The 72,089-nt window shown below is 33.2% G+C and overlaps 1 long non-coding RNA gene across 1 annotated transcript; it reads right to left on the bottom strand.

Annotated features, from left to right (window-relative positions):
- Positions 1-14,473: 14,473 nt before the first annotated feature.
- LOC309656900 lies at positions 14,474-61,980 on the bottom strand. Its single transcript, XR_014261595.1, has 2 exons — positions 53,823-61,980; positions 14,474-51,602 (listed from the first exon to the last, which is right to left on the bottom strand). It is a non-coding gene; the product is annotated as an uncharacterized lncRNA (long non-coding RNA).
- Between the last annotated feature and the right edge of the window lie 10,109 nt (positions 61,981-72,089).

Below are 72,089 nucleotides of genomic sequence, written 5' to 3'. Positions count from 1 at the left end.
ATTCATGACAACTTGAGTATATTATTTTATATTTAAATCAAAGTAGCCCTTCCATCATATGAACAGAGGCTTTGCTTTCTCTGAGAAGCATTGCTGTTCTTTAAGAGGATTGTGTATATGCTTTTTGTGTTTAATTGGGCATACGTGTATGAATGCTGCATTTATGTATGTCTATGTTTAATTTTAAAATTCCTGCTGAATGACAAGAAAGTTTAAGAACTTTGATCTTCATCTCACACTAGACACTAAAATATTAAAGTGAGGTGCCAGACTATGGGCTGTCAAAGCCCTGTATTAGCTACTCTCTGAAGGTTTCTGGGATATTATATATGCCTCCTTTCTATCACTCTGGCTCCTTCAGTTCTGGGGTTAGTAGAACTGTCCTGTTGTGAGTAGCCCAACAGCGCTGTGCTTTCTTTTGTAGGTTCCCTATCCCAGCCCACACCATTGTATGGAGATGATTTATTAAGTTCTCCTCAAATTTCCCAATTAAAACGTAGACCCTGAATGAAAAACCTTGGCACTTCCATCTGAGGTAAGAACAATTAATAAGATTTTTACTTCTTTTATTTATAAAACACAGACACGACTTAAAACCAAAGTAAAAATAATAGAGCTTTTGGTAGTTGTAGATCCCTCATAAGTATTGAAAGGTTAAATTTTCACTGAGGACAGCACTGTTTTTAAAATGTCATGTATATATATATTATATATATAAACAATTATATGTAATTCTCTGCTTTCTTTTTTTTTAATTGAGGTAAAATTGACATATGACATTATGTAAGTTTCAGGCGTACAACATTTTAATTCAACATCTGTTTACACTACAAAGTGATCATCAACAAAAGTCTATTTACCATCCACTACCATACAGTAGATCCCCTTCACCCTTTTCTGCATTATTAATATTTGACAATCTATCCAATGTAATTTTTTATATAGGTGAATAAACCATTTTACTGATTAGATTTTAAAAAATATGTTGTTTATTTTTTTCAAAATGCTCCCATTTCTCACTTTGTAAAAGAAACGTATTTATAAGAATATTCATCAGTATTTTGGATATTATTATGACAATGCAATGTGAATAACTCCTATTTCTGGAAATAATGTACGTGTAAGATTATAGATGAAATATGAAAATCTATTGGGTACTACGGCTTACCTGACTCCAGCTATTCTTCCTCCTTCTTTTTCTCATCATTCTCCTTTTCTCTTTATCCTGACTCTCAAATGTTTTGAGAGAGAGAGGACTTAAGCTTTCTGTCACAATTACTCAACTATGCTGTTTATAGAACAGAAAAAGCAGTATTTAAATACTTGTGAGTGGCTATGTTTCAATAAGAAATAATTCATCAACCCTGAAATTAGAAATTCAAATAATTTCCATGTACCATTAAAAAAGGAAGTGCCCCCTCCCTACAGAAATACCTGTTCTTATCTTGCCTGCCATACAAATATTGGCAGTGGTCAAGATTCAACCTTCTCCTAATACAGTAAATCCCCTACATACAAAATTTCAAGTTGCCAACTTTCAAAGATGTGAACGTGCATTTGCACATCTAATTACATAAGTTAGTTCAAGTGTCTGGCGTACATTGTCACATGCGTGCATCCTCTACAAGTGGTTGTGCTTTTGTGTACTTTACTATAAAGTACTGTATAGAGTACAGTAGTACAGTATCTTTATTTCAAGCCCAGGATGTCTGGAAACAAGCGTAAGAGCAGCAGTGATATAGCTGGTACTGCTAAGAAGTGCCAAGCGATAACGATGGAAACAAAAGTGAAAATAATTGGGAGAGTGGAGCAAGGCAAAAAGATGGAATTGGAGGCCCAGAGAAAGGATGAAAAGAGACAAAAGGAAGAAGAAGTAACTGAAGAACTGAAGAGATTTACGACACAGGAAATGGCAGGGGGATTTTCTTTATTTGAGGAGGCACTGTTAGTTCTTGAGGCACAGGACTCAAACATAGGATGGTACGCGAAGGTTGCAGCAGCCGTTCAGAATGCAATCCAGTGTTACCGTGTCATCTATGACAAGAAAAACAGAGCTACTACCCAGACATCACTGGATCGTTTTTTCAAGAGGGTAGGTAGAATTGAATCCAGCAAGGAACCGGAACCTGTGCATCAACGTCAGGCGTGAGTGAAACTGCAGCTTGCCCTCCGTCTCCTATTGCTGATGATCCTTCAGCTCTACCATCTCCCACCTCCTCGCCCTCCTCCAGTCAGTAACTCTTCTTGCCTGTTCACTCGATGCCAGCCCCTGTATGCCAGCTGTTGTACTGTACTACTGTACTTTTCAAGGTACTGTACTGTAAGATTTAAAATGTTTTCTTTATTTTTTATTTGTTTTTTATGTATTATTTGTGTGAAAAATTTTATAAACCTATTACAGTACAGTACTATATAGCAGATAGTGTTAGTTGGGTACCTAGGCTAACTTTGTTGGACTTGCAAACAAATTGGACTTACGAATGCATTCTCAGAAAGGAACTCTTTCTTACGTAGGGGACTTACTATAGTTTGTGTGACCTCCTACCTAAAAAAAAAAAAAGAATCACCATGTATACAGACACTTTCCCACATTCTCCAACAATTGTTTCTTGTGAAGTACCTTGGACTCTAGACAGTGCTTTCCTATAAAACTTTTGGTGATGATAGAAATATTTTATATCTGTCCTTTCCAATATGGTAGTCACTTAGCTACATAAGGCTATTGAGCACACGAAATGTAGTTAGTATGACTTAGGAAACTGAACTTTTAATATATCTAGTGTCAATTAACTTAAATTTAAACTTAAAAAAAGGGACTTGTGGTTAGTGATTACTTTTTCAAACAAACAGCACAGTTCTAAAGTCTTTCTGATTTGCAGTGTTTCTATCATGGGTACCTAAAAAATTCCACCCTTTCTAACAGTAGATGTTATTGAAGTTGCTGTGCTAGGTGAATTTTTTATAAGTAGAATAATAACATTTCATAACCCATTAAAAATCAACATAGAAAATTTTATCATGAGTATTAAATAAATACATATATCAATATTCTGTATATTTTAATATATATTATATAATTTTTGACCAGAAAATACCCTTTTACAAATAAAAAATATATACATGAAAATAATTTAAAATATAGGGAATATGAACAAATAGCCTTTAAAGTATTTTTTTAATTGAGATATACTTGACATATAATATTATATTAATTTCAGGTATACAATATTATGATGCAAAATATGTATATATTACAAGATAATCACCAGAATAGGTCTAGTTAACATTCATCCCCACACAGAGTTACAATTTCTTTTTTTTACTGTGATGAGAACATTTTAAGACCTACTCTCTCAGCAACTTTCAAATATACAATGCACTATTGTTAACTCTACAGTCACCATGTTGTATACATCACTTCCCCAGGACTTATTTCTTTTATAACTGGAAGTTTGTACATTTTGACCACATCAAACATTTTGCCTGCCCCTGTCCCACCTTTGAAAATTAGAAGTATGTAAAATATCGATTACCAGCGACTTATTAAGTAAATAAAGCATATTCATTCATGAAAATATACAATATTTATCATAGTATTTTAGTGTCTGTGAAATAATATAGAATTTCTCTATAATTTAATAACAAATAAGTAAATAAATAAATATTTATTTATTGCAATAAATACAAAATAAAACCACCACATGAAACTAATATTATGCTTAGAAAATGCCAGAAAGCAATTACTCAATTCATTCATCTATTCACCAATTTATTCATTCCTTGATTCATCTAACAAATATCTATTTAGTGTCTACTATATATAAGAAAACTGAGTTAGAAATTGACAATGTGTGGAAAAAAGACAGTCCTAGCTTTAAATTCTTAAATAAATGAAAGATATCATATCAAAATATACACACATACACATACATATAAATATATAATTTAGCAATATTATGGAAACTTTATAATAAAAGTTATTCACAGGAGGTAATAAAGATAGATATAAAAGAGCCAGACTATGATGGATTTCACTATTTTTTGTTATTATTTATTATTAGACATTTTCTCCTTCCTGGACTGCAGTGTGCAAAACAGGTATCCAGCTGAAATTGGCCCTTTGACTATAGTTTGACAGCCCTGTGTTAAATCAATAAACTTCTATCTTGCTTAAGCCACCGTGGTTATTTTTTCATGTATTTATTAGGAAAACCTTAGCATATATTCTGTGTAATAAAACATACAGTAAAGATATGAATAGAAAAAAAAAAATAGGAAATGAGGTCAAAGACAGTCAAAGGTTTTAGGGAGAACAAAAGTATATATGAGATAATATTTTAATAAGTCCAAATAACAAATGCAGCAGGAGCATGTGTGTTAGAAATCTAGGATTATTAAAAATGCACACACAGACCATGTTCCTTACCGGAACCTCCTGTTGAGAAACAACTCATGCAAGCAGATATTATTGTGCCTGGCCGGAGCAAGTGGTTTCAGTCCAAGTTTCCCTAACAACCTAAGAGACCTTCAAGATGGCAGAGGAGTAAGATGTGGAGATCACCTTCCTTCCCACAAATACATCAGAAATACATCTACATGTGGAACAACTCCTACAGAACACCTACTGAACGCTGGCAGAAGACCTCAGACTTCCCAAAAGGCAAGAAACTCCCCACGTACCTGGGTAGGGCAAAAGAAAAAAGAAAAAAAAGAGACAAAAGAACAGGGACGGGACCTGAACCTCTGGGAGGGAGCTGTGAAGGAGGAAAAGTTTCCACACACTGCGAAGCCCCTAAATTGGTAGAGATGGCGGGTGGGCAGGGGGGAAGCTCCGGAGCCATGAAGGAGAGCACAGCAACAAGGGTGCAGAGGGAAAGCGGAGAGATTCCCGCACAGAGGATCGGTGCCGACCAGCCCTCACCAGCCAGAGAGGCTTGTCTGCTCACCCACCGGGACGGGTTGGGGCTGGGAGCTGAGGCTCGGGCTTTGGAGTTCAGATCCCAGGGAGAGGACTGGGCTTGGCTGCTTGAGCTCAGCCTGAAGAGCGCTCCTGTGGCACAGCTAGCTGGGAGGGAGTCCGGGGAAAAGTCTGGACCTGCCTAAAAGGCAAGAGAGCATTGTTTTGGGGTGCGCGAGCAGAGGGGATTCAGAGCGTCACCTAAACGAGCTCCAGAGATGGGCACAAGCTGCAGCTATCAGTGTGGACACCAGAGACAGGCATGAGATACTAAGGCTGCTGCTGCAGCCACCAAGAAGCCTGTGTGCAAGCACAGGTCATTATCCACACCTCCCCTCCTAGGAGCCTGTGCAGCCCGCCACTGCCAGGGTCCTGTGATCAAGGGACAACTTCCCTGGGGGGAACTCAGGGCGCGCCTCAGGCTGCTGCAACATCATGTGGGCCTCTACCGCCGCAGGCTCACCCGGGATTCCCTACCCCTCCCTCTGCCCAGCCTGAGTGAGACAAAGCCCCCTAATCAGCTGCTCCTTTAACCCCGTCCTGTCTGGGCGGGAACAGATGCACTCAGGCGACCTACAGGCAGAGGGGGGCCAATCCAAAGCTGAACCCCAGGAGCTGTGTGAACAAAGAAGAGAAAGGGAAATCTCTCCCAGCAGCCTCAGGAGCAGCAGATTAAACCTCCACAATCAACTTGATGTACGCTGCATCTGTGGAACACCTGAAGAGACAACGAATCATCCCAAAACTGAGGCGGTGGACTTTGGGAGCAACTGTAGACTTGGGGTTTACTGTATGCAATTGACTGGTTTCTGGTTTTATGTTTATCTTAGTTTAGTATTTAGAGTTTATTATCATTGGTAGATTTGTTTATTGATTTGGTTGCTCTCTTCCTTTGTTCTTTATTATATATAGATATATATTATTTTATCTTTTTTTTTTGTGAGTGTGTATGTGCATGCTTCTTTGTGTGATATTTTCTGTATAGCTTTGCTTTTACCATTTGTCCTAGGGTCCTGTCTGTCCATTTTATTTTCTTTTTTTAATATAGTTTTTGGTGCTTGTTATCATTGGTGAACTTGTTTTTTGGTTTGGTTGCTCTCTTCTTTCTTTCTTTCTTTCTTTTTGTTTTTTTGTTTTTTATTACTTTTTAAGTTTTTTTATTTTTAATAATTATTTTTTATTTTAATAACTTTATTTTATTTTATTTTTTCCTTTCTTTTTTTACTCCCTTTTCATCTGAGCCATGTGGCTGACAGGATCTTGGTGTTCCAGCCAGGTGTCAGGCCTGTGCCTCTGAGGTAGGAGAGCCGAGTTCAGGACATTGGTCCATGAGAGACCTCCCGGCTCCACGTAATATCAAAAAGCGAAAGCACTCCCAGATATCTCCATCTCAATGCTAAGACCCAGCTCCACTCAATGACCATCAAGCTACAGTGCTGGACACCCTATGCCAAACAACTAGCAAGACAGGAACACAACACCACCATTAGCAGAGAGGCTGCATAAAATCATAATGAGGTCACAGACATCCCAGAATGTACCACTGGACGCAGTCCTGCCCACCAGAAGGAAAAGATCCAGCCTCATCAACCAGAACACAGGCACAAGTCTGTTCCACCAGGAAGCCTACACAACACACTGAACCAACCTTAGCCATTGGGGGCAGACACCAAAAACAATGGGAACTACGAACCTGCAGCCTGCGAAAAGGAGACCCCAAACACAGTAAGTTAAGCAAAATGAGAAGACAGAGAAATACACAGCAGATGAAGGAGTGAGGTAAAAACTCACCAGACCAAACAAATGAAGAGGTAATAGGCAGTCTACCTGAAAAATAATTCAGAGTAATGATAGTAAAGATGATCCAAAATCTTGGAAATAGAATGGAGAAAATACAAGAAACGTTTAACAAGGATCTAGAAGAACTAAAGAGCAAACAAACAATGATGAACAACACAATAAATGAAATTAAAAATTCTCTAGAAGGGATCAATAGCAGAATAACTGAGGCAGAAGAATGGATAAGTGAGCTGGAAGATAAAATAGTGGAACTAACTACTGCAGAGCAGAATAAAGAAAAAAGAATGAAAAGAATTGAGGAGAGTCTCAGAGAACTCTGGGACAACATTAAATGCACAAACATTCGAATTATAGGGGTCCCAGAAGAAGAAGAGAAAAAGAAAGGGACTGAGAAAATATTTGAAGAGATTATAGTTGAAAACTTCCCTAATATGGGAAAGGAAATACTCAGTCAAGTCCAGGAAGTGCAGAGAGTCCCATACAGGATAAATCCAAGGAGAAACACACTGAGACACATAGTAATCAAACTATCAAAAATTAAATACAGAGAAAAAATATTAAAAGCAGCAAGGGAAAAACAACAAATAACATACAAGGGAATCCCCATAAGGTTAACAGCTGATCTTTCAGCAGAAACTCTGCAAGCCAGAAGCGAGTGGCAGGACATATTTAAAGTGATGGAAGGGAAAAACCTACAACCAAGATTACTCTATCCAGCAAGCATCTCATTCCGATTTGATGGAGAAATTAAAACCTTTACAGACAAGCAAAAGCTAAGAGAATTCAGCACAACCAAACCAGGTTTACAACAAATGCTAAAGCAACCTTTCTAGGGAGGAAACACAAGAGAAGGAAAAGACCTACAAAAACAAACCCAAAACAATTAAGAAAATGGTAATAGTAACATACATATAGATAATTACCTTAAATATAAATGGATTAAATGCTCCAACCAAAAGACATAGACTGGCTGAATGGATACAAAAACAAGACCCATGTATATGCTGTCTCCAAGAGACCCACTCAGACCTAGGGACACATACAGACTGAAAGTGAAGGGATGGAAAAAGATACTCCGTCCAAATGGAAATCAAAAGAGAGATAGAGTAGCAATTCTCATATCAGACAAAATAGACTTTAAAATAAAGACTATTACAGATGACAAAGAAGAATACTACATAATGATCAAGGGGTCCATCCAAGAAGAAGATATAAAAATTGTAAATATTTATGCACCCAACATAGGAGCACCTCAATACATAAGGCAAATGCTAACAGCCAAAAAAGAGAAAATTGACAATAACACAATCATAGCAAGGGACTTTAACACCCCACTTTCACCAATGGACAGATCATCCAAAATGAAAATGAATAAGGAAACACAAGCCTTAAATGATACATTAAACAAGATGGATTTAATTGATATTTATAGGACATTCCATCCAAAAACAACAGAATACACTTTCTTCTCAAGTGCTCATGGAACATTCTCCAGGATAGATCACATCTTGGGTCACAAATCAAGCCTCAGTAAATTTAAGAAAATTGAAATCATATCAAGCATCTTTTCTGACCACAACACTATGAGATTAGAAATGAATTACACGGTAAAAAACGTAAAAAACACAAACACATGGAGGCTAAACATTATGTTACTAAATAACCAAGAGATCACTGAAGAAATTAAAGAGGAAATCAAAAAATACCTAGAGACAAATGACAATGAAAACACGACAATCCAAAACCTATGGGATGCAGCAAAAGCAGTTCTAATAGGGAAGTTTATAGCTATACAAGCCTACCTCAAGAAACAAGAAAAATCTCAAATAAATAATCTAACCTTACACCTAAAGGAACTAGAGAAAGAAGAACAAACAAAACCCAAAGTTAGCAGAAGGAAAGAAATCCTAAAGATCAGAGCAGAAATAAATGAAATAGAAACAAACAAAACAATAGCAAAGATCAATAAAACTAAAAGCTGGTTCCTTGAGAAGATAAACAAAAGTGCTAAACCATTAGCCAGACTCATCAAGAAAAAGATGGAGGGGACTCAAATCAATAAAATTAGAAATGAAAAAGAAGAAGTTACAACAGACACCGCAGATATACAAAGCATCCTAAGAGACTACTACAAGCAACTCTATGCCAATAAAATGGACAACCTGGAAGAAATGGACAAATTCTTAGAAAGGTATAACCTTCCAAGACTGAACCAGGAAGAAATAGAAAATATGAACAGACCAATCACAAGTAATGAAATTGAAACTGTGATTAAAAATCTTTCAACAAACAAAAGTCCAGGACCAGATGGCTTCACAGGTGAATTCTATCAAACATTTAGAGAAGAGCTAACACCTATCTTTCTCAAACTCTTCCAAAATATAGCAGAGGGAGGAACACTCCCAAACTCATTCTATGAGGCCACCATCACCCTGATACCAAAACCAGACAAAGATGTCACAAAGAAAGAAAACTACAGACCAATATCACTGATGAATATAGATGCAAAAATCCTCAACAAAATACTAGCAAACAGAATCCAACAACACATTAAAAGGATCATACACCATGATCAAGTGGGATTTATCCCAGGGATGCAAGGATTCTTCAATATACGCAAATCAATCAATGTGATTACCATATTAACAAATTGAAGAAGAAAAACCATATGATCATCTCAATAGATGTAGAAAAAGCTTCTGACAAAATTCAACACCCATTTATGATAAAAACTATCCAGAAAGTGGGCATAGAGGGAAACTACCTCAACATAATAAAGGCCATATACGACAAACCCACAGTAAACAGCATTCTCAATGGTGAAAAACTGAAAGCATTTCCTCTAAGATCAGGAACGAGACAAGGATGTGCACTCTCACCACTATTATTCAACATAGTTTTGGAAGTCCTAGCCACGGCAATCATAAAAGAAAAAGAAATAAAAGGAATACAAATTGGAAAAGAAGAAGTAAAACTGTCACTGTTTGCAGATGACATGATACTATACATAGAGAATCCTAAAAATGCCACCAGAAAACTACTAGAGCTAATCAATGAATTTGGTAAAGTTGCAGGATACAAAATTAATGCACAGAAATCTCTTGCATTCCTTTACACTAACGATGAAATATCTGAAAGAGAAATTAAGGAAACACTCCCATTTACCATTGCAACAAAAAATAATAAAATACCTAGAAATAAACCTACCTAGGGAGAAAAAGACCTGTATGCAGAAAACTATAAGACACTGATGAAAGAAATTAAAGATGATACCAACAGATGGAGAGATATACCATGTTCTTGGATTGGAAGAATCAACATTTTGAAAATGACTATAGTACCCAAAGCAATCTGCATATTCAATGCAATCCGTATCAAAGTACCAATGGCATTTTTCATAGAACTAAAACAAAAAATTCCACAATTTCTATGGAAACACAGAAGACCCCGAATAGCCAAAGCAATCTTGAGAAAGAGAAACAGAGCAGGAGGAATCAGGCTCCTGGTCTTCAGACTATCCTACAAAGCTACAGTAATCAAGAGAGTATGGTACTGGCACAAAAACAAAAATACAGATCAATGGAACAGGATAGAAAGCCCAGAGATAAACCCACACACATATGGTCACCTTTTTTTGATAAAGGAGTCAAGAATATACAATGAGGAAAGACAGCCTCTTCAATAAGTGGTGCTAGGAAAAGTGGACAGCTACATGTAAAAGAATGAAATTAGAATGCTCCCTAACACCATACACAAAAATAAACTCAAAATGGATTAAAGACTTAAATGTAAGGCCAGACACTATCAAACTCTTACAGGAAAACATAGGCAGAACACTCTGTGACATAAATCACAGCAAGGTCCTTTTTTGACCCACCTCCTAGAGAAATGGAAGTAAAAACAAAAATAAACAAATGGGACCTAATGAAACTTAAAAGCTTTTGCACAGCAAAGGAAACCATAAACAAGATGAAAAGATAACCCTCAGAATGGGAGAAAATATTTGCAAATGAAGCAATTGACAAAGGATTAATCTCTAAAGTTTACAAGCAGCTCATTTAGCTCAATATCAAAAAAAAAAAAAAAAACCATTCCAAAAATGGGCAGAAGACCTAAATAGACATTTCTCCAAAGAAGATATACAGATTGCCAACAAACACACGATAGCATGCTCAACATCACTTATCATTAGAGAAATGCCAAGCAAAACTGCAATGAGGTATCACCTCACACCAGTCAGAATGGCCATCATCAAAAATATCTACAAACAATAAATGCTGGAGAGCATGTGGAGAAAAGGGAACCCTCCTGCACTGTTGGTGGGAATGTAACTCAATACAGCCGCTATGGAGAACAGTATGGAGGTTCCTTAGAAACTAAATATAGAACTACCATATGACCCAGCAATCCCACTACTGGGCATATACCCTGAGAAAACCATAATTCAAAAAGTGTCATGTACCACAATGTTCTTTGCAGCTCTATTTACAATAGCCAGGACATGGAAGCAACCTAAGTGTCCATTGACAGATGAATAGATAAAGAAGATGTGGCACATATATACAATGGAATATTACTCAGCCATAAAAAGAAATGAAATTGAGTTATTTGTAGTGAGGTGGATGGACCTAGAGTCTGTCATACAGAGTGAAGTAAGTCAGAAAGAGAGAAACAAATACTGTATGCTAACACATATATATGGAATCTAAAAAAAAAAAAAAAATTGGTTATGAAGAACCTAGGGGCAGGATAGGAATAAAGACGCAGATGTAGGAATGGACTTGAGGACACAGGGAGGGGGAAGGGTAAGCTGGGACGAAGTGAGAGAGTGGCATGGACATATATACACTACCAAATGTAAAATAGATAGCTAGTGGGAAGCAGCTGCATAGCACAGGGAGATCAGCTCGGTGCTTTGTGACCACCCAGAAGGATGAGATAGGGAGGGTGGAAGGGAGAGGCAAGAAGTAGGAAATATGGGGATATATGTGTATGTATAGCTGATTCACTTTGTTATAAAGCAGAAACTAACACACCATTGTAAAGCAATTATACTCCAATAACGAAGTTAAAAAAAATGCACACAAAGTTAGGTAGTTGTTACTGATTACACTATTTGAATTAAAGATTTTCATCAGCAAGCCGGTTAGTGTTTTAATAAGATTTATGCTAAGACGACAGCTATAAATATTTGAACTTCCATGAAGGAGTTAGAATTTGAGAAAGTCAGGGAACAGAATAAAATTAATGTTTCAAAACTAATACATAGAGACATTAAATTCTGTAGAGTGATGAAGAATCAAAGATGGAGAGTAAGATACTGAACAACATACCAGTTCTTGGTGATGTGGGAAAAAATTTATATGACATCAGAAAAATATTATTTGGAAAAGTTTATGCATTCTTCAAAATGTATTATCTCCCATTTTAATCAAATGGTTCATGGATTGTTTCACAATACAAATTCTCTGCTGGGGATGGTCTCAGAGGATGCAGAGTCCTCAGAGGACTTTTATGAGAACTCATGATAATTCTAAAGTTTTTTTCTTGAGCAAAGGAGGGGACTGCACTATTAAGAAAGATAGAAATATAAATGGTAGAAACAGAATTGGGGTCACAGTATATCATTTGTTCTTCATTAGCCATACTAATTTTGAGATACTTTGGGGTATTCAAATAAACTGGTCAGTCATACAGGTAAACATATGATTTTAAGAAACAAACCAGTATGCATTCAACAACAGGCAGAATGTGAGGAATTTTACCAAAAAAGAAAAAGAAATGAATGGTTGGCTATGTCAGATGAAACTTGATCTATATCAACCAAATATAAGGTATGGGTTTTCTGGAATTTATTTGGATCTTGATTCAAAGAACTCAATTTTTTTAAAAGCAATTCCAATTATTTTGTAAAGTTGAAAATCAAATGGGTATTTGATAACATTAAGGGATTATTTTCTATTTTGTTGATAATTGTGTTTATATTTTTAAAAAGTATGTTAGGAATACATGTGCAAGTAACTGTCTGCAAAAGAATATGATGCTTGTAATTTTTCTTTAAAATACTGTGAACAGAGAGAGGAAGTGGAGTTACAGAATATCAATAATTGTTGAGGATGCATTATGGGTGCTGTAGGTTCATTATATTATTCCCTCTACTTTTCTGTATACCTAAAATGCTTCTAGGAAAGTTAAATTAATTGTGTGAACAAATTTTTTGAACAAATACTTTTAATAGTGAGAATCTTTCAATGGTTTTCTGTTTCCCCAAAGTCTATTTCTATTTTCTCATAAAATGATATACCTCATTGATATATGAAATTTCTTATAATTATTTAAATTATACTTCTCTGAATGTAAGTAATTTTCTGTTGTTGTTCTTCCTGTAGGAATGTAACTACTAAAAAATGTCTTCTGGGTTGCTTGATCTTTATGATTACACGCATACCTTATTTTATTGCTCTTCGCTTTAGTGCATTTTGCAGATACTAAATTTTTTACAAATTGAAGGTTCGTGCCAACCCTGCATCAAACAAGTCTATTGGTGCCATTTTTATTATATTTGTTATGGTGACCTGTGATCAGTAATCTCTGATGTTACTCCTATGACTCATTGAAGGCTCAGATGATTGTTAGCATTTTTTAGCAATAAAGTATTTCTTAATTAAGGTATGTACATTGTTTAGACACAATACTATTGCACACTTAGTAGACTGCAGTAGTGTAAACATTACTTTTATATGCACTGGGAAATCAAAAAATTTGTATGACTTTCTTTACTGCAATATTTGCTTTATTGCAGTGGTCTGGAACAAAACCTACAATGTCTCAGAGGTATGTCTTTACATGATTGATTAAAACAATATAAAAATACTTAAAAATTGGATAAATAGCCATTGAACATTAAAGGGCTTTTAAAATTAATCTCTTAATGATCTAAGATTGATTGTACTTTTCATAATTAATGTACATTTACTTGAATAAATTTCATGTGTTGCTATAAGACAGTATTTACCAACAATTCTGTCACCATTTTGTTTTCTGTTTCTATAGGTCTAAAATCTTAATAATTTTCTTCATATAAATAAGTACATGGGGAATATCATTCAGATATTTGAATTACTTGTGAGTTTTAAGCAAAAAATCATAGTGTTCTTTTATCTACAACTGTTTTTATTTTCTTATTAGCAGAAAAATTGTATTCCTTTTAAGGACAATTAAACCACATCCTTAATATAAAACTATTTATAATGATCTATTAGCTGGTAATTGCTTTGATTCCCTCTTTAAGTACCTAGAAAACAAATCTGACTTAAAAGTGGAATTGCTATGAGGCTTTAGATCTATTTAACATTATAGCACCACTATCAATTTCAGTGTCTTTTTGCTAGTTATCCTAGAGGGTGTTTTGGAGGGTTTTGTCTGTTTTGTTTGAATTCCAGGACACTGCAGGAATATGACAGTTTTGAAAGGAAAAGTGGGAATGGGAAATCTGCATCTTCTCAAAAGAGCAATCTCATGCAGATTGATCTTAAGAGAAGAATACATACTTGAAGTTACTAAAACTGCCACACCCATGTTTCCCTTGAAAAGTTATTATATAACCCAGGAGTCATTTCTATACTTTCAAATTAACTTCTCTAAAGGACCTAAGCATTCTACTCACTGCAACAGTACTAGAAGCCCTAGACCCCAGGTTGTCTATCATCACTTAGATTCTATTCTGCACACTTAATACTCTATCCTAATTCTCTACCTTTTCCCATTCTCTAAGAACTTCTGTTGTGTACTGTCTTTGACAAGCTGTCATTAGCAATGTCCCTCCATATATCCTTATCTGTTCTCTGAACAGTCTCCTTACTACGGCCCCTAATAGTTCCCTGATGACATGGCCTCCATGGCAGGATTCTCAATTGGGAGCTGTTTAGATTTTCTCACACTTCACCTGTGTTATGGCCTATGTTAAAGTGTGCTCTCCTTTCCTCCTATTTTAGCTTTCAAACAATTTCTCATTCTTCTGTTAAACAGTCTAACACTTTATATCTTATAACAGTTATTTATATTTATATCAACCTGTACATCATTGCTTCACTTCATGGTTTTGTATTAGCATGTGGAGTGAAAGTACTGGCTAGGTTTTGCACAATCAGGAGCTATGCCATACACTTTGCTTACAGGCAGCAGGAGGTATTGGCACATACAAATCCAACCTCCAACATGCTTTTTTTACCAAAATTGGAAGCCAGTCTCTGGGCTTGCCTCTCTGGCTTGGAATGGAAATAGGTACTGGTCATGCAACTTTCACAAAACTAGCTCCACTGATGACTTCCTAGAGCTGATCAAGCTGACTTTGGCTTCCATATTGCTAGCAGTGGTCCTTTTTCTGGCTTGCATATGGGATCCATCTCTTATTTCAAAACATGATTTATCCAAATATGTCTCAAGACACTTTTGGACTGGGTTGTCTCAAAATTTTGTTATCTCCTCTTAAAGTTAGTTCTTTCAAATATTTATAATCTGATGTGAGTTACAAACTCCTGGTTATGAAAATTCTCCCACTTGTTCTGCTGTCCAGAATCCCTCCACCACTCAATAGCTCACATAAAATACCAGTCTTTCATTACTAAACTTATCTATATCTATATTTGTCTATAATCTATAATAATGATGATAGATAGATAGATAGATAGATAGATAGATAGATAGATAGATAGATGTAACAACAAAATTTCTAGCTCCTGGAAATGTAGATAAATATTCCACCTAAAAAGATTGAAGTCCATTGGGATGATCCTAAAATTAAGATATTATTGCAAGTATGGTATGTTCTACTTACTACACAGGGGAGTTATGGAAACATATAACAAGGGAATTTTAACTAGTTAAGGAATCAAGGAGTATTAAATGTGGTTTATAAACTTAGATCCAAAACATGAGTGAGAGAAACATGAAAGGGATTGGTTCGAGGTAAAGAACAATATATAAAAACTTTCTCAGTTGACTCAGAAGTTGACAGCTTGTTAGTTCAGCAACCTATAAAGAATTCTGTATCCTGGGAAAGCTAGTGAGAGAAATTTGTTTGGGAGATTTTATATTAAGCAGCTACCACATATACAGTATTAAATTATTTCATAATGTTCTTAAAAAATCAATTGAAGTAGATAACAGAGTCAGGTTTAAATGATTTCATTAATAATCATTCCTTCCTGTGTTTTTAATATATAATTAATTTCATGTAGGTTGTTATTTTTCCAAACTTTTCTTGTGAATCACAGGGGAAAATAAGCTATTATATAGAAGTCATAGTTCATAATAGGAGAATTAGATAAAATAAGTTGGAAGCTGTTCATATTCTCCTAATGGGAGATTTATTTTAATCATTAGCAATTAGGCATTCTTAAAGATGACATTTTGTCTCAAAATTAAGAACACAGGAGTCCAGAGGAGTGAATGTAAATAAAACAGATGGTAACATCAACACACTGATAAATGACTGTAAGTATAAACTCTATTGATTACATTGTTAAAGTCATTTGCTTTAATCATGATTTTTAAGAATCTTAGTTTCTGCTTGAAGATGAACACGTAAGCATAATGTTGTAAAGATAAATTACAAAGTTTGAAAATTACTACAGCTCTAACTCTAGAATAGAAAAGCAGAAAATGCATTTAGTGAAGACAAAATTATTAAACAAAAGAAACTTGTCTTTCAAAACACAGGCAAAATTCAAATGCACAAGTGCAAATAAATAGTCCTGAGTTATCAAAAACAAGATGAATAGGGAGGAAAAACTTCCATCAAAACACATTTTGAAGTGATATTCCTTTTTTGTAAGAAATTCTACAAAATTGGCAATTAGCAACCCTTGTTTATTGTGCAACTGCAATTCTATTTCAGTCTTGTTTGGAAGAAAGCCCAAAACTGGAATTGCATAGTTAAGATCCTTTAAAAGAAGAGTAAGATATTTTGATAACCCTGAAAAAGCGTATGTTATGCTTCAGATGACTGGATTAAGTGGCTTTTTATTTAAAGGGTTTATGGAAACAAAAATAAATGTTCCACAAAGTAACAGCCAAAGGGCAGATGGAGGACATCAGCCTCTAGAGAAAGGACAGACAGAATTGTGGAACACAATTTATGTGCTGCAATTGGCATGGAACATTACCTTAATTTTTTACATATAAACTCAATGTTTACAAAAGACTGTAAGAGCATATTTAAACGAATAACAAGTGAATTAATGTCTTTTACTGGCCTAAAAGTATTTTATCTAAAGTACAGGCTTAGGCTAAATAACAGGTTTATGCCTGTTTTTATCTTCCAGTGTTGTTCTACATTTTCCTACCCTGAAAATCTACTAGAGTTAGAAAATAAGTTAATGTCACAATGTATGTGTTTTTAATTTTTGGCTTGAGGAAAATGTTTTGTAGCTTTTATACATTCAAATAACTAGTCACATTTATTCCCCAAACCCATCTTATTCATACTGCATTTAAATTTCTTATTTTTATTCAACAACAACAAAATAACTTGGAACCATAGAACATTTACATGACATTTTCTGATATTTTTTATTTGTGTCTGGATTCAACTCACCAATTATGTCATACCTCAATTAAAAAAACATAGGTATTTTGCTGATGACAATATTATAAAACATACTAAGCTGCACTTTGCTTAAGCCCAAGAGCAAGGAGAAATAATTTTTAAAGCAACTGAATATGTAATATTCATCTAATATTATTTTGGTATATATCCAGCCTTATTTCACATGTGGGAATATCCACTTACCAAGATGAGATCATAGAAGTGAATGCCCCTTTATTTTACAATATCTATGCCATTCTTCTTTCCCTCCTCCACCTATTTTTGTTTCTAATGGTATAATATCTTTATTTTTTTTAGTACAGAATTTTAGTTTCAGATTAATAGTAATTCATTCTCTTAAACTTTTGAAAACTTCCAAAGACTATAAAAAGAAAAAAAACCCAAAAAACCTAAAAGGAACCCTTTTAGCTATCACTAGAAGAAAATAAATAATTTTGGTAGATTTTTTCAATTTAGAAAGTATTTTGAACAAATCTTAAACGTACAACTCCATGATACTTTTCCAAAGTGAACTCGCCTCTAACACCACATCTTAATCAAGACGTACAGCATTACCAACATCAAATCCCCACTTGAGCCCCATTCTGATCATTATCACATCTGAGAATAACCAATATTCTCACTTCTAAACTTAAATTTTTCTACTGTTGAACTTTATTTAAATGGAATCATGCTCCATGTTCATTTCTGTACCTGGTGCCTGGCTTCTTTCACCATTACTTTTTTTTTTTTTAAAGATTCATCTAGCTATTGTTTGTAGTTTTAATTTGTGATTTGATTCCAAGATGCAATTAATAAATATTGATTTTATATTTTCCCCTTATGAATTATGTTGCTATAAACATGCTTGTGCATGTCTTTTTAGTAAACATGTGCACATTTGTTTTGGATAAATATGTAGATGAATCATAAGGTACGTCTATGTTCAGTTTTTTAAGATACTGTCAAGTACTTTTCCAAAGTAGTTGTCCCAACTACTCAGCCATGTATCAGGTTTCCAGTTGTTTTATGCCTTTACCAATACTAAGTATTGTGTCTCATTGGTTTTTTTTTTTTTTTTAAGTGTCTCTTTGAATTAAACCATTTTGGTAGATCTGAGTAGTATCTATTTATGTTTTCAGTCTATGTTTCCTTTTATATTTGAGGACTAATTGGATAACTATGGTTATCTATCCAGCACTATTTATTAAAAATGTCTTCCTTTACTCACTAACCTGTAAAGTCATTTTGTCAAATCAAGTGACCTTAAATGTTTAGGTCCGCAATGAATTTAACATATCATTCCTTTGATCTATAGTCTTCTCTTACAGCAATATTATAGTGTCTTACTTATTGAGCTTTATAGAAATTCTTGGAATTTTCAGTTTAGGTCCTGCAGTAAAAACTGTTTCTACTACATTTTGGCCCCTTTCACTTCTATGAATTTTTAATAAGTTACTCAATTGCCATTAAACAAAAAACTTGCTAGTTAGTTTTTAGTGAATGCTAGACATTTTGTATGAAAAAAAATGAGGAAACTGTGGATGATGTTACTCCCTAGTAAAGGATTTACTTCATCTTCTGGTAATCATCATGGACATAGAAGGTTTCAAATTAATCAGGATCTGTACCTAATCAAGGCATATTTGTAGACTAAGTACATCTCAGTCAACTTCAGTTTTACCCTAGTCTGTAAATGTAGCACTCATATCAAATTGAATCCTTAGTGTAATGTTTATAGCTTATGCTTTTACATTGTCTCAGTGCTATCAGGATGCCAAAAAGTCTTCAATAAGTTACAACTCATAATTGGAAAATCAGAGCCAACTGTGGAGCTCACATTTGTGTAGCTCCTTTCTCTCTGGAATTTTGGTTTCTAATATCCTGATTGCTTTTATAATCCTATTATGCAAGTTTTGTGGCACCACATCCATGAGATTATCCAAAGCACTGCTTTCACTTCTTCTATTAACTCTACTATGCCAAGCTTCTTAGACTTTTGCCCCAAGCCAGCATTGGCAAATACTGATGTAATAAAAAGCAGGTGTTAAGAAATTGAGCTTGACTAGCATAAATGAAGCATCCTCTTCACATCTGGTCCTTCAAGTCCTGGCTGCCTCAGCAGATCTCATATATCTTAAAACAAGATTTTTGTTTGCTGTTGTTCATGTTTAATTTGCTTTTCTAGTTATCACTGGGATTATTTTTTGGCTATAGCTATCTAATAATAGGGGAAATGGAAAATGTCTCATTTTTAAAAGTGGAATGTGTAGTTTGCAAAATTTGTAAGAGAGTATAATAAATGGCATGTGATCTTTTTTGCAGATTCCACCAATAACATTTCAGTCCACATTTGCTGAAGTTTTTAGATATTTCCTTTACTCTTGAATTTTTTAAAACTCCAATATATGTCTTTGATTCCCTCTCCAACCCAAGAATATGAATCCTCTAAATATGTTTTCTGTTTAGGTCAAGAATCTGAGTTTTATGTTACCAATGTTTTCACTGCTTTGTTTGTAATTTTTACTTCTGGGGTTTTGGTTATTCTTAGATTTATATCTAGATTTATATCTGCTGTGAATTATTCATACCTGTCATCGTCTCCTACCATCTTTATCGTTTTTCTTTTCCTTGCATTTATAAAGTATATTTCTCATTTGTTAACTATATCTCTCTTTTTCTAACATGGAAATTTTATTATTTTCATGAGTTTATTTTTCTTATGGTTCACCATTTTTTAATTTTTCAGAATGCATTTAATTTTCAAAGCAGATTCTTTCTAACATGTTCTAATTTCTGCAAGAAATATGTGTCCTATAACTTCCTCTGTGTGTTTATGTCACTGATTTTTATTACACTAAATTTTCCAATATTCTAATTTTTAAGGTTTATTTTTTGTTTATTATGCTTGTACAAAAAATGTATCCATATGTGTATTCTCTTTGATCCTCTTCGCCATTCTTCTGAGTACTGGCAAGGTCTCTCAACATTTTAAACTGAGATAGAAGCATATAATCCATAAATGATTTTCTAGCTGGCATAAAACCATTTGAGTGTATACGTGTGAGTGCTTGATGATCTGACCATGGTGAGATTCATTAATAGGTGGATAATTTGAAAGCAATCACAATCATTTAATTTTTTAAACTACTTTATTGTAGTAGGATTGACATGTAAAAAGCTGTACATGTTTAATATGTGCAATTCAGTGAATTTGAGGATAAGTATACATCTATGAAACCATCACCATCATCAAGGTCACAGACATATCTCTTATCTCCCAAATTTCCTTCTGCCCTTTACTACTACTACTACTATTATTATTATTAGTGGCTAAAACACTTAATAAAATATATACTGTCTTAGCAAATTTTAAGTATGCAACAAGTATTGCTAGCTATAGGCACTATACTATATAGTAAATCTCCAGACTTATTTATCTTGTATAACTATAACTTTATACTATTTGACCATCACCTCCCCGATTCACCCTCTCCCCAGCCCCTGGCAACCATTCTTCTATACTTTGCTTCTATGAGTTTTACTATTTTAGGTTCTACATACAAGTGAGATCATACAGTATTTGTCATTTCGCATCTGGCTTATTTCACTTAGCATAATACCCTCCAGGTCCATCCATGTTGTTGCAAATGGCAGAATTTCCTTCTTATTTAGGCTGAATAATAGTCCATTTTGTGTGTGCATATTTTCCTTATATATTCCTTAAATATTCATCTGTCAGTGTGCATTTAGATTGTTTCCATATCTTGGCTATCATGAACAAAGCAGCAATGAACATGGAAGTTCCTCGGAGTAAGTTCCTGCCTCATCTCCTTCTATTCCTTCTTGTTTTTAACCCTGTAATTCTTTACTACAGGAATAAATTCCCCTTTCATACTCTGTAACCCTGTACCAAAGATCCTAGAATATAGATGAAGCTTGAAGAACTTAAGACATGTTTGTAACCCTAACGGACCTGGGTTACCCCAAACAATGGAAGTGTCTTATTTATAAATTCAACCTATAAGATTCCTTTGGACTCAATTGTTGATTGGAAAAAAGGATAATTACTGATGATTTTATTGATTTAGTATTGAGGGTATAAAATAGTAGTAATTCAAAGAAATAATGCAATGTCCCATCTCTGGGGATAAAGTAGAAGTATTATCTGGAAACTATTAGCTTACATTGAGAGAGAGGGAGAGGTGGGAGATGGAGAGGGAAAGAGCGAGAGAGAAGGAAAGAGAGAGGAAAGAAGGAAAAGATAGGTAGTAAGAAAGTGCAGAATAAAAAATGAAGAGAGAAAAGAAAGAAGAAAAACCAAGGACAAATTCCAAATCAAAATATACTAGTATAATCAGAAATTTAAGATTTAATTTGAGCCTTCATAAAGAATAAACAGAAAGATTTACATATATCTTTATACAAATTTTATAAAGCATTTTTAAATTTGAGCTCTGTTGTCAGTGAGTACTATTTGGGAAAATATGTCATTTTCTATTTTTAAGTGTTGTATCAATCAAATAACACAAGTAAAATATATAAAAAGATTAAATTGTTTTAGTGAGCTTTAAAAAACACTATTAACACTTTTAATTTTTATTTTCCAGAATTTTAATGTAGCTCATTCTTTGTCATTTACCTTATTGTAGATTATCATGCTGAAATATTTTATGATTAAATATAATTCTTCTTGGTATAATCAAACACAATTTCAATGTTAAATTTATATCCAAAATTGTGTTCCAAGTCTCCATGGATAGGTTTATCTAACTTTTCAGGCATAATCACTTAAAATGTGCGTATTGGGATTAATTTGTCTACATGGAATGAGAAATAAGATTAAATCATTAATAGTTGCAATATTTATTTACCAAAGTATTTTTGTGATTTGCTGGAATCATTAATAACCAGATAGATTTAGTACATAAATCATATACAAAATTTAATAGGTCAGTGAAAATATTTTGATGTGTATATTAGCAAATAGAAATGAATTTGCCTTAAATTAACCTAAAAATGCTATTTATTACAAATTACTGACATGAATTAGCAATAAAAAGTTTAGAAATAATATTTTTATATCTCTTTTCTAAGCATAGAGCTTAATCTTCAAATATTTGCCTATTGACACCAGTGTCTAATTATGGACCTAACTTAAATTCTTTATCACATTTATTATTTTGTGTTAAGCTAGCTTTTCATGCATAACAGTTATTTCACCCCAAACTTTTGCCCCAAATTTAATGTCTTAAAACAACAGCCACTTATTTAGTTCATGATTCTGTGGCTCATCAGTTTGGCTTGGACTTAGCTGAGAAGTTTTTCTGGTGATTTGGACGAGGCTTAATTGTGCATTGGTACTCAGATGTCAATTAGCAACACAACGATCTAGAAACTCATTGCAAAACCCAAGGTCACGCAGATTTTCTCCTATGTTTTCTCTAGATATTATAGTTTTACATTCTACATTAATGTCTATGATCCATTATGAATTATTTTTTGTCTAAGTTGTGAGATAAAGGTCTAAATTAAACTTTTTGCATTTGATATCCAATTGTTCCACCATCTCTTAGTTGAAGAGACTAAAGTTTCTTCATTGAATTGCCTTTGCAGTTTTGTGATGAATCAGGTGACTCTATGTGGGTTATCTGGGGGGGTCTCTATTTTGTTTCATTAATCTATGTATATATATTTTCATTACTTTATACTATCTTTATTATTATAGATTTGTAGTAAATATTAAAATCTTGTTCTATGAGCCTTCCAACTGTTTTTTTTTTTTCAGAATTGTTTGTAAACCCTTTTTCTTCTGAATTAATTTTGAATTCACCTTGTTAATATCTACAAAAAGTTTACTGGGATTTCGAATTACATTGACTCTTTAGATCAGATTGGAGGTAATTAGCATCATAACAATATTGAGTCTTCCAATCCAGGAATGTAGTTTATCTCTTAATTTATTTAGCTCATTGTCAATTCTTTTCATCAGAGTTTTGTAGTTTTTTAGCAAATGGCTACTGCCAACACTTTGTTTGATTTATATCAGATATTTTGTTTCCTACTGGGGCTATTGTAATTTTTAAAATTTCAAATACCGGTATCAAATTTCAATATTAGCTCATTGCTGATAAATTGTAATTGACATTTATAAATACATATTTTATGCCACAACATTTCTAAACTCACTTATGAAATCTAGGAATTTCGGTATATTCTTTGGGATTTTCTACATAAAAATCATGTCATCTACAAATAAAGAAGGTTTTATATATTTCCAAACTTTTTCCTGCCTATTGCACTGGCCAGGACTTCCCGTATAATTTTGAAGAGGAATCGTGAGAGAGGATACCCTTGCGTTCTTCACAAACTTGTATTAGTCTGCTAGGGCTACCATAACAAAATACCACAGTCTGGGAGGCTTAAACAACACAAATTTATTTTCTCACAGTTTTAGATGCTGGACGTCTAAGATCAAGGCAGCAACAGTTTGATTTCTCCTGAGACCTCTCTACTTGACATGCAGACAGCTGCCTTCTCTTAGCCATGTAGACATCGCCTTTTCTCTGCATATGCACAATGCTAGTGTCTCTCCCTCTTCTTTCAAGGACATTAGTCATACTGAATTAGGGCCCCCACTCTTATTATTCCATTTAACTTTACCCCTTTAAAGGTCCTATGTCCAAATACAGTTACATTGGGGGTTAGAGTTTTAACATATGAATTTTGGGTGAAAACATTTCAGTCCATAACAGTAGGGGAGCACCATTAAAAAGATATTAGCTCTAGATTTTTAGTAGATAGCCTGTGTTAGGTTAAAGCAAGGAAAACACATTCTTATTTTGATTTCCTTTCTTCAATGTTTTTATCTGTTTTTTGTGAGTAGTATGCACCCTCTAAGATAGCCCTTAATGATCCCCACTTACTGGTATTTATTGCCTCTTCCCTTGCGTAACTTGCTGGTAAAAATAGAATAGAGCAATATTGAGGGATGCCACATCTGTGATTAGGTTAGAGAAGATTATGATATCCATCATGCCAATAGACTCTCTTTATTCCTGGTGTGAAAAAGCAAACTGTCATTTCTGAGAGTCCATTTGCCAAGAAACTGAGAGTGGTCTCTGATGATTCTAATGAAAATTTCATTATGACTTTTACAAGTTTGACAATACAGTGTAATAGGAAAATAAGTAAGAATAGTTAATAAAGTCCTGTAAAGTAAGAAACATGAGAATCATGGCAACCAGATATCAAAAAATATTAGAATATAAATATTATGATAAATATCAATTTAATACATGATAAATTTAGCATTTTGAATTACTGATGGTGAGTTGTAATATACAGTCCTTCATATATGACAAAATATCTAAACAGTTTAAATAAGTTTAATTAGTTTTTACCTTACATACAAAAGTAACCTTCTTATAGATCAAAAACTTAAAAAAAAACAGCATTAAAGAGACGAATATTGTCTCAGGGAAATTTTTCTTGGTATGACACCAACTAATAATTGTAAGATAACAAACTCCCACTGGAGAAGAGTTTCTATTTTTAAAAAAAGTGCTACATGTCCAATTTACAAGATTATTTTCTGTATATATTAAAAAGGAAACAATATTTATAGCCAACAAATCAATAATAATAAGAAGAATAGTATATGTGCAAAGAATATAAGAAGCCAATTTACTGCAGGAAAGAAAAAAATGGCAAATAAACATGGGTAAAAAAGTGAAATGTGATGAAAACTAGGGACATTAAAATGAAAGCATTCATTTTATGCTAATGCTTAACTATCATTTTAGAAAATATTCTTTAAATATATTGTTAAATACCAATAATAAGAGAAAAATACACTCTAACGACTTGATGAAGTTCATAATTGCTAACATATGCCTGAAGGAGAATTTGGCAGTAGATATTTGTGAAATTATTTGTGATATTCACATAAATTTTAACAAAGCAATTTCACTATTAAAATGTAAATACCATGTATAAGTACTTCTCTATGTTCACAGAAATATATAGATGGTATTCTGAATGAATAATTAATATGGCATAATTTATAAGTTATAACAGTCTAACTGATTTAATTAGTTATATATCTGCACATATTGGAATACCATGCAGCTTAGAGTATTAGTGGGAAAATCACATGCCCACACATGCACATGTGTATATGCACTTAATAGGAAACATATAATAAACATAATTGAGTGCTTATTTTGAGAGCAGTGCTTTTCCTGGGGAATTTCACTTTATATTATACATTTTTATAATTTTTGAATTTTTAAATTTTCTAAATTTTATTTTGTGGTAATTGTGTTTTACATTTCATATTAGTGAGAATATGGACAGCACTCATGATGCGACACTTAGTGACGATAGACTTATGATCATTTTATTGCTACCAGAGGTTAATAAATAATGATGTAAATTTTGTATATGTATAAAAACAATACATTTGGTCATACACATTCCCTTAATCCCATAAATCACTGAAGCAGTTACTTCCTATATATGTGCCTACTTCTGAATATAGGAATTTATCATTATTCCTTTCATATTATAAATATCCCTTTCTTTCCTCCTTCTATTCAATTACTTTGGGCTCAGTTGAATTCCCCGCATCTCTACACAAATATACCTCCTTTTATCCCCACAGCTTTTATCTCAGATTAGCAGATGTTCCTTGGGAAGCCATTACTCATACATTGGCTCAATCGCCTATACTGCCAGGGCCCCTATTATACAATCAATGCCTACCTAATATTTGCTTGAAACAATATTTATTTTCTAGTGACTTAATCAGTGTTTTCTTAGAAGTCCTACTGATGACTATCTGACCAATGCATTTGAAATGCAGTATATTTGGTCAATGCCCAAGAATTATTGGTGAAAAGTGATCAAATTTCAGGATTAGAAATTTAGATAAAGAATTAAAGTTATATCTGTATTTTAACAATTACTAATTAATAAGTAAACCAGGAAAATAAAGTCAGATTTTGTCAGAACAATTCACTAGAATGTGAACAGATATACAAAAGTATTAGAATAAAAATTATTTGTGGAAGAGGGCAAAAAGAAACTTACATGGTGATTTCCATCTTTGAACTTTTCCCTTGAGACCCCTCATCAACTAGGATAAAGAGATACTATTAATCAAGTTTTTCGAGCCTATGCCTTCAGGTTTGTGTAGGTTTAATTTCTAGGTCTTACATTTATTTATGAAATTCCTTCCTTTCCTTTCCCAAGCCTCTTCTCTCTTACATCTATCTTCCATGTCATCTTGTGCTATTATAAATGAAGAAAAGGATACTCAAACAGTTATGTGCATTATTCAAGGTCATAGAGTTTAATATGTGCCAAAAATAAAATGTAAATTCAAGCGTGACTAACTATAAAAGCAGCAATCTACCTTATGTTTCAGGAAGCCTGATTATGGTTAATACTCACCTACTTATTAGATAAATAATAAGGCTATCTTTTTTTATGACGTATGCTGACTTCATGAAAAATTTTCATATTTACTGTTTGGTTGAAATACTCAGAATATAGCAGTGGCTACGTAGAACCAAAAATGCATATATTTAATATGTTTTTAATTATAATTTTTTAGGGAATATAATGTCACATTTCATTTAACATATTAAAACCACTGATGTTAAATTCCTTGTACAGGAATCTAAAAAAGTTACAGTACCTGGAATATCAATGATACTTTCTAGTAACACTGTGCAAATCATTACATTTATCCATTACGTAATTTTAAAGTGGTTTTCCTTTTATTCCTATAAAACCCATTTACAAATCCATTTTATAAAAAACTGTTTTATAACTATTACGTCATTTTACCCATATAACAAATTTAAAGGATAGTAAATGAGCCATTATTTTCTAACAAGGAAATTAAGGTTCAGAGCTCTTAAGTTTCCATTTTTAATATCTGTTTTGGCACTAAAATACCAATCATTGGATGCCCTTTCAGCTTTCTTACCATCTATATTCTTCTTCTGAATCCCTGCTGCAGCTGATAGCAATCAGAACTTAAAAGTCTACCCAAGAAAAAGGAAAAAGACATGTAAAACCTTTACCTCTCAAAAATTACGATTCAATACACTATTTCATAGTTTCACTGGTTCACAATTCCCTTTTAACCTTTAAAATGATCCAGGGGCAATACTGTAGGTAGATGTATTTTGAACTCATTGTACAAACTATGGCCTTTTTTTTTCTTTCTAATTTCAGTTTTCTGATGATATACATGGTTGCTTTATTTTTATGCCATTAAAAATAAATAAATAAATAAAAGATACCATAGCTGTATGAAGGGCTGAGAAGTTGAAAGCAGAGGAAGACTGCATTATATCTTCAGTTATATGAATGCATTTCCTCAGAGTGTTTCTTGTTTTTAGTCAAGCAGGAAAGATCTCTTTTCCACTCTACTAGTATTTTTTACCATTAGATTCTGTGAGGCATGAGTCATTACCCTAATATCCATTTCTCTAAAAATCAAATGCATAAGCAAACCTCAAAGGAAGATGTATTCTTATAAAACTAAAAATAATAATAATAATACAAAAATAAAACATTTCTCGGATTTTTTAAAATACCGGAAGGAAACTGATATACCTGTCTAGTTAACTCAATTCTATTCCACATCCTTAGTTAGCATTTTCAAACTGTTGCTAAGTTTATGTTTTGCACCTGGATGTAAATCACACTGTTTTTCACCTGAATAGCTTCTTTTGGATGGCTTCCCAGATTGGAGCCATTTATACACAAAATTGCCTTTTTGGCAGGAGAAGTTCTAAATGAAGCAAATAGTCTTGATTGGTCAGTACATAACCCACAAAAGTACAGTTAGGAAAGGAAGAGTTGGTACTGTAATTGTCAAAAAGCAGTGCTTGACACTTGCAAAATAAAGTATTTTTATTGGATTCCTCTATACTAAGGAGGAGACAAGATTGTAGTTTTCATTTGGTAAATGCAATAAGTCCAACCCTTGTAATTTTCCATTCACTTTGAGATTTTTGTTGCCAGAGTGCTGTGAGAGTGATGCTACAAATTGATTTGTATTCCTGCAGCTGAACCTCACAGGGCTTTAGGAGCAAAACAAGTGCTTACTGCCTCTACTTTGAATTTATATATTTTTGAATAAGGTGAAGCTTCTGTTTATCCAGGATAAGTGAAAAAGACTGTGCAAATGATTAGGCTACCAGTGAAGAGTATTCACATATATTACACATTGTAGTCTTCAAATTGCATGCATTCAAATCTTTGCTCAAAAGGTAGTCATGTGCTCAAGAGCAGCTTATGTGATCTCAACAGAATTCACGTTCTTCATCCTTTATAACAAGCAAATATACAGAACATGCCTAATAGGGTGTGTATGAGGGGCAAATGAGGCAATAAATAGAAAGGATTAATAAATTGTCAAAAATATTTGTTTCTGTTGGTGATCATAGTAGTATTTTCACGTTCAGATTAGAATTTTTTTATATTCACATAAATCTTTTGAAGTTAATACTATAAACATTGTATAGGTTTTATATTATTTTATAGATAAAGAAACTAGAATTCAGGAACATGTAGTAACCCCTTACTTGCCAAGTAGCGGAAGCAGACCCAAAATTACAAGTACCCTTTTCTCTTATATGTGATTTAGTATAAGGATAAACATTCGAAATTTCAGTCCTTGCTTATTCTTTTTTCAAAAGGCATTCTTTTAGGATCTTGCCATACCTCAGTTTTATCACTGTATCGGTTATCATGCTTTAGTCTTATAGTAGGACTAAACTTTTTATGCACCTGGTATTTAGTACTGCATGTTGTATAAGTTTTATGCTATATATTAGAATACATAATGAATAAAATATATGATGTTATTTATTCATTTTTTCCATAAAGTGAAAAATTCATTTCAATAACTAACAAATTTGATGTATTTATTTGAACTTATTAGAGTAATAGATAAAGATGAGAAATACTGGACAAATTTAAACTTACTGGAACATTGGTAGTAGTTGATACTGTAAAGAAAGGAGCCTCTCATACAATAAAACATAAATAATAAGAATAAATAATAACAATGGTAATAAAATTGTCTTTTCTCTACAAGCATATTTGTTACTTTTTATCATTAGAAGCATGTTAATAAGCAGCCTGAAAAGGGAAACATATTATCAGTGAAAAACTTATTTGAATCTATTTGAAAAGAAAATTTCTAGATACTGCTTTTCCCACTGAAAATTTTGTTTGCTGAAAATGAGCTCCTTTTCAATATTTTCCTGAATTAAATATGTTTCATTAATGACCAAACTTAATTTAATCTACTTATTCACTTATTCAACACATATTCAAATATATGCTCTATGTATGAAACAATGAACACAACACTGGCCAAAAGGAGCTTACAGTTTACTTGAGGAGACAACTATTGTGGTGGTTAATTTTATGTGTTAATTTGACTAAGATAAGGGATGCCCAAGTAGCTGGTAAAAAATTATTTCTGGGTGTGTTAGTGTGAGTGTTTCCAGGAGAAATTAGCATTTGAATCAGTAGACTGAGTTAATGCCAGTGGGCATCATCCAGTCCTTTGAGAGACAAACAGAATTCAGAAGAAGAGCAAATTTTCCAGCATTTCTTGTTTGTAGATTTTTTGATGATGGCCATTCTGACTGGTGTGAGGTGATACCTCACTGTAGTTTTGATTTGCATTTCTCTAATGATTAGTGATGTTGAGCATCCTTTCATGTGTTTGTTGGCAATCTGTATATCTGCTTTGGAGAAATGTCTGTTTAGGTCTTCTGCCCAGTTTTGAATTGGGTTGTTTGTTTTTTTGATATTGAGCTGCATGAGCTGCTTGTAAATTTTAGAGATTAATCCTTTGTCAGTTGCTTCATTTGCAAATATTTTCTCCCATTCTGAGGTTTGTCTTTTCGTCTTGTTTATGGTTTCCTTTGTTGTGCAAAAGCCTTTAAGTTTCATTAGGTCCCATTTGTTTATTTTTGTTTTTATGTCCATTTCTCTAGGAGGTGGGTCAAAAAGGATCTTGCTGTGATTTATGTCATAGAGTGTTCTGCCTATGTTTTCCTATAAGAGTTTTATAGTGTCTGGCCTTACATTTAGGTCTTTAATCCATTCTAAGTTTATTTTTGTGTATGGTGTTAGGGAGTGTTCTAATTTCATTCTTTTACATGTAGCAGTCCAGTTTTCCCAGCACCACTTATTGAAGAGGCTGTCTTCTCTCCACTGTATATTCTTGCCTCCTTTATCAAAGAAAGGTGACCATATGTGCGTGGGTTTATCTCTGGGCTTTCTATCCTGTTCTATTGATCTATATTTCTGTTTTTGTGCCAGTACCATATTGTCTTGATTACTGTAGCTTTGTAGTATAGTCTGAAGTCAGGGAGCCTGATTCCTCCAGCTCCCTTATTCTTTCTCAAGATTGCTTTGGCTATTCAGGGTCTTTTGTGTTTCCATACAAATTGTGAAATTTTTTGTTCTAGTTCTGTGAAAAATGCCAGTGGTAATTTGATAGGGATTGCATTGAATCTGTAGATTGCTTTGGGTAGTACAGTTATTTTCACAATGTTGATTCTTCCAATCCAAGAAAATAGTGTATCTCTCCATCTGTTTGGATAACCTTTAATTTCTTTCATCAGTGTCTTATAGTTTTCTTCATACAGGTCTTTTGTCTCCTTAGGTAGGTTTATTCCTACATATTTTATTCTTTTTGTTGCAATGGTAAATGGGAGTGTTTCCTTAATTTCTCTTTCAGATTTTTCATCATTAGTGTATAGGACCGCAAGAGATTTCTGTGCATTAATTTTGTATCCTGCTACTTTACCAAATCGTTGATTAGCTCTAGTAGTTTTCTGGTAACATCTTTAGGATTCTCTATGTATAGTATCATGTCATCTGTGAAGGAGAGGGTGTGGAGAAAAGGGAACCCTCTTGCACTGTTGGTGGGAATGTAAATTGATACAGCCACTATGGAGAACAGTATGGAGGTTCCTTAAAAAACTAAAAATAGAACTACCATATGACTCAGCAATCTCACTACTGGGCATATACCCTGAGAAAACCATAATTCAAAAAGTGTCATGTACCACAATATTCTTTGCAGCTCTATTTACAATAGCCAGGACATGGAAGCAACCTAAGTGTCCATCGACAGATGAATGGATAAAGAAGATGTGGCACATATATAAAATGGAATATTACTCAACCATAAAAAGAAATGAAATTGAGTTATTTGTAGTGAGGTGTATGAACCTAGAGTCTGTCATACCGAGTGAAGTAAGTCAGAAAGAGAAAAACAAATACCGTATGCTAATATATATATGGAATCTAAAAAAAAAAAAAAAAATGGCTGTGAAGAACCTAGGGGCAGGACAAGAATAAAGATGCAGACGTGCAGAATGGACTTGAGGACACGGGTAGGGGGAAGGGTAAGCTGGGATGAAGTGAGAGAGTGGCATGGACTTATATATATTACCAAACATAAAACAGATAGCTAGTGGGAAGCAGCTGCATAGCACAGGGAGATCAGCTAGGTGCTTTGTGACCACCTAGAGGGGTGGGATAGGGAGGGTGGGAGGGAGAGGCAAGACGTAGGAAATATGGGGATATATATGTATAGCTGATTCACTTTGTTATAAAGCAGAAACTAACACACCATTGTAAAGCAATGATACTCCAATAAAGATGTTTAAAAAAAAGAGCAAATTATCTGATTAAGTTTAGCATTTAATGAAAAATACGAATCTATACATTCAAGAGGCTCAACAGACTCTAAGTACAATAAATTCAAAGACATCCTTTACTAGTCACATCATACTCAAACGGTTGACAGACATTCTTGAAAACACCAAGAGAAAAATGACTCTTCAGGTTCAAAAGTACAGAATAAGATTAATAGTAGATCTCAGAAACAATGAACTATTAAAATTCTTATACTTTTTGTGATCTAGTCTAGTGCTCTACACTTATGTCAACATATATATATGTTGAGGATATGTTATTAGGTCATGGTACAGACTGTAATACATTGTTGTTTAAGAAATATTAGTCGTGATTTTTTTATGATAGCCTTGCTTTAAAATCCATTTGCTTGGTGTTAATATGGCTAAACTATCCTTCTCTGTTGAATTTTTACATGCTATATCATTTTCATATTCTCTTTTCACCCCATGTCTTATTTATGTATTTATTTATTTATTTCTTAGTGTGTTTCCTATAAGCAGCGTTGAATTGGGCCTTTTATTTTATCCAGTTTTTTAATCTTTGTCTATTAAGCATACTCTTCATTTATTTTGAAGTAATTATCATTATAATTAGGTTAAAGTCCAACAGTTTACTGTTGGTTTCCTTCTTGCTGAATCAATAATTTGCTAATTTAATCCATCTGTCCTGGCGTTTTTGCATTAATCAACAATTTTTATTTCTTCTTCTCCCATTTTATTATCATTTAAGAAAGAAAAATTGAAAACATATCCTCTCAGATGATAAAATTCATAGAGAGATAAAATGTCATATGATGCCCCAGTGGACTGCAGAGTACATCATCCAAAGTAGAATTAGATTTTCTCTATGGCTAAAAGTATACAGTGTCACTTTCTATAAGTTTAATAATTAGTTATTAGATACAATCTATGTTTCCGTATTTTACTTGAATTGCATTATCTCTGTATATGGCAGCCAAATAAGTGATTAAGTAGATCAAATAATGAAGATACATATATTTAAAATTTTGACTCATAAGAAAGCCATTTAAATGTTAAGTACATAATGAGTGCACAAAGATTTTGGCATTTGGCACTTTAAATGTTAAAACTGAGCTCTAGAATTAAGTTCTAATTCTAAATATAGCACTGCATTTTTAGCATTGATATATAGTTTATAAATGTTCTAGTTAAATCCATAACTTTCATAGCAAAATTTGAGATCTTTGAGGGAAAATTTTTTCTTCCCAGGATACATATAAGCAAACCTGGGCCTAAATTTCAAGTTGTGTATTGGCCTAATGCCAGTCCAATAACATTTTTCTAGTGGCATAACTCATTTATTGCTTTAAAAGCATTTTAGTTTTTAGCACATGAAATCTCTGACCCATGACAAAGTTGCATTTTTTTTTCAGTTTCTTCAGAGTCTTCCATGAAGTTCTGGGAATAGCTTTCTGGAAAAGCAAAACTTTAAAAATTTAGTTTCATGATTGTTTATATGAGAAAATTAAAGTATATCATTTTTGTCTCTTACTTTTAACTTTATACAAAAATTAGAATACATACTAATTTTAAAAGTACAATAACCTGTTCCTCAGTTATTAATTATTAATATAGAACTTAAAGTATAAATTCAGATTATTTCCTAGAAGCTGTAGGAAACAAATTATATCACATCTCTAATAAAAACAAGAGATTATAAGTTTTTTTTCATTTTTGAAATCTACATTTAAATAGGTAAAATTGAAAAGTACATTTGAGATTCTAGTGCATACAATTCCATATAAAAATGTCAAAATATTTGTTTTGTGATGAATAGAAAACTAACTAAAATCAATTCACACAGTAGAAACTGGGCAAGAAAATTCTTTGTGATTCCCATTGCTTTGGTGATTATTATACTCTGACCAGTCAGTATCAGTTAATGGTGCTAGTATGTCATCCTTAACTCTAGACTTCTCCATTCACAGTCATTGGACTTTTTTATAATTAAATATTGTGCTACCATTTATGCCCTTTGATTACATTCTACTTTCATGTCTAGGGAAAAAAATACGTCACATCAGCAAACAATTCCCTAGATGATTGTTTCTAAGTTAAAATATCTTAATTATATTAATGAAAAATTTTAACGTGGATTTAAAAATTTACATGAAATTACTATATACAGGCAAGAACATTCTTCCAAAATTTAGGAAAAAAATTGATTATTAGATGTTGAATGGAACAAATGTCAAGTCTTCAAGGGCAAAAATTAAAAATGTCATTGTGAATGTCTCTATTACTTAAATCTGTCTAAAAATAAAGTTAGAATTCTGGGCAATAATAAAATGTCCATATGCAAATTATTTTATTTATTTTGGTTTTCTTCTCTATTAATGAATCTTACTGATTTATTCCTTATCTTTAATTATACCTGTCTTTTCTCTCCACTAATGACATCAAGCTAAATTTATGGTCTCCCTTTTTCAAATTAATGAAGTATAGATCTGAGCTTAATGCAGTTACTGAGTTTGTTTTGTTTCTACATGCCTCCCAATTGCAAACTGTTTTACATGGATATAGGCATAAATACAGATGAAAATGGAGACATAGACGATGATGTAGAGTTCAATAGAGATGTATGTATAGGTAGAGATATATGTATAGGTAGAGACTTAGATGTAAGTAGAAAAAGAAAATGCAAATGGAATTTGTTGAGTATTTATGTAGAGTTTCCATGCACTTTGCTAATAACTTTGTATACTTTTCTTCACTTAATTTTCAAAATATTTCTGAATTGTGGATATTATTATTCTTATTTCTCCTAAGTGGTCTCTGAGACTCTCTGAGGGTTTAAAATGCCTAGGTTGTTTAGCTAGAAAGTGTTGGATCCAGGATTCAAACACAATCCTGTTTTCATCATAGTTCTAAAACCAAAAGGAAATGTAAATTTATCTAGCCCTGAACCACTGAAAAAGTATCACAAAGCTCTCAGAATAAAAGTATATAGAATATGCTCCACTGTTAGCATCCTTAGACACTTATTGAATGGATATTGCTTTATTTTAAAGACAATCTAAAAAGCTTTCTTATATGATTTTCACACCTCAGAATATCAGAAGCAGCCAATTAGGATAAGACACCTGTTAATTAGATCCAAATACACTGGCAGCAGGAGTTACTACTGATAACCTAGCAGTGCGGGGATTTAGGAAAACTTTTGTAAGAATTCATATTCACTTGTATAATATGACTCATCGTGCGAGGATTAGATTATACTGAGTATACTTTGCATATAAATTAAGTAGGTAATATGTATTAGGCTCATTAGAAATAAAGCTTGTATTAAGAAAATGAACATGGAGATACATGAAGGGGTAAGATTCAATTAAGTAGGGAATTGTAACTTATGAAGAAACTATCTCTTTCACTAATGGTATCAAGCATACGTGGAATTATTTTGTGTGTGTGTTGTACACAGAACAGAGGATTAAACATTAAGACCTGAAAAATATTAATTTTTGTATTCCTGAAATATACACATGTATATATACATAATATGTACATATATATGTTAAACCTCAGAATGTGACATATGAAGAATCAAGGGGTAAATATCTTCATCTTCTGGTATTTGAAGAGTTTTATGAGAAAGTCATATATACTCATATAATTTGTAGCTTCAGAAGCAAAATTTGGGCTAAGAAGTAGAATTTTAGGACCATTACAAGGAGATGTTTTCTAAAATCAAGCTATACCCCAAAGTGGAATAAGGTGTCTCACAAATGAATAAACCCTCAAAAGTAGAAGAATTCAAATAGATTAAGTAAACTATATTCAGTGATATTATACAGAAGTTTTATATGCCATTAATAAGATTAGATTAGGTGATCTCTAAAAGCATATGTAAAGATTTGGATGATCTCTAAAAAAGATTCTAATTATTTTTGCCTGTAATATTTTATAATTTCTGTTCTTTGTCATTATTGAGAAAAGTAAACCTTTTATTTTTACTCTAATAACATTTGCTTTATTGCATTTCAATAGTCTTTAGGAGTCAAATAATGTTGCATTGTCTAGGTGAGCCTATGCACGGGGTGTGTGTGTGTGTTTTTGTGTGTGTGCACCCGCGCAGTTTCTTGCCGAAATCATTCACGATATTGTAAAGGTGCTCCACCAAGGAATGAAAAACTTTTAAACTCTACTCCCTTGATTTTATCAGCCTGGGGAGAAAGCAGACTAGTGTCCAAGAACCAACTTCAAAGATTCTGCTAGACCATGAAAGTGGGGGTTTTTTTTGTTTGTTTATTAAAGTATAGCTAGTTTACAATGTTGTGTTAGTTTCAGGTGTACAGAAAAGTAAATATATATATATATATATGTATGTATGTATACACACACACACACACACACACACACACACACACACACACAGATACACATTCTTTTTCAGATTCTTTTCCCTTATAGATTACTACAAGATATTGACTATAGTTCCCTATTCTATACAGTAGGTCCTTGTTGGTTATCTATTTTGTATTTAGTAGTGTGTATATGTTAATCTAAAACTCCCAATTTATCCCTCCCCTGCCCTTTTCTCCCCTGGTAACCACAAGTCTGTTTCCTCTGTCTGTGAGTTTATTTCTGTTTTATAAATAAGATCATTTGTGTCATTTTCTTCGATTCCACATACAAGTGATATCATGAGATTTGTCTTGCTCTGTCTGGCTTACTTCACTTCCTATGATAATCTCTAGATCCATCCCTGTTGCTGCAAATGGCATTATTTCATTCTTTTTTATGGCTGGGTAATATTCTACTGTATATTTATATATATATACCACATCTTCTTTATCCATTCATCTGTGGATGGACATTTAGGTTGCTTCCATGATTTGGCTATTGTAAACAGTGATGCAATGAACACTGGGTTGCATGTATCTTTTCAAATTAGTTTTCTCTAGATATATGCCCTGGATGGGATTGCTGGATCACATGGTAACTCTATTTTTAGTTTTTTAAGGAACCTCCATACTGTTCTCCATAGTGGCTATACCCATTTATATTTCCACCAACAGTGTAGGAGGGTTCCTTTTTTGCCACACTCTCTCCAGCATTTATTATTTGTAGAGTTTTTGCTTATGGCCATTTTGCCTGGTGTGAGGTGATAACTCCTTTCAGTTCTGATTTGCATTTCTCTAGTAATTAGCAATGTTGAGCATTTTTTCATGTGCTTATTAGCCATCTGTATGTCTTCTTTGGAGAAATGTCTATTTCGATCTTCTGCCCGTTTTTTGATTGGGTTGTTTTTTCTTTGGTATTGAGATTTATGAGCTAGTTGTATATTTTGGAAACTAATCCCTTGTTAGTCGTATCATTTGCAAATATTTTTTCTCATTCTGTAGTTTGTCTTTTTGTTTTGTTTATAGTTTCCTTTGCTGTGCAAAAGCTTTTAAGTTGAATTAGGTCCCATTTGTTTATTTTTTGTTTTTATTTCCATTACTCTAGGAGACAGATCCAAAAAAAATATTACTGTGAGTTATGTCAAAGAGTGTTCTGGAGTTTTATACTATCCAGTCTTACATTTAGATCTTTAATCCATTTTGATTTTATTTTTTATATGGTGTTAGTGAATGTTCTAATTTCATTCTTTTACACAGAGCTGTACAGTTTTCCCAGCACCACTTATTGAAGAGACTGTCTTTTCTACCTTGTATATTCTTGCCCCCTTTGTTGTACATTAATTGACCATAAGTGAGTGGGTTTATTTCTGGGCTTTCTCTCCTATTCCATTGATCTATATGTCTCTTTTTGTGCCAGTACCATACTGTTTTGTTTACTGCAGCTCTGTAGTATAGTCTGAAGTCAGGGAGCCTGATTCCTACAGCTCCGTTTTTCTTTCTCAAGATTGTTTTGGCTATTTGGGGCCTCTTGTGTTTTCATACAATTTTTAAGATTTTTTTTTGTTGTTCTAGTTCTGTGAAGTCATGAACATTTGTAAAGGGAGAAAGAGGAAGTTAACCACAGTTAATTATTTGGGGAAGGGATCAGAGTCTTCGTTATCTTTCACTGTGTGCAAACTTTCTTCTGATTAGTTGGTGGTGAGATAACAGGGTGGTGCTCCAGAGCTCTTGTGCTCAGCCTGGAGGTTTTTATCCTCCACTTGGGTTGTGGCCTTAGTTCCTGCAGAAGAACTCAAAGATATTGTTATGTACATCCCTTATGGAGGAACCAGGACCCTGCTTTATTGTTCTGCACTATTGTTTCTTAATAGCTCCTCCTTTGTTTCTGCATTCACTCACTTTTCTGATTAGCAACTGTTTGAATCTGCCCTTTGGTACTTGGGGAGGTCTAGGAGGCTGAAGTCTCTTTCCTACAAAAAAGAAACAGGGAGCATAGAAAGGATGTGTACCCAGGAGGGCCCCACGGTGTCCTACTTGGTTTTGGTCTCAGTTTCCATTGTTTTTACTTCATATTATTCCAAGGCTTGATAATTTCTTGAATGACAGTATTAAGTCCAGTCATTATTCTTTGGAAAATATGATGAACATTCCATTGTCCTATGGTACAGAAATCTATTGTGAATTTACCTGATATCAATCAGTCCTGCTTTTTTCTAGGCATATTTGAGAGGATCCTGTGCAGAGGGAACATGGGGTTTCTACTTGACTAGAATATATTGATATTTTAAATAGAGGTCAGTATTTTTAGTCTTCAGAATGGGTCATCTATACAAAACCAGTTAGGCAACACTCTTCCTGCCAACACCCAATACTATCAACATCAAGGTCCATTTGGGTCCTTGTGTGGTCTGAAGAGAAAACAATTCATTTTCATGGAATTCTTAGAGACACTTCAGAACTATGCTTTGGACTCTATCAAGTATTTGTACCAGGTCCAATCTGAGGCTCTTCTGAATATCCTTACCCTCAATCCTTCTTATCCAGGAAGATATTCATATATTATGGGAATCAGAGGCTGTAGTGTAAATGAAGGTATTTAGTTAAGTTTCTCATAGCTATGCTTTTGCCCCTGTCTTCCAATTAAAGTGAGTGATTCCAAGACAGGAAAGGTGATTGCCAACTTGCAAAGGAGAAAGGAGAGATCTACAGATTCAGCATCAGGTAAAATGTAGATAATATTTCTAGAGGCTAACAAGCTGTAATAAATCACATACATGTAAATATACAATATGCAGGCCTCAGGGAGTATCTGCAATAATAGGTAAAATAATCCCCCTCTACTCTATCTTTTTCCCCTTAGGAATTCATATCTGGAAAGTGATCTTTCCTAAAACTGAAAGTGGTTACCTTACAAGGAGGCTCCAAGAAAATCATCATGTCATAAAACTTTTTTGAGGTATACTCCCACAAAGGTTAGCACAGTACAAGCTCAGAGATATTTATAGAAAAAATAATTAGTTTTATTTCTATTCACTGCCTTGTATTGCCTAGGAATACTGATTACATGTGAAGTATAAAAAAGTCATCATGTAACATAACATGAACTGTGCTAAGGAAATGCACAGATTTGAATTTTTCATATGGACTTTTAAAATCATTTTTTGATTTAATACATTTCAGGTTTTGATCCAGGAATAATCTAATCCATTCACATGTGGAGTTTGGCAATATTTAATATGTAAGCACCTGGAAAATTATCTGTTTTCAAAAAAATTAATTTCTAGGCCCTCTAAATGAAAAGTTCCTTTGAAGCAGAAAATAGGAAAAGATTGTGAGTGAGCGTGTGTGTATGTGTGCATGCGCCCGTGTGTGTTTAGAGAGGATAGAAAATTAATATATGGAATCATGTGGAGACTACTTTATTCTCTAGGCAGCTAGTACAAGAAGTTCTTGAACTAGAGACTCGCCATTATTGAGAAAATATTTTAAGCACTCTGAACTCTAGAACTTGAGTTAGCTCAAAGGAAGAAAGAAGCAACTTTGAGTAACAAAGGAAAGAAAAATGTCAAGTTTTTGGAGGGTGAGCAGGAATTTTGCTGTGGAGCTCAAGTCAGAAGGTAATTAAGATATCTAATGCTTAACATAATTTTAAAATCATTATCTGGGAGCATGTGATTAAAACCTATTTTGTTGAATTCCAGCGTTCTTCAAAATCATATCGTAAACTTGACATTGCTCACTAATATTGTCATGTATTGTTCTTTCCATATAAACTACAGAAGATTCAGAATTCTACACATGGATGGATCTTGCATAAAGAGGGAGCATATTTGACCAATGAAAACAGGACTTGAGAAGATCGGTCATTTTGTTTTTACATACAGATTTATAAAATTGTCTCCAGTTAATGTCTGATTCTGGTACTGCTTAAGCTATGGTATAATTATTGTGTGCTACTGTGTGCTATATATGCCCAAACTAACTGCCCTCTTTATAAAATTCTGAAGTGTAGTCTGTCTTGTAACCTTTCCACCTAAAGGTGGGTGCTGTTCATTCAAATACAATTAGTGGTTTCTCTTCCTGTCCAATTCTCTTTACTATACACAGGATTCTATCAACACCTTTAAGTGATGAAAATAAATTTTTATTTCAAGTCCCTTAAACCAAAGTATGGAGATTAAATTTATTACATGTCTCAATTTAATTATTGTATTATGAAGAAAGCTATTAACAAGAAAACAAATGTCAACTTATATTTAAAATAACTATTACACATGATATTGTTTATTGTACATGGTGACTACAGTGCTAATTCATAAAATTTGCTTTAAGTTGGCAGGATAAAATGCCAGCTGAAAAAAATAGTGTAGTTGTCATAATGTGAATGTTAAAAAAAAAAAAAAAGTGCTCATAATGGTCTATAACAGAAGATCTAATTGTAGCTCATAATTATTTAGGATAACCTCCTTCTTTAAAAATTAGGAATGTCAAATCATACTCAGAGTACCATATTTAAGTGAAACTTAGAGATTTATAAACACTGTTATAGCTTATATACTTATATCCTTTCCATTTTCAGTTTTATGTATTTACATTTCTAATAAAGACCTGAAAAGAAATCAAGTTTTGTTACCAAGTGCCTACTTTTCACTAATTACAGTCTCATTGCTGGAATTTCACATTTTTTCTTTTTGTCCAGAAGATGCTGCTGCTGCTGCATAGATGCTGATACAACTTCGGCAACTGCTGTTCTGTAGCCTCACTGTCACATTTATCATTGACTAAAAAAGAGATTGATGCATTTTTTTCTTACTGATTTAGTTCTTCATTCCACCCTCTGATTACTGCAATCTTGGGGAACAAGGTATCATAAAATATAAAGCATGTTCTAAGGAATCCGTTTATGTTATCTGATCCAGGAGAGAAGCAAAAACGAAGATTGGATTAAGATGGGATCAGGCAGTGAAGATTTAGGAGAGGAAGGGTAAAGGTGGTAACTGTGCATTTGCAAATACTACCAAAACATAAAGAAATCATTTTAACTGAAAAGCTAGCACTCTACAAGAAAATACACTGTAATAAATCAGAATGGCATGTACCAAGGGGGGAAAAGAAATGAAAAATTATGATTAGATTAGGAATAAATAAAATAAATAATCAATTTTACTATTTTTGCTTACTTATGCTAAGGTATATGAAAATAAAAAATATCTTTTTATAAATTCCACATTGTAGTTTAAGGAGCCGCTGTGTATGATGCTACTCATGTATATGTTTTGCCCTCCATCTTCCAATTACAGTATTAACTAACTTAAAAATAAACTGGAGAAGAATTCTGAAATAGTACAGCTCTGCTTTTGCTCTGCAAAGATGAAGGGATCTTTACGGTAATACACTTGTTCCATCTTCTGACCTCCTTGTTTATATAATTGCTAGACTAATCGCAAGGTCTCTCAGTTTCCTCCACAGATACACATATGACTGTGCACACGCACACACATCAGTTATTTAGGTAGACATTTTTGGTTAGTTGTTATATGCAGTGCTTTTTAGAGAAAGTTTATATGCATGTCACATCTATATTCCCAAAGTTGCTGTCTTAAAACAGAGTGGGTATTTTAAAAATATGCAAGTATAGACCTATGGATTATGAGTATTATAGGTATTACAGTAGTATGTGATTTTAAAAAAATACTTAGGGATTCTAATAGAGTCAAGAGTTAATAAACAGTATGATTTTTTTTTCTGTCACAAATAAAAAAATAATGGTATTTATAAGCTGATTCTGGAATACAGTCATTCCTTTCAAGCACACATGAAATGAAAATTGACCATGTTCTCTTCCACCAAAGGAAGTCTCAGAAAATGCCAAATATAAAAATAATACATATCTTCTTTTTTGGCCATAATGCAAAAACCAAATAACTAAATAACAGTAAGCTAGCCAAAATAACATAATTTGGTAAGAAATAATACTTCAGAAACATGCATATATAAAATAATAAATTATTAAGAAAATTATGATATGTTTAGAACTGAAACAACAAAAGAAACACTCATAAAAATATTTGGAATAGGCATGAAAATATTTATCTCAGTATACAATTGACCCTTGAATAGCGCAGGTTTGAACTGCATCGGTCCACTCATATGTCGATTTTTTTTTCAATAAATACGAACTACTGTACTACACAATCCACTGCTGCTTGAATCCTCAAATGCAGAACTGCAGATATGAAGAGCTGACTACAAAGTTATACACAGATTTTCCGCTGTGCAGGAGTCAGCGTCCCTAACTTCCACATTATTCAAGGGCCAACTATATACTATTCTATACAGCATATCTAGTAATTAACAACAACCAAAAAATTTAGAAGGCATACAAACAATACAACAGAAAGCAATTATGAGAACTAAATTCAGACATGTCATGATATAGAATGGACAGAGTACTTAAAATAACTGTGAATGATATATTCACAGTTATATCTAAATGATATTTATCTAAATATCTAAATGATATTTAGAATGATAAATCCTCTAACAAGAAAGGTAGATAACCAGCAGGAAGAGATAGGTAGTTTCAGCAGTGAAATGGAAATTACAAAAAAAAAAAAAGAATCAGATGGAAAGGATAGATTCAAAACAATGTATGGAGATGAAGAAAGTCTTTAATGAATTAACCAGAAGACTCAGCACAGCTGAGGAAAGAATCAGTAATCTTGAAAATAAGATGATTAAATTAAACAAAAAATAAATGCAAGGAGAAAAAAGTAAAAAACAAACAAAAAATCAAAGATCTGTGGCAAATATCAAATGCTCTAATACATGCATAATTGGAATCCTGGAAGAAGATATGCTTGAAGATAAATTGCTGATATGTTTCAAAAAATATGACTGACAGCTAATCATTTTTCTAAGAAGGTTAGATAATACCAAACTTAATAAATACCAAAAACACCCACTTGTTTGCTTGCACATGCACATGTGCACATGCACAAACACACATACACACACCTGAGCATGTGATTGTCAACTGCAAAGAGCAAAGACTAAGAGAAAATGTTTAAGATAACCAGAGAAGACATATTCCCTTCAGAGAAACAATGATAAAAAACACAGCAGACTTATCATCAAAAACAATGCAAAAAAGAAGATTTAAATATTTAATGTGCTAAAGAAAACTTTTTTAACCCCAAATTCAATACCAGTAAAAATATCCTTCCAAATTACCTGAGATAAAAAGGCTTACTAAGACAAACAAGACCTGAAGGACTTCATTGTCAGCAGAACTCCTTTACAGAAAATGTTAAAGGAAGTTCTTCAAAAAGAAGAAATATGATATAGTCAGAAATTTAGATCTACATAGAGAAATAAAGAGAATCAACTGTTGAATAAATGACAATTAACTCTTTAAAGCAAAAATGGTAATACACATATGTACTTATGCATATGTAGCAATATACATTTGTAAAAGTAAAATGTATGAAAATCATAGAATATGGAATATGAGAATAGAATAGAATGTGGAAGATATTGAGAATACAAAGTCATGGGAGTATAATATATGTATAATAGTGTATTAATATAGCCTCACATTATTTACAAAGGTATATTATAAACCTTACAGAAAGCACTGGAAAACTCAAACGGATAAGATAAATAAACAGTATAAAAATAGAGGAGATGTAAAAACTATATAGTCATAAAATGCTAAAGTAGAATCAGAGAAGACTGAAAAAATGGGAATAATAAGCAAAGAACAAATGGAACAAATATAATACTGTTATAAAGATGATAGATTTTAGTCCAGTTTTATCTATAATCAGTTTAAATGAGAATGGTCTAAACACAATCATCAAAAGAGGTAGATTATTAAACTAATTTTTTTAAAGTAGAATTAACCTATATGCTGCCTAAAATAAATCCCAATTTAAATATAAAGATATAAACAGAATAAAAGGAAAAGAATGAAGAAAGATACACCATGTAAAGACTAAGTCAAAACAAAGCTAAATTAGCTATATTAATTTCAGATTAATTAGATTTCAAAACAAAGAAACTTATCAGGGACAAAGAGTGGCACTAGATTATTGTAAAAGGATTAATATTCTAAGAAGATATACCAGTCCTAAATGTGTATGTATCTAACAACAGAACTTCAAAATACTTGAGGCCAAAAATGATATATCTGAAAAGAGAAATAGACATATCCACAATTACGGTTGAATTGTAATTTCACTCCTCTGTCAGTAATTAATAAATCATGCAAGCAGAAAATAAGTTAATTCAATACAGCCTGACAAACCAACTTGATCTAATTGACATTTTAGAACATTCCACCAAGAATAGAATACATATTTTTGTCAAGTGGACATTGACCATTTTCCAAGATAGATTACATTTGGGCCATTAAATAAACCTTAATAGAGATACAAGAATTGAAATCCTACAGAGTGTGCTCTAAGACCAAGAAGAAAATAAATTAGAAATAAATAGCAGAAAGATGTCTGGAAATCCCTAAATAGTTGGAAATTAAACACACTTTTAAATAACATAGAGGTTCAAAAGAAAGTCTCAACACATTAAAAAAAATCAAACTAAATGAAAATAAAAAATAAAATGTCAAAATGTGAGGTCTGAACTAAAGCATCGTCTAGTGAAGATCTTATAGCAATAAATGTTTTTGTTAGAAAAAAAGATTGAAAATTGATACTCTGTTCTTTCACCTGAAAAAACAAAACAAGAGAAAGAAAAGAAAATTAAACCCAAAGAAAGCAGAAGGAAGGAAATCATTGTGATTGGGACAAAAATCAATAAATCTAAAATTAGAATAATAAAATCAATGAATTGAAAAAAAAGAGTTTTTTGATAAATTCATTAGAATTGATAAACAACTAATCAAGTTAACGAAGAAAAAATCAGAGAAGGTAAAAATTATCTGCCAATGGTTTAAGAATGATGCCACAAAAGATATCCACATCCTAATCCCTGGAATTTGTAATATTAATTTACATGGAAACAAAGTCTTTGCCGATGGGATTAAATTAATAGTCTTGAGATGGTGAGGGTGTCCTAGAGTATAAGGGTAGGCCTTAACTGCAATCACATGCATCATTGCAAGAGGGAGATTTGACACAGACAGAAGAGAAGGCAATAAGACAATGAGGGAAAGGAATGCAGGTAGCCACCAGAAATCAGAAGAGGCAAGGAATAAATTCTCTCTAGAGCCTCCAGAGGGAGTAAAGCCCTGCTGACACTATGGTTTTGGCCTGGTGATACAACTTCAGATTTCTGGCCTCAGGAGCTATAAAGAGAATACATTTCTATTATTTTAAGTCACCAAGTTTGTGGTAATTTGTTATGGTAACACAGAAACTTAATACATTCTACTACTTACAAATTTTATGTTTTTACAAAATAAATTACCTCCAATAACAAAAAATAAAATAATTGGTAATTTATGGTATTTTAAATACTTCATTTAACCCCCCCAAAGTACATTAGTATTTAAAAATAGTTTGATTCTTTTTATATTTAAGTAGATAATTAATATTTAATCAGATATAATTATTTATGTGTGGCATATATATGAAGAAATCCATAGAAAAAATCCATTTGGTATGTCTTTTTATGCACAGTTTTCCAATGGAGAAAAAATCAACTGCACAGTGAAGAAGTTTCCCAGTATGCTCTGAGATAGCAAATTCAATATATTTTCAGAATTTTCAATTTGATGCAGTGTAATACCAAAAATACATCAAACTACTGAATATGATTACAGCACAACAGCTCACAAAAACATAAAGTTCATTTGATGACAATATGTTAGGGATAGCCTCAACCTGAGAATATCATTTTATATCTTAGAACTAATGAAAATACTATCATTTGTCTAGAGTTCCTTCAGAGATCTTTTTGATATCTCTACTCATTTTTAATCCTATTTTCTGTCCCATAGAACTTCAAAGTATGACTTCAAAAATTCTGCTTAAGTGGCCCTCAGTTCAGAGTGATGGGTTTCTATCTTGTTCTTCTTTCACTTGATCTTTGTCCTTTTGAGCAATAAACAACCAAAGGCAAGGGAAAAATAATGCTAAGCAATGTAAAATCAGTTAGTCTGTGATCATATGTTTCCATTGAGCATTTGCTAATAATTATTTCTAAACTATAATTACAAATTACTTTGACTATTGAGGAAACTAAAAACTTTTATAGACTTATACAAAACATAATGAGTTTTACAATTACCTGTAAAAATATTTTAAACTTCCATCATGATGTCAAAAGTGACAATATTTCAGATAAAATATTATCATATTTAAACCTTCAAAACTCAAGAGAAAGTGACTAAAATTAACACATAGATGCGTTTTAATGGGCAAACCTTTTACTAAACTTTTTATGTACATCTTCTCATTGAATCTTCATGATAATCTTGGGAAGTAAGTACTTTTATCTATATTTTACAGAGGAAGAAAGTGTCATAGTGATGTTTGCATATTTGCATACACAAACATTCAATTTTGAAATTTTCTCTCGAAGAAGAATAAAACTGGGAAAAAGTATCTTAAAGAGATCTTTTATCATGATGTTAGGATAAAAGCTTATCCTTTAACAATTAAAGACGATACTTCAATTGGAATTGTGGCAGAGAAAACAAAGAGAAGTAGATGAAGGAGAAGACAGGATATGGAAAACATCTCCCTTTTTGTTGCTATTGCTGTTGTTAGATGCTAGATGTTGCCCTATCATGAAATAAAATCAAAGGAAGTATGACAAGGTTTGGTGGGGAAATAAAAAATTTTTTTTTGAGAATTTTAAGATATTTATGAAATATGAAGTTGAAAGTATTAAAAAATTATTTGGATTTTTGAATAATCTGAAACTCAGAGAATAACTGTAGGATGCAAAAGCAAACCCAAGGTATCTAAAGCCATTAGGTAGGATAAAACCCTGAAGGTGAGAGCACAGTGAGAACTTATTCTGGGAATGAGTCTTGAGAAATTTTAGGAGTTGACTTTTGTAAGGGTTAGGAGCCAAATAGGAATAATAAAGCATATCAATTTGTTAAGAAGCAGTAGCTTAGGAGATTGTAGTAGAAACAGGAATAATTGTGTTGTAAGAATGAGGTCAAATTGAATAAAATGAGAAGGGAAAATGTAATTAATGGAGGAATTTTTGATGATCTTGAAAAGTGCAAGTTCCATGGAGTGGTAGAAAGGTTATACTAATTGAAATGGGTTTATTATATAAAGAAATATAATGTATTCAATGTTTTTTGAAGGTGGACATAAAAACAAATTGTTCTTCAGTGGGAAAAATGAGGCTAGGGTAGTATTTAATACAACGTGGGCCAGTCAGTTTTAAAACTGTTTTCCAGTAATGCAACTTTGTGGACCATCACTAAATAAGTCAGATATTTAAGCTGTTTTGAAGTAGAAATGTTAGAGTGTGTGTTTTAAGATGTGAGATATTAGAACCTGTTTGTATGTAAAGAGAATGATAACAAGATAAACTAATGATGTAGGCAAGAGACATCTTTAGAACTACAGACAGCTTTGGATTCTAGACTATAAGAGAGTAAACCTAGGCACGATAAGTAAAATTTCTCCTCGTACAAAAGAATTGAAGAACAATGGAAGGCGAGCAAGTAGAATTTCATAGTGAGAGTTGGGATTATGAATTAAATACACTGAAATGTATTATATTTTCTTGATGAAGTATAAGGCAAGGAGTTGGTTCACAACCATGAGGGTTCCAGGGTGAGATTTGAAACTGACCCTCATAAATGGAGACTAAAGAAAGAGGCAAACCACTCCTGATTGGTAGGTGGCAGTTTTAATAAGCAAGGGAATTTATGTAAGAAGCTTATCTTGGGCTGCTGAAAAATGAATAGATCTCCACACCCATCCTTCAGAATCTTAAGGGTTTATACAGAGGCCTTAACTGGCTTCAGTCACATATACCATCCAGATGGTCCCAACAACACATTGTTCTCTCAAGGCTGAATCCTTGAAGTATGGAAACCATGGGTGGAATGTACATTTCAAGGACTCGAAGTGGGTAAGGAGGCTCCCATTGCCCAGGTCCGGTTTGCGTTGCTCCAACACAAGGCCATCTATTGTATGCGGGGAGTAGAGAGAGGAGACCATGTATAGGAACTGAGGAGAGCGGTAGAAATGAAATCATAATTTCAGAATGTGATATATCAAATAATAGAACCAATGCTTAGTTATGCTTAGTGTTGATTTGAGGTTTGCACTTATGAATTTCAAATGAACTAATGTAAAAATACTAGCTTTAAACATGTATGAATGGGAGTAGCTACCACAGCTATATTTATTATTTTTTTTAAATAAATGTATTTGTTTACTTATTTTTGGCTGCGTTGGGTCTTTGCTGCTGCGTATGGGCTTTCTCTAGTTGCGGCAAGCGGGGCTACTTTTTGTAGCCCCTGCTCGGGCTTCTTTTGTTGTGGAGCACCAGCTCTAGGCGTGCGAGCTCAGTAGTTGTGGCACTCAGGCTCAGTAGCTGTGGCTTGCGGGCCCTAGAGCACAGGCTCAGCAGTTGTGGAGCACGGGCTTAGTTGCTCCGCGGCATGTGGGATCTTCCCAGACCAGGGCTCGAACCCGTGTCCCCTGCATTAGCAGGCGGATTCTTAACCACTGCGCCACCACGGAAGCCACCACAGCTATATTTAGATGTTTTTTTCCTCTATCATTTCCAATACTTTTTAAAAAGCACACCAATATCTTCTCTTTAGCAGATATTTAAGATATGATAATTTTCTATCGAGATATTTGCTACTTATAAGTTAGGACATGACTATTTCCTTACCATTTTTTTAAAAGATGATTTTACTTGGACAAACTGTGGTGGCCTGTTTCAGTGTTTATTATGCAAATCTATATTATGTTTTGCATATAACCACATGCTAAATAAATATTCTTCAAATGGGTAAGACATTTTATAAATTTAGGGTATTTTAGGAATTGTTGTTGATTGAAGAATTCTTATGCAGTAGCCTCAGTGAAGATATAACACATAAGCAATGTCTTGGAATAGAGAGAAAGGAAAAAGGTAACCATGGAGAATATGAAGGTTGGCAACCTAAGTTTGAAAATAAGACTTATTGAAGAAAAGAAAACAGAAAGTGGAATTAATCTAAATAGATAGATAATACTATGAGCATGAAGAAACAATGTTAAATTTTATTTATACAATGTTGGATTTAAAGAAAGAAGAAAAAATGTTTATCTAAATAACGCAAGTATTTATGGTACATAGGTGTAGTGTGAAATACACCAGTAGAAAAACATAGTGGGACAGTTCTCTATAAATATTGCTTTTTTCCTGATCTGCTTATTCTTGATATCAGATTCATAGCTGGGATTGGTATTTATGGATCTTCCAACTCCATAGTATTTCTGTTAGAGGAGCTAAATGTACTTCCATTTAAAATGCTTAAAAAATTAACAAGCATATGTTGAGAAATCATATACTACAGATTGTGAAATATAATGTGCCTTTAGAGTTAAACACGTTTGCACACATAGAAGATAACAAATTCAGTAGAGTGTGTTTCTGATATTAATTCGAACACCTCTTCTCTACAAAATGAGTGATAGGCTTAGGAATGAATAAGGACGTTTTATTTTTCTGATAATAATTTCCTTTTTGGTTTCATTTTACCACAAGTATTTTTCCCAGATCAGTGGGCATTTGAGTGGCATTTTCTTAGAATCAGGGCCTTCACTGACCATCTAATATAGTTCAATTTATTTTAGTTAGTAATTGCCTGAAATCTAAACTTTAAATGGTCTTCAATGAATATATTTAGCTCAAAAACTATTTCTTCCATTTCTTTCTACATAATGGCAGTGTGTGTCTTAGCTTAGTGTGGTTAAGAGAACAAGGAGAGATGGTCTGGAGCTGAAATTAAACTTGAACAAGTACATCTGTATAACCTTGGATAAGTTACTCTTCCATATATAAGATATTGTTTTCAGATATATGCTTCAGAAATATTTAAACTTGGGGAAAATGTACATCAATAAAATATAGCTTATAATATTACTCAATGTTATCCTCTGTAAAAAATAATTAAAAATAGAGAGATAATGAATGGACCACCTCATGCTAAGGCTGGTTGGAAGAATTAATGAGTTAATACATGTAAAGTGCTTAGAATAGTGCCTAGCATATAATAAATGATTAGTAATTAATAGTCATTTTATTATCATTATGGGATGTTCTCTGTTTATTTGTGCCATGCTCTAGCTCTAAGTGTTAATCTTCTATCTCATTTCTGCTGTAGCTCAATCTTGCAAAAATACCTCTTTAGAGACAGAACTGGAAGATTCTTTGTCGTGTAATTGGAAGGTCCTGGGAAATAATATTAACAACATTCAGAATGAAGCCAAGTTGAAAAGGGTCAGATGCAATTTCCTAGAAATACAGACTTTGTTGATTCTCATTAAACAAATATTCCTCTTCTTCAGGAGTTTTTACTGGTTAATTGTTTCATATCTTCCATGTAATGATTTACAAAGCAAGGTAGTTATAAAAAATTGTTTAAAAGATATATTGCTTGAGAATTTTCCTGGAAATTCAATTTTGTTAAAATATTTTATTACTTCTCTACTGGATACAAAATACAGTTTTATTAATAATGTACATTTTAAATTATGGAAATTGTTAACACAAAATAAATTTTCTCCAGTTTTGATGATTTAGAGTAGGAAACTTCATGATTTTTTTAACTTAAAAATCTGTTTTGAACTTAGAAAATCAGGCTTAGACTCTATTTTTGCTTATTATCATTACATGTTCAGAAATTTAAAATAACATATAGACATATATATTAAAAGACATATATATAGACATATATATTATTGAAATTATATTATCAAATTATTTTGAACTTATAAAGTATAATCTAGTCTTAATTAATTTACTATTAATTTAAAATATCTATGCCCATTTTATTAGTTGGTATCATTAAATCAATATTGCATATATGTGTATAAATATATTATGTAATTCAATATTTTAAAGATATCGCATTTCGTATTCAACAATGTGCAATATAAATCAGTCCAACTCAAACGTTAAACCATGCTCTTAAAAATGCTGTGGGCCTCTATTATTCAACATAGTTTTGGAAGTGTTAGCCACAGCAATCAGAGAAGACAAAGAAATAAAAGGAATCCAAATCGGAAAAGAAGTAAAGCTGTCACTATTTGCAGATGACATGATACTATACATAGAGAATAGTAAAGATGCTACCAGAAAACTCCTAGAGCTAATCAATGAATTTGGTAAAGTAGCAGGATACAAAATTAATGCACAGAAATCTCTTGCATTTCTATACACTAATGACGAAAAATCTGAAAGTGAAATTAAGAAAACACTCCCGTTTACCACTGCAACAAAAAGAATAAAATATCTAGGAATAAACCTACCTAAGGAGACAAAAGACCTGTATGCAGAAAATTATAAGACACTGATGAAAGAAATTAAAGATGATACAAATAGATGGAGAGATATTCCATGTTCCTGGACTGGAAGAATCAACATTGTGAAAATGACTCTACTACCCAAAGCAATCTACAGATTCAATGCAATCGCTATCAAACTACCACTGGCATTTTTCACAGAACTAGAACAAAAAATTTCACAATTTGTATGGAGACACAAAAGACCCTGAATAGCCAAAGCAATCTTGAGAACGAAAAATGGAGCTGGGGGAATCAGGCTCCCTGACTTCAGACTATATTACAAAGCTACAGTAATCAAGACAGTATGGTACTGGCACAAAAACAGAAATATAGATCAATGGAACAGGATAGAAAGCCCAGAGATAAACCCACACACATATGGTCACCTTATCTTTGATAAAGGAGGCAAGAATATACAATGGAGAAAAGACAGCCTCTTCAATAAGTGGTGCTGGGAAAATTGGACAGATATATGTAAAAGTATGAAATTAGAACACTCCCTGACACCATGCACAAAAATAAACTCAAAATGGATTAAAGACCTAAGTGTAAGGCCAGACACTATCAAACTCTTAGAGGAAAACATAGGCAGAACACTCTATGACATACATCACAGCAAGATTCTTTTTGACCCAGCTCCCAGAGAAATGGAAATAAGAACACAAATAAACAAATGGGACCTAATGAAACTTAAAAGCTTTTGCACAGCAAAGGAAACCATAAACAAGACCAAAAGACAACCCTCAGAATGGGAGAAAATATTTGAAAATGAAGCAACTGACAAAGGATTAATCTCCAAGATCTACAAGCAGCTCATGCAGCTCAATAACAAAAAAACGAACAACCCAATCCAAAAATGGGCAGAAGACCTAAATAGACATTTCTCCAAAGAAGATATACAGATTGCCAACAGACACATGAAAGAATGCTCAACATCACTAATCATTAGAGAAATGCAAGTCAAAACTACAATGAGATATCATCTCACACCGATCAGAATGGCCATCATCAAAAAATCTAGAAACAATAAATGCTGGAGAGGGTGTGGAGGAAAGGGAACACTCTTGCACTGTTGGTGGGAATGTAAATTGATACAGCCACTATGGAGGACGGTATGGAGGTTCCTTAAAAAACTACAAATAGAACTACCATACGACCCAGCAATCCCACTACTGGGCATATACCCTGAGAAAACCATAATTCAAAACTGGTCATGTCACACAATGTTCATTGCAGCTCTATTTACAATAGCCAGGACATGGAAGCAACCTAAATGTCCATCAACAGATGAATGGATAAAGAAGATGTGGCACATATATACAATGGAATATTACTCAGCCATAAAAAGAAAGGAAATGGAGGTATTTGTAATGAGGTGGATGGAGTTAGAGTCTGTCATACAGAGTGAAGTAAGTCAGAAAGAGAAAAACAAATACAGTATGCTAACACATATATACGGAATCTAAGGGAAAAAAAAAAAAAAGGCCATGAAGAACCTAGTGGCAAGACGGGAATAAAGACACAGACCTACTAGAGAATGGACTTGAGGATATGGGGAGGGGGTGGGGTGAGATGTGACAGGGTAAGAGAGTGTCATGGACATATATACACTACCAAATGTAAAATAGATAGCTAGTGGGAAGCAGCCACATAGCACAGGGAGATCAGCTCGGTGCTTTGTGACCACCTAGAGGTGTGGGATGGGGAGGGTGGGAGGGAGGGAGATGCAAGAGGGAAGAGATATGGGAACATATTGTATGTGTATAACTGATTCACTTTGTTATAAAGCAGAAGCTAACACACCATTGTAAGGCAATTATACTTCAATAAAGATGTTTAAAAAAAAAAAATGCTGTGGGCCTAAATAAAAGAAGGATTTCTCACTGCTTGTAGAGTGTCTATCACAAATGAGCTAAGTTTGTCTATCTACAATTTACTGTTCAGTTTCATAGTGAAATAACATGATTTAGTATCACTTATTAAGGTGAATATTAGGTGTCAGAATTAGACTGTAAGTCAGATTTAGATTTTACCAGTCAAAAAATATTAATTCATATTCAACAGAAAATGAAAATATCCCAAATTTGATTATGTAGGTTAAATTAACTGAAATAAATGAGTTCGTATATCAGATTCAAAGAAACATTTAAAATTTGGTTAAAATGAATACTGAATAATTTGCATATATTTTGAAGAAAATATAACAAAGCAGAAACCAAAAATCAAACTAAAAAACAGACACATGCAAAATCTCTTAGATGGTGCTCATTTTCATGTATGTAGAATTTTTTCAAGTGTTTTAAACACTACCTGAAATTTAGATTCATTTTGTTTTTTGTATTTTTCCTGCAGGAAAAAATTTTACTGTGAGTTAACATTAAGTTTAAAACCCATATCCATGAAATGTGGCAGGTGCTTTAGAGAGTTGTTTCCTATATTTTAAGTTTCTATTAAGCAGTAAACTTACAAAATCAACTTCTCATTTTAGTGGTAAGTGCATAACAAATGTAAAACAAAACAAACTAAACATACAGTAACCCAAACAAAAGTACCATTTACTCTCACCATGTTTCAGAACCTGAACACTAAAAATAATATTCTCACAATAAAAGACTGTCTTTTCCCAAAACAATGACATTGTCAACTTTACAAGATCTGTAATATAAATGTATATTAAAAGCAACAAAGCCTAAGCAAAATTTATTTTAATACATTGCATTATGTTGAATTCACAGATACATTTTTGTTAATTTAGTAGCTATAATACAGTGCAATAGAATTGAATATCAGATTAATTTTTAAAAACCCTAATCCTTATAGAAAGTCTGGTATCATATAGGGTTACTGGCAAAAATGGAAGCAAATTCAATACCACGTCCAAATTTAATTATTTTTGTGAACAAAAAATTCTGAAAGATAATATCTTCCCAGACTATTATCATCCTTTGCCTTTTATTCACCAGGAACAAAAATAAATTGGCTTTGACAGGTCAGGAGTCTGACAAAAGTGGTACAAAGTGTTCCCCAATGGGCTCTCAGCTGATTTACGTATTTCAGGATCCCCTCAAAAGAGGCTGAATAGCAGAATATGTATTTAAATCCTAAAAAGAGTGCCTGAGACCAATAAAAGCCCTATGAAAGCTTCAGCATAGACTTATTTTGGAATATATTGCCAGAGATAATAGCATCAAAAGAATCTCTTCGAAATTTGGTCACCTTCCCTCCTCTCCTTTGGTGTTTCTATGTGTTGCCCTAACTAAGGATTTGATGCAAGCTTTTCATGAGGACTAGCTCAAAGTAGTAAACAATTTCTTTCCAGATCTTTCCTCTAAGCATTATTGACAGGACTTGATTTCATTAAGATCTGGGCATTTTTCAGGGAAGCATATAAATTCTAAAGTTTTAGTCACCAACCCATAGAAAGCATATCACACCTTTTAAGAGACTGAGGTTACTCTGAACGTGTGAGACTTGGCAGTCTTGTCATATTCCATGAACTAGTGATATATAAACTCTGATGTAAAATACACTGAAAGTTGTTTAAAAAATGTATACTATATAGAAAATATTTTGATAAAAGGAATCAGAAAGTGCATGTCTAATATCAAGGATAAGAATGCAAATCTGAAAAGAATAACCATAACTATACTTATCTCTGCATAGCATTTCAAACAAATTTATTAAAAATACTTTTTATTTGATAATATCATACATCAAAATACTTTTATGAGTTTCTACTTACTTTACTGGTAATATATTCTTATAGGTACTAGTATTTAACATCTGGATAAATTGATGCTTAATATCTATCTGATAAAACAGTTACTGAGTGAATTGTAAAAATATATTTTTTCTCTCTATATGAGCAAATTCTCAGCATAGAAAATATTTGCAAATGAAGCAACGGACAAAGGATTAATCTCCAAAATATACAAACAGCTCATGGAGCTCAATATCAAAAAAACAAACAACCCAATTAAAAAATAGGCAGAAGACCTAAATAGACATTTCACCAAAGAAGACATATAGATGGCCAAGAGGCACATGAAAAGAGGCTCAACATCACTAATTATTAGAGAAATGCAAATCAAAACTACAATGAGGTGTCACCTCACACCAGTTAGAATGGGCATCATCTGAAAATCTACAAACAACAAATGCTGGAGAGGGTGTGGAGAAAAGGGAACCCTCTTGCACTGTTGGTGGGAATGTAAATTGATACAGCCACTGTGGAGAACATATAGAGTTTCCTTAAAAAACTAAAAACAGAACTACCATATGACCCAGCAATCCCACTACTGGGCATATACCCTGAGAAAACCATAATTCAAAAGGACACATGTACCCCAATGTGCACTGCAGCACTATTTACAATAGCCAGGACATGGAAACAACCTAAATGTCCAATGACCAATGAATGGATAAAGAAGATGTGTTACATATATACAATGGAATATTACTCAGCCATAAAAAGGAACGAAATTGGGTCATTTGTAGAGATGTGGATGGACCTAGAGTCTGTCATATAGAGTGAAGTAAGCCAGAAAGAGAAAAACAAATATCATATATTAATGCATATATGCGGAATCTAGAAAAATGGTACAGATGAACCTATTTGCAAGGCAGGAATAGAGACACAGAGGTAGAGAATGGACGTGTGGACACAGCAGAGGAAGGGGAGGGTGGGACAAATTGGGAGATTATGACTGACATATATACACTACTATGCATAAATAGATAGCTAGTGGGAACATGCTATAAAGCACAGGAAGCCCAGCTCGGTGCTCTGTGACGACCTAGATGGGTGGGATGGGGGGTGGGTGGGAGGTCCAAGAGGGAGGGGATATAGGTATACATATAGCTGATTCACTTCATTGTATGGTAGAAACTAACACAACACTGTAAAGCAATTATACTCCAATTAAAAAAATAAAAATAAAGAAAAATATTCCATTATAAATCTAATCTTACTTTTTAGTCCTTCTCTACCCCTCTGCATCTGAAATGATTTTCAACTATTTGTTTACTTTTCTCTTGGTCTAAATGAGTTATTTCAAAGTACATTATATGAAACATTTATTCTTTAGTATGTTAAATAATTTTACTTGAACAAAGCCATCTTATGTTTTTTAATTTTATGTTTTATTGAGTTATAATTAACATACAATATTATATCAGTTTCAGGTGTAAAGCATACTGATTTGATATTTTTATATATTTTGAAATGATCACCGCAGTATGACCAATGACCATACAAGCTGTTACAATATTATGAACTATATTCCCTGTGTGTACATTACATACCTGTGACTTACTTATTTTATAGCTGGAAGTTTGTACCTCTTAATCCCCTTCACCTTTTTTGTCTGTGCCCACATTTCCCTCTTCTCTGGTAACCACCAGTTTGTTCTCTGTATCTATGAATCTGTTTTTGTTTAGTTTTTTTCGTTTAGGTTTTTTTTGGATTCCACACACAAACAAAATCGTATGGTATTAATTTTTTTCTGATTATTTCACTTAGCATGATACCCTACAGTACAGTAAAGCCCCAGGTGATGCCTTGAACTGTAATTTCAATAGCAAAGTTGTACAGCAAGTAGTTTAGAGAATACTATGGTAGTTAAATATCTGTAACAAAGTAGATCTGTTAACATGTGTCAATAACTCTTTCTAAATTTTTATTACACTTAGGTTTTTTAATAGTTTCTTTTTATATTGAAAATAAAATATGTGTAGTTTTATAATTACAAAGAAATGGAGAAAAATAATAAAATGTCAATAGTACCCCAATTATAACCAGTACTGATAGATTTTCTCTTATTACTATATTGGTTATCCATTCTTTCACTTGTTTGTTTATATTGTACTTAATTTATAAATTATAGTTCTTGCAAGAATAATTAAAGGAAATGTTAAATGAGAAATAAAAATAGAAATTAAAATAATAACTAAGGGATAGTTAGTTCATGAAAATGTATGTTATTAAGGTCATGTATAATTAGTTGACTTGTTCTAAAAAATCAGCTATATGACTCTGCTAGGCAAAGAAAAAAGTAATTTAAAAAATCAGAATCAGTTACAGTAATCACAATATGCAGTGGATAAAAATAAATCTGGAGAAGTCCAGCAACAGAAGCAGCAACATCCTATACAGAGATCTGTAGTGTCCTAAAGACTTTTACATCAGGTCTTGATCAGCAGTTGGCATTTTCAAAGGTCAGCCAGCTACTCGGTACTAGTCAATTACTGAATAATGGGTACTACTGACAGTTAAACACTGCTGCAAAATTAGCTAAGGCACTACAGAGACACCAAGCACTTGTGACAGAAACATTCTGCATGTATTTCAGAAAATGTTCCTGGTACCTTCACATTAGCTTATCCTCACCTGTGCATAATACATTCCATTCTGATCTCCTTAAAAGTTTCCTAGTTATAGGCTGTAGAACATGGTCAGAATTTCAATCATTATTTCTATTTTGAGGACGTGACTTGAAATTCATCCTTTAATGCTTTTTACAAAAACATTTTAAGAAAATCTCTTTAAAAATGAGCTAAGGGGACTTCCCTGGCAGTCCCGTGGTTAGGGCTCTGTACTTCCACTGTATACCACTGCCTAGATCAGCCCCTGGCTTTGAGCAGGTACTCAATAAACATCAAGTGAAACAAATAATGAAAGAGAAAAGTGGTATTGGTTAATTTTTCAATAATCTGGTTATTGAGGAACAAGAATAAACATAGAAAAAATACATGGTTTGACATAACATAATGAAAAAAGTACAAACTATGGAGTCAGAAGACGTAGTTTCATATGCTTCTCTGTGACATCCAGCTGGAATATTACATAAATGTTCTGCTTGATTAAGATTTTGATCTCTGGAGTGAATCTGTCTAGACCAGAATCCCAATTCCACCTCCCACTTGTTGAACAGTCATGTAAAATGTATTCTATTTCTAGGCTATAGGATTTTCAAATAAAAGATAAAAGTAATATTATAATATTTAACTCCTTGGGTTAATCTAAGAATTCCATAAGGTAATAGATTGAAAATATCTGGCATCTGTAGTGAGTTGAATTGTGTCTCTCAAAAAAATATGTTCAAGTTCTAACTCCGAGTACCCTGTAAATGTGACCTTACTTGAAATAGGATCTTCGCAGAGTAATCAAGTTGAAATCATTCTAGATTAGGGTGGGCATGGTCCTGTTCACACTTGGTTTTGGGCTTATGGCCTCCAGAACTCTGAGAAAATAAGCCATTTTATTTTAAGCAACTTAGTTTATGGTAGCTTGTTATGTCAGACCTGATATTTTAAAAATATAATCACTCCATGCCTTGATTTCTTCATGAACAAAAAAATGGAGCATGATAACACCCAACTTGCTGGGTGTTATTAATATCAGAGTATTAATAATCAGAATATTTTTCTAAAGTACTTTGAATAATATATAGAAGTGTGTGTACATATATAAATTTAGTGTGGGTATCTATACACATTCTTAGAAAATAGATGATCAAATGTCCCTTTAAATTATCCCTAATAAATGTCATAAAAATATCTTTTTAGAAGAAGAATTTGGGGGAGTATATAGTCATGTAAAATGAAGATATTTGGCTAGTTACAGGCAAAACATTGCATCTTTCAATCAGTGTTCTAGAACGCATGGTGTACTGTTTTGTGCACGATTCCCTTGATAAATATTACCTAATATTTCTCATTGATATCACTGTTACCAATATACCTGAACATAATATTTCCCTTCAAATTGATATTTTTTGAGACTAATATTAGCATGGGAAATATTTCAGAGGGAAAAGAATTTAAAGCAAATAAAAACATTCAAAATTATGCAGACCACCCAAACTTTAAAGCATGTAATTTATTTTCCTCTTTTTTTTTGATATCTAACAGAAAAAAAGTCCACTGATTATGGAAGGTAATCCAGACAGATAGCTGTCCTTTTGGCCTCAAACCGCTCTGACATAAAACTCATCTCCTTCACTGGCTTCCAGAAGGCATCTAATCACACCAGCGTAATTTGTTTTCTGTAATTTCATTCAGGATGCATGGGGTTACAAGAAGGGTCACATTGCACAGTACACTAAATACAGCATTTCACTTGAAAAATCCCCTTTGTACTTGTTTCTTGTCTAAGATTTTTATGGCTGCTCTTCCTTCATATAATACTCAGGTCTCTAGCTTTTCTTTCTTCTAGAAAACTTCCACCTAGTTTTTAATTTCTATTGAATCTATCTTTGATTAGGCAGAATAATTTAGTCTTTGTTTTTCTATTACCTCCATAAATGAATATTCAAATTCAGCAAGGAAAATGTCTTATCTTTTCATATATTTGGAGGATCTTCTTTTAGAAATCTCTTTCTCTCTCTCTGTTTGCCTCTCTCCTTTCCCCCTTTCCCCAGAAAGGGTAGATCATTTCAAGAATGTCTTAAGTGCCACGTTTAAACTTCACCTTTCTACATCATTTAAATCTAAAAGAAAATTATTTTCACATCTCTGTGCTTCTAAATAAGGTATATTAGAAATGACAACAGGCTTAGAAGATAATTTCTCACTATCTCTCTGAAATCATAGGATACAAGTGATGTCTATTATCAGTCTCTTTCTCTGATCCCACATATTTCTACTTGTCTGAGAAATTAATAATTGTCAAACATACTACAGTAAAAGAAAGATGCCAATATATCTGACCTCTGCCTTGATATATATGTATTTCCTACTACCTTAAAATAGAGTTTAGATTCAGCACACATCTTATAGAAGATCTTCTGTAACAGGTGTTGTACTAAGAATCTAGGGATATGAGGACAAGAGGAGCCCTCAGTGAGCTCACAAACTGTGAGAGAACAGACACACGTATAACTGAGCATCATACAAATGATAAATGCATTATTTAAATACACATTATTTTACATTTAGATAAGGTTTTATATTTGTAAAGAGGAACAGTAAAGATAGTCATAAAGAGGACTCAAATCAAAACGTGGTGGTTTAAAACACTATTCCACCACTCAGTATCTGATACTGAGTGATTTTCTTAACATTTGTGCCTCAGTTTGCTTATTTATAAAAATGGAGTCCTAATAACATTCACTTTATAGGGAGGTTGTGATCATTAAATGATACCTATAGAACACTTTGATCCCTGTAGTATATTATAGGTACAAAATAAACATTTGTTCTGGTTGATGATGTTATTTTGATGATGATGATGATGATGCTAATACTATTATAATGAATGAAAAAAATACTTGAAATTTTAACCCTTTTCAGGTCTTCTAAAGTCTTTATTTTCTTCCTCTTTTTTTGTTCTTAGCAGAGTCTGTTCTCTTATGAGAATATCAAAGAAAGAAGATGTCAACATGTATTAGGGCTGTCCATGGAAACAGAAACAGTATATATATATATTTGTTTATATTTAGAGAAAGGTTTATTATGAGCAATTATTATATTATGAAAAAGAATTGGCTCAGGCAATATGGAATCAAAAAGTCCCATAATCTGCCATCTGTAAACTGGAGACCCAGAAAAGCCTGTGGTGTAATTCAGTCAGAGTCAAATGCCTGAGAACCAGGGGAGCTGATGGTGTAAATTCCAGTCTGAGGGCTGGAGAGGAAGAGATGACATGTCTTAACTCGAGCAGGCAGGCAGGCAGGAAGCAAAAAGGGGTGAATTCTTCCTTCCTCCTCCTCTTGTTCTGTTCAGGCCCTCAGCAGATTGGATGATGCTCACTCACAGTGGGGAGGTCAGATGTACCTTAACTGAGTCTAGGGATTCAAATGCTAATCTCATCCAGAAACACCCACACAGACACAAGCAGAAATAATACAGTAAGTCCCCTACGTACGAATGGGTTCTGTTCTGAGAGTGCTTTTGTAAGTCCAATTTGCTTATAAGTCCAACAAAGTTAGCCTAGGTACCCAACTAACACAATTGGCTATATAGTACTATACTGTAATAGGTTTATAATACTTTTCACACAAATAATACATAAAAAGCAAACACAGGGCTTCCCTGGTGGCGCAGTGGTTGAGAATCTGCCTGCCAATGCAGGGGACACGGGTTCGAGCCCTGGTCTGGGAAGATCCCACATGCCGCGGAGCAACTGGGCCCGTGAGCCACAACTACTGAGCCTGAGCGTCTGGAGCCTCTGCTCCGCAACAAGAGAGGCCGCGATAGTGAGAGGCCCGCGCACCGCGATGAAGAGTGGCCCCCACTCGCCGCAACTGGAGAAAGCCCTCGCACAGAAACGAAGACCCAACACAGCCAAAAATAAACATAATAAATAAATAATAAATAAAAATTAAAAAAAAAAAAAGCAAACACAAAAAATAAAGAAAACCTTTTTAATCTTACAGTACAGTACCTTGAAAAGTACAGTAGCACCAGCTACATCACTGCTGATTTTACACTTGCTTCTGGACATCCTGGGTTTGAAATAAAGATAATTTACTACTGTACTCTATACAGTACTGCACAGTAAAGTACACAAAAGCACAACCACTTGTAGAGGATGCATGCGCGTGACAATGTACTCCAGAAACATGAACTTACGTGACTGGACAGGTGAATTCACGTTCTCACCTTTGAAAGTTCACAACTTGAAGGTTCATAGGTAGGGGACTTAACTGTGTTTATTCTGAGCATACCGTAACTAGTCAAGTTGACACATAAAATTAATCATCACAGAGCATTTTTAATTTCTCAAATTAAACTAATAATAATGACAATAATACTAAACTTACATACCTGAACTGCATTTGAGCCATATTCTCCACTTTTCCTCTTCTTATGAAAGAAGAGCACACATTTTCTTATTCAACATCAGATTCTAGTCTCTTATTATGTTAACTACTGTCCATAGACATTTCTCCAGCCCAACTACCTCAGATAAATTGAAGCAGAATCTTCAATACTTCTCGAAGTTTCATGTGCATGTGAATTGCCTGGGAATCATGTTAAAATGAGTTAGGTCCTGATTCAGTAGGTCAGGGATGGCATTAAGGTTGTATATTTCTAACAATCTAGTAGGTGTTAACTGAAGCTGCTGGCCAATGGACCACACTTTCAGGAGCAAGAACCTCACAGATAGATTCTTGTGCCCTACAAGGATTCACTCTTTCTATATGCCCTCTAATGCAGTGTATAAAATTATCACTAAGTAACTGATCAATCCTATCTTTAAAGAAACCCAATCTAATGTCTCCTTCATTAAAGATAATATTCCTTCACCTAATTTCCAGTGTTTTTCCACACCAGTGCTCTCTTAATTTCTAAGCATGATAAGATATTTTCCTCAGTGCCTTTATCCATATCATTCTCTATAATCAGAATGGTATTCTCTGGCCAACTCTCCTTTCTTTCTTTTCTTTTCTTTTTTGTCTTTTCTTTTCTCCCTTCCTTTCCCTTCCCTTCCCTTTCCTTTCCTTTCCTCTCCCTTGCTTTCTTGCTATCTCATGATCCCCCTCCCCTTTTTATTGAAGTATAGTTGATTTACAATATTTCAGGCCCCCATTCTGTCTTTAAATGTTTGACTCCTTCTCATTTTTACATCTCAATTTAAGTGTAACCTCTTCTAAGATTTCTTAAGACCGTCTTAAGAAAAACAATCAAAAATGCCTGATATGTTCTATCTCTGGCAAAGCTACAAATCTTTGCCTTCTTTGGTGGGGGATTGGATTCACTTACGCTATTCTGAAGTTCCCTTTATAGCCATCTCTCAGGTTAGTACTTAGGCAAATGAAACATTTTAAACAACTTGTATTAGTTTCCTAAAGCTGCTTTAAAAATCACTACAAATTTAGTAGATTCAAATAACATATCTTATCTTACATATTCTGAGGTCAGAATCCTAAATGCATTGAAGGTGTTCTAGGACTCACTATACCCACTCCCATTGATCACTGTTCTTTGGGAAAATGATAAAGTCAACTTGTGTGCAAAGACTTATATTTGGATAGAAGAGTGAAGTGTTATTCAGTGGCCACATACATTATTGTATCTGCCTGAACAACAGGATGTTGCTAATATTTGTGTGTGTGTGTGTGTGTGTGTTTATGTAAAGATGGGCAAGGTTGTGTGAATAAGAGAAATAGTTCCAGACTCTAAAGGAGTTTAGATGAGAACTTTCTGTTAGTTTTTGTTTGTTTTGTTTTGAATTTTTTTTTTTTTAGATCTGTTGTATGTTTTCAAACTACATTAAATAAATGTTTCCACCTGGTCCATCAGAGAGTAGGTGATTTCAGAGCATCTGGAGTAAGCTTAATGACATCAGTATTATCATTTATACAAGGAATTAAGTCACTGAGCAGTAATGGGGGTCCATAAAGACAGGTGTGAGGCAATAAACCTGGGCAAGGTGAAGCTATAGCTAGAATAACTACATAGTAGATACTCTACGGTGATTAAGATATCAGCCTAATCTGTGAGGACAAATAATAGTATAACACGAGGTTTATTAGAAATTCTAGTTGATAATTGGATGGATCTTTGGGTAAGGTTTGTGGTTAGATAAGGTTTTTGAGCTGGTAAGTGCTTAAGTACATGTAATTAGACATCAATATTTATTATTAATTTTGTATCCAGAAAGATGGCTGTCCTTTGAGGATGTTACTTACTTCTCTAGACTGTTGCCTTCCTAGATCTTCCTAAGACCATTCTCTATCTGGTCGGTTCAAGGTTAACCAAATCCTGAAAGATAACAGATACACTGGATTGTAATGAAACTGGGGTTAGTTTGAGGGTTTTAGGTTTTCTTCTTAATGGTAGTCTAGTTAGTGGCTTTCAAATAAGAATAAGGTGATGAAAGAAGACAGCAACTTGCATATATGAGAGGAAATAAATAATGAAAGTATAATAATTTCTTACTTTGAAAAAAAATTGATCTTGATAACTAGATGAAATTCGGTTTAAGTCCAAATAAAGTCTTCATCTTTAACATAATTAGTTTAGTATACTTGAAAATATTAGTAAATGAGTGCTAGGACACCCAAGCTTGAAGCTAAATGTTAGAAATTTCTAAATAACTTTGTCTAAAAAAATAAATATTATCATTCATTACAAGGCATCTATAAAATTTTAAGGTATGTGGGATAGATTCAGAAACAAAGCAAAGTAAAAAAATTCCCTAGGTTCTGTGAGATTTTTTCAGCTACTTTTTAAAAAATGCTACTATTTGGATAAGCATCTTGTACAAGGTTATATCTGAGATGCCATGATCACCTCAAAATTACTCTAGATTCTAGAGTCTTAAGTGTAAATGACACTTTCAGGTGACGTTCCTTTCCAGTGAGAGATTCAATATGGTTAGCAGACAAGTTGCAAGGAACCTGAGTTTAGAGTATAACTATTCTTCCATGTGCCTTTCAATGCTAACATTTCCTTGTACTAATAACAATTACTCACATACCACATTCCTCAAAACAAAGAGAGAGGAGGGGTAATTCATCACCAGACTTGACTTGCGATGAGCTAGATGTAAGGCTGTAATCCTTCTTAATTTGTGAAATGACCCTAATCAATTATCTCTGCTATTGAAATATCCCCAAATATCCTTATTTTAGTTTCATAAAACAAGAGCAAGAGGAGAGCATTTGTTTATGAGACTCATGATGCTCAGGTGCTTCATATAAGCTGTAGCTCTCTTCCTCTCAATCATTCCTCAAATGATAGGAAAAATATGCCACATATGCTTCTCTCGAAAAACTGTGACAAGTAAAGAAAAATGTATTTACACCCACTGCTTTCTGATGGAGATTGGTAGTATGAAATATGCTAAATGGAAGGCAAAGATACCACCAACAACAATAAAAACTTCTCTCATAAAGATAATAAATTTGAGGATTGAACTTCTTCCTGGGATTATATATAGACTTTTCAATATAGAAAATAAATCTCTGCTTAAACTGGAAGGTAAGATGGGGAGGATACTTGTGAAGGTCTGGGAGTTGGGTTGGTTGGGTGTAAAAATGGATTATTGAATGGGTAGAAAATGAAGAAGGAGGACTGCCATCTGGAGATTCAGCTAGGAAGAGGAGAATGTGAAAAATGATAAATACAATTTAACCTGTGGGATATTTAATGTACCTCCAAATAATATCTCTCATGATTAGTAATTAAGGAGTAGATGTTCTGCAAGTAGTGATTATATAAACATCCATTAACTCTGGGTCTAATCTCTGGCCAATCCTCACCTCCAACACACATCCGTCTCCCTTAAAATTTTCCTGCTTTGGGGTGATTCTGTAACTGGGGAGAAAAACTGAATATAATGATCTATTCCTCCAGTGATGCTGAACTCAGAGTTTGCTTTTCCTACCACAAGCAAGTTTTATGCTTTCTGGATTACACATGTTCTTGATATAATGGAGTACCTGAAGATCAGATCAAGGTTTCATCAAGCATGGTAAGAAAGCTCACTCATCCAGACCTTGTAAAGTCTAATCTTACTCCAAATGGAACATTTTATTAGATTCTAAAAAAAACCAAGTATCCTGAACCCTAAGCATCTTCAAAAATCTTGAGTGATCTTCCCTAGCAGCAAACCAGAAGAAAATTTGGGGAATCCTATGTGTAACAATGGATTAGCATAAGGCCCCAGTACTCATACTTATTTTGGATGGGATCAAAAAATGAGAAAAAGTCACTGCTCATCAATCATTAGCCCAATATGTTGTGGGATACCTTTGATCCTTCAGTTCAGATTCTGTTATAGAATTAACACTAAAACTGAATTGTATACATGATATATAATTGTTTTTTAAAAATAGATAACTATGTTCCTTCCTGTGGCTGCCAATCTGTGAGAAGAGGCCCAGTGAACTTTACCTCCTGGTATTCACATCCTATGCAGCCCTCTTTGATCTGTATAATCAATACAATATCATGGAAATGACAGCATGAGGTGTTCAAGGCTAGATTATAAAAGAAATTGTGATTCCACCTTGTTTTTCCTGTAATATTTTGCTCCAGAAGCCTACTGTCATGTTGTGAGGATACTCAAGTAACCTTATGGAGAAGTCCATATGGTCAGGAAATGTTGGTCCTGGCTTCCTGTCACAAGCCAGGACCAACTTACTAGACGTGCGAGTGAGGAACCATCTTAAAAATAAATCCTCCAACCAGAGTTAAGCCTTCTGATGACTGAATTGCAGTTCGAGCCAACCTCTTAACTACAGTTTCATGAAAGACCATGAACGAGGAAAATCTCGCTCCTATGCACCGGATTTTCTGACCCACAGAAACTGTGTGAGATAAAATAAATGTGTTGTTTTAAGCCACCAAACTGTGAAGTAATTTATTATGCAGCAATAGGTTACTAAGAGATCTGTTTCCTTATCTTTCTTTTTCTTTTCTACTTTGCTTTTTTCTTTTAATCCTAATCATCCAGAATAAAATATGTTCTTATCATTTTTGATCTGGATCATAACACCCATATCACATAATCCTTACATTTAAATGTGACATACTTAGAGAAACACCCATATTTCAGTCTCCATTAGGAAAATTTTCTTTGCAATTAGAGTGGGGTTTCAGTAGAAAAAAACAGCTGCATATTGGACCCTGAGATAAATAGATGTTAGCTGAAAAAGCTATATTTTTGGTTCGGTTAGCTGCTATCCTTTCTTTTTATTTTCTGTTTTAAGCTATGACTAGATAATTTGTTTTTTTGTTTTACAGGCTCAAAAATGTTTGTCTTAAAATAGCAGCAATAAAGTATTCAATATATAATTTTACAAATAGTTACTTTTTTCTTTGACTTTTACATTAAGCACTGACATTTCAGTTTTGACAGTTTATCTACCACATAATTAGAATGAGTAAGTATCCTGTTAAGATAAAATGAAAAGAAAAATATTGCCAGAAATAACACATGGAAAATGGAATGTTATATAATATAAACTTGTATACAACACAAAATATAGTATATTAAATACTATTGACAATTGAAGTGAAATGTTGAGATCTTTTAAAAAATGAATTCACACTCTTCATTTAAACTCTGCTAAAATAGCCTAAAGCTGCGGTCTATTCCTTCATCTCTCAACTCTGTTCTAAATTCCAGATTGATATCATGATATTAATTTACTTAATAAATATTTGGTTAAGTTTAGTTTTACTTCATGGCTATTTGTTTAAGTTTCAATTCATGCTTGTTATTACTATTTTATTATTAACTGTAGTGTATGTTCTTTCCTGCTCACTTGCTTAGCTACTCATGCTTTTTAAGTAAAGAATTCTCTCTACACCTGGTTGTATTTCCATTTCTCTTCCTATAGTGGAACAGAAAATTAACAAATTAATAAATCACAAAACCTTTTTTTTCGCTTTCAAGTGTTTCCTAATTTTCAATTACTTGTTTATTTTTTCTGTTGAAAAATCTTTTGTGAACTTTTTTTAACAGACTATAAAGAAATAATTAAAGGTGATTTTTTGAAGAATGGTTATAACACAAATTTAGTTTATTTCATTAATGCCAGTGCACTCTGTTGTTTTATCTGTCTCTCTCTACGTTTATTCCAAACTTCCCTGGAAGTAAATATTATATTTTGCTTCCTTGAATATATGTTTTTTTAGTATCTTACCTGACTTTATTATTTTGTCATAGTGTGGGGGGGGGGGGTTGTGGGGGGGCGTTTGCTTAACATGTCTGACATTTACCACATTTGCAGTGTGGTCATATATTTTGCCAAAAAGAATTTTGTGGGAAAAATAGCTTGAGAATTTAGATATTTTTCTATATTTTGTATTTGGCAAATATATCCATTTGTCATCAGATTTAATGTATAAAATGGATAACTAATAAGAACCTGCTGTAAAAAAAAATAAAATAAAATTCAAAAATTCACAAAAAGAAAAAAACACATACACATCATCAACTCAAGAGTGCTGAATTTCAGCTCAGCAGCAGCAATGCAAAGGACAGTCCAAGAATTATACATTCGGAGAAGTATTTAGAATTGAAGAAAATTGCTGTCAGCTTGAAAAGAGGTATTAATTGTGAGGAAAAAAAAAAGATTTATGTGAACTGATGTGTGGCCAAAAAATAATGGTGGTGGGGATTTCTAAAGAATGTATTAAAAATGAAATTCTTTTTATAGCATCTTTTAATTGAGGATAATAATATATTCTTTTGAAAGAAATGTCGGTGGGGAACAACAAATGACAATCATTTCATTTAAAAATTTATTTAGCAAGTGTGTCAAAAGTTAATGTGATATTTTAAAATTACTTCAGGAAGCCCTACATTCAAAATCAGAAAATATGATATTCTCTGAGTAAAGTCTTAAACAATATATAGATGCAAAACTTACTGATTGTGCTTGCTTAATAAACTCAATATCTTCTTTAAAAAAAAAAAAGTGATATTGGGGAAAGGGAATGACCAAATCTCCTTTAAACACTGAGATAATTAAAATGCAAGAAAAGTCCTGGAAAGTAGCTGTTGTGTGCTTTCCTGTAAGTACCTTTTTTCAGAAACATTGAATCCCTAAATCCTAAAGAAAATCAAGCTTAGTTATATCTAAATATTTTAATTGTAAGAATATTTGCTTGAAATGAAAACATTTTGAATTTAACTTAAATGCATGGATAATTAATAAGGATTTCATCATGGATAGTTAAAAGAATTTCATGGTTCTTGAGTAATAATTGCTTGTAAAATGTTATGATATTGCAAAGCATGCATCTAAAAGCCACAGATTATTTTAGTTAAAATATTTTTTCTTAGCAATAAGTATAAAATAATTCTAGTTATAGCTGAGAATAATAGAAATATAAGAGATACATTTCATTTTGTTTACATATTTGGACAGATTTGTAAATTTGATTTTTGTCTATGGGTCTCATGGATGATAGCTTTGACATGACAATAATCAATCCAAAATTACAGCATTTCCAGTAAATGTAAAAAAAAAAAAGTTGATTCCAATATTCCTCCCCCAAATTTTATGATATTAAATTCTCTCTGAGGGATCTTGCCTCTCTGACTTCGAGTGACTTAGAGGTTTATATATTTTGAAGAAGAATCAGGTTGGCTTTAGTATACATTTGGCAATAAAAATCTATAGCAGTAGCCAAGAGTTATCATCAAGACTGCAAATACATCAGTCTTGCTGCTGGATTTCACATACCTCACAATCTTCTTCTCCAAACCAACCCGTTGACCATGGCCACCATTTCATCCCATATCCAGCCAAGTGTTCTGGAAATAAAACTCAGCATTGCCCAAGACACAGGTGTTATAAAATTTTGGTTTATGAGGGATGAATAAAGAGTAGAGTGCCTAGAAGCGCAAATGAGATAACTTCCCCTATTTAGGGCCTCAGGTAAGACAACTATCCCTGTTTACCCAGAACTGAGAGGTTATAGAAGAACATTACTTTGGGTAATAAAAACGGATACAATTCTGCTCAAACAGGGAAAGTGGGTCTTTGTAGGATTCTTGGTATACAGATTAACATCACTGATGTAACTTGAAGTTATACTTACTGAAGTTTGGTAGACAGAAAAATGACCCCCACCCCCAAGGATATTCACCTTCTAATGCCTAGAACATTTGAATATGTAACTTTAAAGGGCACTTTGCAGATGAGATTAAGGATACTGAGATGAGAGTCTCCTGGATTTTCCAGGTGAGTACAATGCAATCAATCACAAGGCTACTTATAAAAGGGAAGCAGAAAGGTCAGAGTCAGAAAAGTAAATGTGACTATGGAAACAGAGAGAGCTTTGAAGGTGCAACACTGCTGGCTTTGAGAAGGAAGGAGAGATGACTTAAGGAATCAAGGTAGCCTCTAGAAGCTAGGAAAGAGAGGAAATGGATTGTCCCCTAGAGACTAGAAGGAACCAGATCTCCTGACAACATGCCTTTTATCCCCATGCTACTGATTTTGGACTTCTTTTGGACTTCTATCCAAAATTGTAAGATAATATCTTTATGTTGTTTTAAACCATTAATGTGTGGTGGTTTGTTACAGCAGCAATGGAAAACTATCTTCCTGAGGTTTGTTGTAATTTTTTTGGATAGTTACTATTTTTTCTTCTTAACACTGTCTCCTCCTTTTATCCATCTGATTAAAGATATATATTAGCTATCAATTATTAACATCTTACTTTGTGCCAAGAATTGTGCTAAGATTTTTCTGCACTTCATCTCAGTGTATTCTTTTCAGTCATGGAATCTTATGTGTAAATGTGAATTTCCTCTTTTTTCTCTTTCTTATTTTAACTAGCATAAATTACTAATAATATCTACCATCTTTTAATCATTTATTAATTAGAAAGAAGTATAAATATATACATGCACTGATATATACACATGATTTCAACCAGAATTCCTTCATAATTGACTGGAATCCCTCTCAAATACAAATGATGGTCAAGCTTTTTAGGGAGTCCATTCTCCAACATTTTCCTAAAGGTACTCATTATACAAGACTAAAATATTTTTGGCAGTGTCAACCTAATAATTCCAAACCGTCCTGAAGATAAATTTCTTCTAGTGACTGAGAATTCTTTCTATACTAATGTAAAAAATATAATGCTTTGACAATCATGGTACTATCATGTGCTAGAGCCTTAAATAATTTTATGGTTTTTTTTGTTTGTTTTGTTTTTCAAATTCTAGCCAGGGAAGGGTTTTTTTCATTCAGTTTTAGGAAATGGTTGAAACAGTTGGCTACTCATACTTTAGTGAGTCATTTGGTTCTTGCGATTTGTCCTAAATGCAGCAGGATTCTCTAAAAAAATTAAGAGGAGGAAAACTAAACTCAAGCTTATAGTGTAATGAAGCTGTGATGCTGTGAATATCATTCTTTTAGAAATTTTGGAAGGCTGCTTAAGAAATCAACTCCAATTGGGAGATGCATTGACATTAGGATGAATATGACAATTATGTTTGGTTTTTCAGAATTACTAAGAGGAAATTTTAGATTATTTTTCTAGTGGTGACAAAAATGTACCAAATACCTGTGCATATAAACTTCACGGTCATAAACAGAGTCACAGAATTTTACAACAGGTAGAAAGCAGATACTAGAAAAAAGATTTTTAAAGATTATTTTAGACAGTTTTACCACTCAATCATCAAGGTATAAAATAAAGCTATAA

Source organism: Balaenoptera physalus (genome assembly GCF_965194825.1).
Source record: "Balaenoptera physalus genome assembly, chromosome: 3".
NCBI classification, from domain to species: domain Eukaryota; kingdom Metazoa; phylum Chordata; class Mammalia; order Artiodactyla; family Balaenopteridae; genus Balaenoptera; species Balaenoptera physalus.
The sequence above is the reverse complement of the archived record's forward strand: the minus strand, read 5'-3'. Positions and strand labels throughout refer to the sequence as shown.